The following is a 72,089-nucleotide window of genomic DNA, read 5'->3' as shown; positions in this document are numbered from 1 at the left end:
TAGACAGATAATGGAATTGGCTATTGCAGTCAAGCATTAAAGATGTTTCATAGACAATTTACTATTAGTCATATTATGGGGATTCCTCTTTTTTATCCATTGCATGTGAACTCTGGCTATTGTACTGGTACACAAGATCCTTTAGGACTCCAATCCTCCCTTGGCATTGACAACTTCAGCCTAGTATATGTCTCACAGTAACCCTGATACCACTTGCCACAGCATGGGGATAGACTGCTTGTCCACATTGATGCTATTTAGGGTCACCCAAGGTGGATCTGAAATGAGTGGCTGTACTGTGGAGTTCTTGTGTGATTTGATGGGTGAATTGGAGGGCTGTTACCCAAGGTTGATCTGAGATGTGTGGCTATACTGGGGAGTCCTGGAATGATTGTGAAAAGGCCTGAGATGGGATATACCAAATACACTCCTGCCCAACGCTTCAAATATCCTTCTTAAGGTTAATATAAAGATTTCTTTCTTTCTTTTTTATTTTATTTTTATTTTTAGAGATATTTATTTACATTTCAAATGTAATCCCCTTTCCCAATTTCCTGTCCATAAAAACTCATATCCCACACTCCATCCCTTTTCTTCCCCTTCTATCCACACCCATTCCCCCACCCCTTCCAACCTCCTCCCCCAATATTCCCCTACATGGGGTGGGGTTCCAGGCTTGGCAGGACCAAGGGCTTCTCCTCCCTTGGGTGCCCAACAAGGCCATCCTCTGCTACATATGCAGCTGGAACCATGGGTCTGTCCATGTGTACTCTTTGGATGGTGGTTTAGTCCCTGGGAGCTCTGGTTGGTTGGGACTGTTGTTCTTATGGGGTTGCAAATACCTTCAGCTCCTTCAATTCTCTCTCTAACTCCTCCAATGGGGACCCCATTCTCAGTTCAATGGTTGGCTGCAAGCATCTGCCTCTGTTTTTGTCATGCTCTGGCAAAGCCTCTCAGGGGACACCTATATCAGGCTCCTGTCAGCATGCATTTCTTGGAATCAGCAGCACTGTCCAGTCTCTGTATTTCCTCCTATAAATATTTTTGTTCCCTCTTCTAAGAAGGACTGAAGTATCTACACTTTGGTCATTGTTCTTCTTGAACTTCATTTGGCCTCTAGGTTGTATCTTGGGTAATTCGAGCTTTTAGGCTAATATCCACTTATCAGTGAGTGCATACCATGTTCTCTTTTTGTGATTGGGTTACCTCACTTGGGATAATATTTTCTACTTCCATCCATTTGCCTATGAATTTTATGAAGTCATTGTTTTTGAGCGCTGAGTAGTACTCCATTGTGTAAATGTACCACATTTTCTGTTTCCATTCCTCTTTTAAGGGACATCTGGGTTCTTTCCAGCTTCTGGCTATTATAAATAAGGTTGCTTGAACATAGTGGAGCATATGTCCTTGTCATATGTTGGAGCATCTTTTGAGTATATGACAAGGAGTGGTATAGCTGGGTCCAATTTTCTGAGGAATCTCTGGACTGATTTCCAGAGTGATTGTACCAGCTTGCAATTCCGCCAACAATGGAAGAGTGTTCCTCTTTCACCACATCCTTGCCAGCATCTGTTATCACCTGAGTATTTGATCTTAGACATTCTGACAGGTGTGAAGTGGAATCTCAGGGATTTTTGATTTGTATTTCCCTGATGACTAAGGATGTTGAACATTCCTTTCTTTTTTTAAAAAATTTTTATTGGGTAATTTTTATTTACATTTCAAATGTTATTCTGTTTTCCAGTTTCCCATCCATAAGCCCCATATCCCATCCTCCCCACCTTCTTTTATAATGGTATTCTCACTCCCCAACCACCCTCTTCCCACATCCCCACCTTGATAGTCCCCTACACTGAGGGGTCCAGCCTTGGCAGGAAAAAGGCTTCTCCTCCCATTGGTGCCCAACAAGGCCATCTCTGCTAATTATGCAGCTGGAATCATGGGTCTGACCATGTCTTTGGGTAGTGGTTTAGTCCCTGAGAGCTCTGGTTGGTTGGTGTTGCTATTCTTATGGGGTAGCAAGCCACTTCAGCTCCTTCAATTCTTTCTCTAATTCCACCAATGGGACCCTGTTCTCAGTTCAATAGTTTGCTGCTATCATTCACCTCTGCATTTGTCATGCTCTGGCTGACCCTCTCAGGAGACAGCTATATCAGGCTCCTGTCAGCATTCACTTCTTGTCTTCATCAATATTGTCTAGGTTTGGTGGCTGTGTTTGTGTGTGTGTGTGTGTGTGTGTGTGTGTGTGTGTGTGTGTGTGTATGATGGATGTATGTGTATGTGTATGATGGTGGGGCAGGCTCTGAATGGCCATTCCTTCAGTCTCTGCTCAAAACTTGGTCTCCATATCCTGCTCCTATACATATTTTTGTTTCCCCTTTTAAGAAGGACTGAGGCACTGATACCTGCCTGTGCCAAGAGCTGAAAGTCAGTCACCAGGAGTGCCTACACACCATAGAGCAGAGGTAAGACCCACTTTTATGCTCCAAGTGATCTGCCTGATAGACTCAGGACACACAGAGGCAAAAGTTCTCTGGTTCAGGGCATTTCCTGTTTCTGGCTGTGCCTGATATAAACTGATGCCATCCCACAGTACTCTGCACCCAAATCCCATGGGGAAGAGAGCTGAACACTCAGAAGTGTAGACATCCTGAGACCACAGGATAGACTGCCACTTCTCCCCACCTTTGCCCACAACCCTGGTCCAAGAGGAAACTGCATAGTGCCTCTAGACACAGGAATATAGGAACAGTCAGCCACCACTATCTGTGGTTTTGATCTGTGCCCTGAACTGAACTGAACAGGTCAAACAGCTCCCTGCACCCAAATTCTGTGGGGGAGAGAGCTGGGCCCTCAGAAGTACTGACACTCCTGAGAAGTCAGAGGAGACTACCCTCTGCCCACATTCCAGACCCAAGAGGGAATTGCCTAGTGCCAGCTATACACCTAGTGCTGGAACCTAAAAGCAGTCAGGTTCAGGACCCATCTGATTCCTGCCCCTGCCTACCACTGAAAGATAGTCACCAGGAGTGAGTACACACCTGAGATCAGAGCACTTGTTCCCAGAAACAGCTGAGAGAAAACAAGAAAACAGGTCTATAGGAGTGCTTACACAGAGGCCTACAGGAGGGTAAAGTCACTGTCAGAAATAGCAAGGCAAGCAAACACCAGAGACAACTTGAAGGCGCGAGGCAAGTGCAGGAACCTAAGCAACAGAAACTAAGACTACTTGGCAACATCAGAGGCCAGTTCTCCCACCAAAGAAAATACTGGATATCCAAACACACTGGAAAAACAAGATTTAGATTCAAAATCACATTTTATAATAATTATGGAGAACTTATGGAGGGAATACATAACTCCCTTAAAGAAATGCAGGACAATACAGAAAATGATTAGAAGCCCTTAAAGAGGAAACACAAAAATCCCTGAAAGAATTACAGAACAACATGACCAAATAGGTGAAGGAATTGAAAAAAACTTTCCCAGTTTTAAAATTGGAAATAGAAACAATAAAGAAAGCACAAAGGCTTCTCCAGCTTGCTTCTTCAGACTATTTGCCTGGAAAGTTGTTTTCCAGCCTTTCACTCTGAGGTAGTGTCTGTCTTTGTCTCTGAGGTGTGTTTCCTGTAGGCAGCAGAATGCAGGGTCCTCATTGTGTATCGAGTTTGTTAATTTATGTCTTTTTATTGGGGAGTTGAGACCATTGATATTGAGAGATATTAAGGAATAGTGATTATTGCTTCCTGTTATATTCATATTTGGGTGTGAGATTATGTTTGTGTGATTTTCTTCTCTATGTTTTGTTGCCAAGATGATTAGTTTCTTGCTTTTTCTAGGGTGTAGCTTGCCTCCTTATCTTGGGCTTTACCATTTATTATCTTTTGTAGTGCTGGATTTGTAGAAAATATTGTGTAAATTTGTTTTTGTCATGGAATATCTTGGTTTCTCCATCTATGTTAATTGATAAGGAAAGAATACCCACATATACATGGAAGTTGAACAATGTTCTACTCAATGATAACATGGTCAAGGGAGAAAGAAAGAAAGAAAGAAAGAAAGAAAGAAAAAGAGAGAGAGAGAGAGAGAGAGAGAGAGAGAGAAAGAATTAAAGACTTCTTAAAATTTAAAGAAAATGAAGGTACAACATACCCAAGCTTATAGGACACAATGATAGCTCTAAGTGCCTGCAGAAAGAAACAGGAGAGAGCACATATCAGCAGCTTGACACCACACCTACAAGCTCTAGAACAAAAAGAAGCAAATATACCCAGGAGGAGTAGAAGGCAGGAAATAATCAAACTCAGAGCTGAAATCAACCAAGTAGAAACAAAAGGGACTATACAAAGAATCAACAGACCCAAAAGCTGATTCTTTGAGAAAATCAAGAAGATAGATAAACCCTTAGCCAGACTAATGAGAGGACACAGAAAGTGTGTCCAAATTAACAAAATCAGAAATGAAAAGGGACACATAACAACAGAATCAGAGGAAATTAAAAAAAATCATCAGATCCTACTACAAAAGCTTATATTCAACAAAACTTGAAAATCTGGAGGAAACTGACAATTTTCTAGACAGATACCAGGTACCAAAGTTAAATCGGGAACAGATAAACCATTTAAACAATCCCGTAACTCCTAAAGAAATAGAAGCCGTCATTAAAAGTCTCCCAACCAAATAGAGCCCAGGTCCAGATGGCTTCAGTGCAGAATTTTATCAGACCATCACAGAAGACCTCATACCAATACTATCCGAACTATTTCACAAAATAGAAACAGACAGAGCACTACCAAATTCCTTCTATGAAGCTTTTATGCTAAACCACACAGAGACCCAACAAAGAAAGAGAATTTAAGACCAATTTCCCTTATGAATATTGATGCAAAAATACTCAATAAAATACTTGCAAACCAAAACCAAGAACACATCAAAACAATCATCCATCCTGATCAAGTTGGTTTCATCCCAGGTATGCAGGGATGGTTTAATATACGGAAAACCATCAATGTAATCCACTATACAAAGAAACTGAAAGATAAAAACCACATGATCATTACATTAGATGCTGATAAAGCATTTGACAAAATTCAACACCCCTTCATGATAAAAGTCCTGGAAAGAACAGGAATTCAAGGCCCATACCTAAACATAGTAAAAGCCATGTACAGCAAACCAGTAGCTAACATTAAACTAAATGGAGAGAAACTTGAAGCAATCCCACTAAAATCAGGGACTAGACAAAGCTGCCAACTCTCTCCCTACTTATTCAATATAGTTCTCAAAGTCCTAGCCAGAGCAATCAGACAACAAGAAGAGATCAACGGGATACAGATTAGAAAGGAAGAAGTCAAAATATCACTATTTGCAGACGATATGATAGTATATTTAAAGTGATCCCAAAAGTTCCACCAGAGAACTACTAAACCTGATAAACATCTTCAGCAAAGTGGATGGGTATAAAATTAACTCAAATAATCCAAGAGCACATCAAAACAATCATCCATCATGATCAAGTAGGCTTCATCCCAGGCATGCAGGGATGGTTTAATATAGGGAAAACCATCGACATGATCAATTATACAAACAAATGGAAAGAACAAAACCACATGATCATTTCACTAGATGCTGAGAAAGCATTTGACAAAATTCAACACCCTTTCATGATAAAAGTCTTGGAAAGATCAGGAATTCAAAGCCTATACCTAAACATAGTAAAAGCCATACACAGCAAACCAGTAGCTAACATTAAACTAAATGGAGAGAAACTTGAAGCAATCCTACTAAACTCAGGGTCTAGAAAGGCTGCCCACTCTCTCCCTACTTATTCAATATAGTACTAGAACTCTTAGCCAGAGCAATCATCCAAGGAAAGGAGGTCAAAGGGATACAAATTGGAAGGTACAAAGTCAAAATATCACTATTTGCAGATGGTATGATAGTATATTTAAAGTGACCCCAAAAGTTCCACCAGAGAACTACTAAGGCTGATAAACAACTTTAGCAAAGTGGCTGGATATAAAGTTAACTGAAAAATAGCAGTAGCCTTCCTCTACTCAAAGGATAAATAGACTGAGAAAGAAATTAGAGAATAAACACCCTTCACAATAGTCACATATAATATAAAGTACCTTGGTGTGACTCGTGTAAAATCAGAGGAGACTACTCTCTGCCTGCCATGGCTCCTATGTATTTAGAAAACTGTTTCACAACACTCCTCCTTGAACTCTTGCTCTTAAAGTGTCTCCATACCATCTTCCACAATGTTCTATGAGCTATGAGGAAGGCCAGGAAGTAAATATTTTATGTAGGGCAGGGCACTCTGCAGTTTCTTCTCCTGTACTCTAAGCAGCAGTATTTGATCCCCATTTGGTAAAAAATGAAACTGCTTTGAAAGTGGTTGAGAATATCACTAATCTGTGGATAGAGAGATGAGTAATTAGAAGGCAGTTTGATAATCTTTCTATAAAAAAAAGCAGTAATAGGTTCTCCCCTAGTGTTCACGACTTTTCCACAGGCACTTTGTCAGGTTTACATTACTAGGCATAACTTCAAAGCTATTGCTACTGCCGTAACATTCACAGCACCCTGGCACCACTGGTATATCTTCCTAGGTCGGTCACTCATCCTTGTAGCTCTCAGAGTTTGTGGCTGTGCAAAACCATTGATGGTTTATTTCATACTACTCAGTGTCTATAGCACCTTGTGTTATTATGGATAACAGTGTCCACTAGGGAGGAATTTCTCAGATCATCACTCGCTTCATTGCTAACGCCTGTGGTGTGTGCTGTCTTTAGTCACAGGCTCTTACCTTCTAATTATTGTGAGTGACTAAGAGCAATGGGGACAGCCTGTTTTATTTTGGTATCTATGGTACTTCACTGACAACTCAAAGGATGGCGTCCTGGCCGTGGTAATGTGCTTTCTGTTTTAAAATCATTAGTTCCCCACATGGAGGCGCTCAATTTAAACCCTTGTTTTGTATGTATATGTGGAGTTAATTTTATATCCAGCCACTTTGCTGAAGATGTTTATCAGGTTTAGTAGTTCTCTGGTTGAACTTTTGGGGTCACTTTAAATATACTATCATATCATCTGCAAATAGTGATATTTTGACTTCTTCTTTTCCAATCTGTATCCCTTTGATCTCTTCTTGTTGTCTGATTGCTCTGGCTAGGACTTTGAGAACTATATTGAATAAGTAGGGAGAGAGTGGGTAGCCTTGTCTAGTCCCTGATTTTAGTGGGATTGCTTCAAGTTTCTCTCCATTTAGTTAATATTAGCTATTGGTTTATTCTACATGGCTTTTACTATGTTTAGGTATGGGCCTTGAATTCCTGTTCTTTCCAGGACTTTTATCATGAAGGGGTGTTGAATTTTGTCACATGCTTTCTCAGCATCTAATGAAATGATCATGTGGTTTTGTTCTTTCAGTTTGTTTATATACTGAATTACGATGATGGTTTTCCATATATTAAACCATTCCTGCATATGTGGGATGTAGCCCACTTGATCATGGTGGATGATTGTTTTGATGTGTTCTTGATTCGGTTTGCAAGTATTTTATTGAGTATTTTTGCGTCGATATTCATACAGGAAATTGGCCTGAAGTTCTTTCTCCATTGGGTCTTTGCGTGGTTTAGGTATAAGAGTAATTGTGGCTACACAGAAGGAATTCGGTAGTGCTCTGTCGGTTTCAATTTTGTAGAACAGTTTGGACAGTATTGGTATGAGGTCTTCTATGAAGGTCTGGTAAAATTCTGCACTGAAGCCATCCAGACCTGGGCTCTTTTTGGTTGGGATACTTTTAATGACTACTTCTATTTCTTTAGGAGTTATGGGGATGTTTAAATGGTATATCTGTTCCTGACTTAACTTTGGAACCTGCTATCTGTCTAGGAAATTGTCCATTTCCTCCAGATTTTCAAGTTTTGTTGAATATAAGCTTTTGTAGTAGGATCGATGATTTCTTGAATTTCCTCTGATTCTGTTGTTATGTGTCCCTTTTCATTTCTGATTTTGTTAATTTGGACACACTCTCTGTGTCCTCTGGTTAGCATGACTAAGGGTTCATCTATCTTGTTGATTTTTCTCAAAGAACCAGCTTTTGGGTCTGTTGATTCTTTGTATGGTCCATTTTGTTTCTACTTGGTTGATTTCAGCTCTGAGTTTGATTATTTCCTGCCTTTTACTCCTCCTGGGTGCATTTGCTTCTTTTTGTTCTAGAGCTTTTAGGTGTGCTGTCAAGCTGCTGATATATGCTCTCTCCTGTTTCTTTCTGCAGGCACTCAGATGTATGAGTTTTCCTCTTAGCACAGCTTTCATTGTATCTCATACGTTTGGATATGTTGTAACTTCATTTTCATTAAATTCTAAGAAGTCTTTAATTTCTTTTTTCCTTCTTTCTTTCTCTCTTTCTCTCTTTCTTTCTTTCTTCCTTTCTTTCTTTCTTTCTTTCTTTCTTTCTTTCTTTCCTTCTTTCTTCCTTTCTTTCTTTCTTTCTTTCTTTCTTTCTTTCTTTCTTTCTTCCTTGACCAGGTTATCATTGAGTAGAGCATTGTTTGACTTCCATGTATATGTGGACGTTCTTTCCTTATTGTCATTGAAGACAAGCTTTACCTGTGGTGGTCTGATAGGATGCATGGTATTATTTCTATCTTTCTGTATTTGTTGAGGCTGGTTTTGTGACCTATTATATAGTCAATTTTGGAGAAAGTACCATAAGGTGGTGAGAAGGTATATCCTTTTGTTTTAGGATAGAATGTTCTATAAATATCTGTTAACTACCTTTGGTTTATTACTTCTCTTAGTCTATGTGTCTGTTTAATTTCTGTTTCAATGATCTGTTCATTGATGAGAGTGGGGTGTTGAAATGTCCTATTATTGTGTGAGGTGCAATGTGTGCTTTGGGCTTTAGTAAGGTTTCTTTTATGTATGTGGGTGCCCTTGTATTTGGAGCATAGATATTTAGGATTGAGAGTTCATCTTCGTGGATATTTCCTTTGCTGAATATGAAGTGTCCTTCATTATCTTTCTTGATGCCTTTTAGTTGAAAATCGGTTTTATTCAATATTAGAATGGCTACTCCAGCTTGCTTCTTCAGACCACTTGCTTGGAAAGTTGTTTTCCAGACTTTTCTCTGAGGTAGTGTCTGTCTTTGTCTCTGAGGTGTGCTTCTTGTAGGTAGCAAAATGCTGGGTCCTCATTGTGTATCCCTTTTGTTAATCTGTGTCTTTTTATTGGGGAATTGAGTCCATTGATGTTGAGAGATATTAAGGACTAGGGATTATTTCTTCCTGTTATCTTCATACTTGGATGTGAGATTATGTTTGTGTGCTTTTCTTCTCTTTGTTTTGTTGCAAAACAATTAGTTTCTTGCTTTTTGTAGGGTGTAGCTTGCCTCCTCGTGTTGGGCTTTACCATTCATTCCTTTGTAGGGCTGGATTTATAGAAAGATATTGTGTAAATTTGGTTCTGTCATGGAATATCTTGGTTTCTCCATCCATTTCAAGTGAGAGTTTTGCTGGATACAGTAACCTGGGTTGGCATTTTTGTTCTCTTAGAGGGTGTATGATATCTGTCCAGGATCTTCTTGCTTTCATAGTCTCTGGTGAGAAGTCTGGTGCAATTCTGATAGGTCTCCCTTTATATGTTACTTGACCTTTTCCCCTTACTGCTTTTAATATTCTTTCTTTGCTTTGTACATTTGGTGTTTTGACTATTATGTGATGGGAGGATTTTCTTTTCTGGTCCAATCTATTTGGAGTTCTGTGGGCTTCTTGTATGTTTATGGGCATCTCTTTCTTTAGGTTAGGGAAGTTTTCTTCTATGATTTTGTTGAAGATATTTACTGGTCCTTTTAGTTGGGAGTCTTCTCTCTCATCTATACCTATTATCCTTAGGTTTGATCTTCTCATTGTGTCCTAGATAACCTGTATGTTTTGGGCCAGTAGCTTTTTCTGTTTTATGTTATCTTTGACAGTTGTTTCGATGTTTTCTATGGAATCTTCTGCTCCTGAGATTCTCTGTTCTATCTCTTGTATTCTGTTGGTGATGCTTGTATCTATGGCTCCTTGTCTCTTCCTTTGGTTCTCTATATCCAGGGTTGTCTCCCTTTGTACTTTCTCCATTGTCTCCATTTCCATCTTCAATTCCTTCACCTGTTTGATTGTGTTTTCCTGTAATTCTTTCACAAGTACTTTTGTGTTTCCTCTCTAAGGGCCTCTACCTGTCCACACGTGTTTTCCTGCATTTCTCTAAAGGTGTTCTTTATTTATCTCTTAAAGTCCTCCAATATCATTATCAAAAGTGTTTTTAAATCTAGATCTTGCTTTTCTGGTGTGTTTGGATATTCAGTGTTTGCTTTGGTGGGAGAATTGGGCTCTGATTATGCCATATAGTCTTGGTTTCTGTTGCTTGTGTTCCTGCACTTGCCTCTCACCATCAGGTTGTCTCTGGTGTTACCTTGTTCTGCTATTTCTAGCAGTGGCTTGGCTGTCCTATAGGCCTGTGTGTCAGGAGTGCTGTAGACCACTTTTCCTCTTTTCTTTCAGCCAGTTATGCGAACAGAGTGTTCTGCTTTTAGACGTGTAGTCCTTCCTGTCTATGGGCTTTCAGGTGTTCCTGTGGGCATGTGTCCTGAGTCCACCAGGCAGGTCACTTGGAGCAGAAAAGTTGGTCTTACCTCTGGTCTCAGGCCTGAAGTTGCTCCTCAGCGCTGGGTTTCAGTGCTCCATGAGGGCAGCAACCAGAAGGGCCTGCCCCTACTTCTGGATCCCATTCACAGGGAGCCCTGATGTAACTAGTTGTTTTCCTCTAGAGTCAGAAATATGGGCAGCAAGTAGTCTCCTCTGGTTTCCCAGGTCTGTCTGCCATGCTGGAGGTCTAGCTCTCCCTCCCACGGGATGTGGGTGCAGGGAGCTGTTTGACCCGGTTCCTTCAGATTCGGGAGCAGTCTGGACTGCAGGGTTCCTGCAGCTTGAGTTTCCCTAACTTTCTGTTCCCAGAGGCCCTATACAGTTTCCCCTTGGGCCAGGGATGTGGGCAAAGGTGGGCAGTATTGGTGGTCTCTCCTGCCCTTCAGTCTCAGGAGTGCCCATACGTCTGGGCATGAGCTCTCTCTCCCATGGGGTTTGGGAGCAGGGACTATTTTATTTCTTTATTTGTTATTTTATTGATTTACATTTCAAATATTGTCCCCTTCCTGGTTTCCTCTCCACAAATCCCTCAGCCTATATGCTGTCCCCCCCTGACCCCCATGAGGGTGCTCCTCCATCCACCTACCCACTCCTGCCTCGCTCCTCTAGCATTCCCCTATGTTGAGCCATCAAACCTCCATAGGATCAACGACCTCCCCTTCCATTGATAACAGATAAGGCAATCTCCTGTTATATATGTAGCTGGAGCCTTGATCTCCTGAGGATAGCTGTCTGACCACAGTAAGATAGAATCTCAAAGTAGTTTTCATTGCACGATATGTGCTGAGCTGTTTCTGTGGCCCAAGGAGATTCTTAATTACACATACTGAGCACATTTAATGTCAGGATTGTTTGTGAGACCTTTCTTTCCATCGCTTAGAGGGAGCAGAAGATGCCAAGAACAAAGGTTGTTTATGATGGCAGAAAAAATCCATTTGTGTACTTAGGTGTGTGCTTTCATTCCTAGTTCATGGGCAGCATTCTTCAGTCTAAATGATGTTAGGACAGTGAATTGGAACATTGTGTTCATGCCCAAGATTTAATTGTAAACTACATGATACACGAGACCTTAACAAATTCAGCTTCATTTAAAACTCCTCACATGAGGTACAGGTGTCCTGTATCCTGGTCCAAGTATTAACAGGTCACCTTCTAGGACAAAGCATGGTGGAACTGGAAAAATTTCAGGGTAGTACTATGAAGAAACTCATGTTCTTAGTAACAATAAGTTTGCGACAGTAGAAAATTGCATTTCTGTATTCATTGTGCTTTAGATGAGTTTAAAAGCAGTTATATTAACAGTTTTGGCAACTGAAAGTACTTCTCATATTTAGTAGAAAGAGAAAATGTGAAAGATCATAAATCAACTTACTTGTGAGTTTTGCAGGCAAATGGATGACACTAGAAAATATCATCCTGAGTGAGGTAACTCAGACCCAAAATGACATGCTACCCTTTCCCTTCACTATTTCAAGGAAGAAGGTGCATGTGTGAGGACTGAGAGACACAATACCTTTGTGAGACTTGTTGCTCTTTGCTTCTTTAAAAAGACAAAAAGCAGAGTTGTGGGACATATATGTGTTACAGTGTACAATATTCTTAGAATGGTGATTGACAAGGAGTGGGTGTTATGCACATATGAGCTGCTCCCTGTTATTTTTAGAGAACTGAGAAGTATGTTTGTGATAAATCCCCAGTGACTACCAGGGAACAAGAACATCAGCAAACCCAGAGTTATGGCTGTAGGTTCTCTTCCTTAGCTTGAGGCTCAGAGATGACATCCATTACTGGAAAGGGACTGTAGAAGTCTGGGGCTTTTATAAGCATGCTCTAGCTCACAATTTAAGACATGGAGACATTGTAAGTTACTGAAATCTTTCTGTACTATAGCAGGGCAGGGTTCACATTTTTTCTAACCTGACTGTGCTGGTCTCCCCTACTCTCCAGCCACATGCCCCTTTAGTGTCACGCTGCCTGCTTCTGTTACATTCATCCTCCTGTGGTGATCCTCTCTGGTGAATCTTTCATTGTAAATGCTCATGGTGAATTTACTCTCTCTGATTCCTGACACAGACCCTCTCTTTCTGGGATCAAAAGTCCAGTTTCCTCTTCTCCTGCCAAGCTATTGACTCATCTGTTTTTTATTAACCAATCTGATGGACAATTTTTGCACAGCATTGAGACAGGAGATACTTGATAATGCCAATTTTCATACTGAAACCAGACCTCTGGACACAGTAATCAGCATCTGAGTACACAATATTCATACCCCAAGAAGGAACTTATGGTCTTGACTCTCCTGTCCTCTGTAAACATGACACAGATCCAGGAGCAAGCCCCAAGTTTTCTTCTTGAGCCTTTTGCTTCTTTCAATACCCTTTACCTTGTTGCACCTGAGTCACTCTGAGCTGACATATGACAGTCGTCTTTATTCCCTCAAGTCCATGTCTTCTTGGCATTTTCCTCAGTGGTTCTTTGTGAATTTCCAGGCTACATTATCTCTCCCTCAGCATTTTTTCCTGACATTTGTAGGACCTTCATTCCTTGACACTTCATTCTTCTTCTGTTCCTTCAAGTTCCATGAAGGTTCTTTTTCACTTCTCATATAGCATAGCATATATTAAATGCCTAATAAATGACTGTGTTTGACTTTCAGCATGCAGAATTTGTTGTTTTATACTGAATGCTTATTTGTAATTCTAGGTATGGCTAGGAAGCAAATGTTGTTAAAGGATTGAATTTTAGTAAAGAGAGAATCAGACCTAACTAAATCCAGGTGACATCTTTGGTACTAACTTTTACTTTGCTGAGAAAGGACTTTGTGTTAAGAAAGGAATGGAGTAGAGGTAGCCTTTGCCATATGCTTTGATTCAGTTCAGCTTGAGCCAAACACCTGCAACCAGACTTCGAAGGTCTCTGCCAGACTCTGGTTAGCTTTGCTAAGTACCTTGGGCTTTGTCCAATTTGGCATTGCTAAGTTATATGGAGATCAACATTTAATCTCTTGCTGATGTGATAGTTTGCTTGATTTATTAGGTGCATACTCTGTTTACCAGTGAGTCACACTTCTGAGATTATGACACCACACTTTCTCCATTAGATATCTTGCCTGACAAAAAAAATTAGAGAAAAAAAAGAGAAAGAAAAAAATTAGAGAAAATTCAGAATTAAATGATACACAATCAGATGTAGCAGACATCTGCAGAATATTCTACACAGATGACAAAGAATATACTCTTTGTTCAGCAGCATCAGAAAGCATCTCTAAAACATATTACATGCTGAGATCTAAAGGAAACACTAAAAAATAAAAAAAATGGAAGAATCCAAAATATCCTATTTGATCATTATGCCACAAAACTTGAATTTTTTGATTCATCCAAACTACCAAAGTTAAATCAAGAAGGGACAAACAACATAAACAGACCCATGACAAAGGAGGAGATTGAAGCAGCAATACAAATCCTTTTACCCAAAAGTGTTCAGGCCCAGATAGATTCACAGCAGAAAGACTTTTTTCTTCCAGAGACAGTGCTTCATTGTCACTGACTGTCCTCAAACTTACTTTGGCCTTGAACTCAGAGATCCACCTGCCTACACTTCCTAAATTAACAATATGCATCACCACTGCCAAGCTCAGAGAGATTATTTTAAACTCCATCAAATTTGTTATAATTATCATTTTGGTTTTTAAATTTACATTAACATTTTAAATACATTTGAATTAAAAGGCCCTTATATCACTTTCCCTTTCCTTTTCCTCTTCCCAGACCTTCCTGTGTCCCCACTTCCTGTTTCCATTCCTCCAAACTCTGAAATTGATCGCACATTTTCTTTGATTATTGTTATTACACATACATATATATGTACATGTATGTACACATATACTTGGCAAACCTGCTGGGTCTGTTTTTGTGTGTGACTTCTGGGCTGAGCACATGTGTTTGGTAACTAATAAAAGAGCTCATCCTTCCAGTAGTCATTAGTTGTCTGTCCTTCCATGTCTGGATGGGGTCATCATAGAATTTTCTCTTCTGCTGTTAATATGTACACTAATATTGCCTTTGTTCTTCTGTTTATGCCCAGATTTCTAGGGGAATCTTATTCACAGCACATTTCCTTTAATTCCATCTCTTACAAACTTTCTCTTGCCTCTTTCAAAATGTTCCTGAGCCATAGATGCAGGAATGATGCAGATGTGTCTATTGGGGCTGGGACTACACAGGGTCAGTTGATCTCTGCATTGTGTCCATTTGTGGTTTTCTGTGATGATCTCCATTTCTTGTAAAGAAAAGCTTATTTGATGAGGGGTGGTAGTGGCATTTATAGCTGCAGATTTGAAGATAAGAACTACAAATGAGAGAGAACTCATAGCATTTGTCTGTGAGGCTTTTGATCACCTCTCTCAATATAATAATTTCTTGGTTTACCAATTACCTTCAAATTTCATTCTTTTACTTTTATTTAGTTGAATAACATTTCATTGTATCTATGTATTTCATTATCCATTCATCCATTGAAGGATATTTCTGGATGTTGTGAATAGGGCAGCTATGAACATTGCTGGGCAAATATCTGTGGAGTAATGTTGAGACCCTTGATCATATGTCCAGGAATGATATAGCTGAGTCATATGGTTTTTTGAGTATTCTCCATATCAATTTCCAGAGTGGCTGCATTCCCATCAAAGAATGAAGGGTCCTATTCCCCAACAATATTGTCAGATTTGTTGTCAGTTGTTTTATTAATCTTTGCTGTTCTGACTGAAGTGAAATAAAATCTCAATGTTTTAATTTCCTAATGTTTAGGACTGTGAACACTTTGTGAGATATGTTTTTACCTGTTTTTTTCCCATTGAGAACTCTCTGTTTAGATCCCTAGTTCATTTATATTCTTGATAATGTTTTCCCCCTTTGAATATTCTGGGTATTACTGCTCTGTGAGATGTATTATTGGCAAAAGTACTCCCCAATAGCTTCTTCATTCTATTAAATATTTCCTCAGCTGTATAAAATTCTTTTAATTTTATAATGTCACCATTGTTAGGTGTTGGTCTTAATTTCTGGGCAAATAGAGTTTTATTCAGAATGTCCTTTTCTGTACTATTATTGGTACTACCTATGTTTTCTTCTATCATTTTTAGCGCTCTAGTCTTCATATTGAGGTCTTTGACCCACTTGAACCTAATTATTTTGTTCAGGGTTATAGATAAGAGTCTAATTTCATTCTCCTGCATGTGGACATACAGTTTTCCTAACTCTATTTGTTGAAGATGATTTCTTTTCTTGTATGCTGTTTTGGCCTCTTTTGTTATATGTTAGATGGCTATAGTTGTTTATGTTTCGATCTTTTATTTTGTTCCACTGGATGGCATTCTCATTTCTGTGTTAGTACTATATTATTTTATCATTACAGCTCTTGCACATATCTTAAGAAATATGGATAGCCATACCTCTAGTATATATTAACATGTCTGTTGTTGATGTCACAGAGATCTTTCTTTCACAGAGCATATCTGTATTTATACCAATCTCAGTATCTGTGTTTCTTAAGCTGCAGTGTTCATTGTTTAGGCCATCCCTATCATATCCTGCATTGGCCATTCCCTGGCATTTAAAGGCACAGAAGTGTACAATTCTGTGTTATTTACCCACACTAGCCCATCCATAACACACAAGAAAAAACTATGTGTGTGTGTGTGTGCGCGCGCGCACACACACACACACACACACACATTGCGTCTCTCTTTAATTCAGAGATACAATCTGACAGCCACATACATGTCCCCAAGTCTGTTTCTGTCCAATGATTTAACAGATTGTTGACCCTCCCATTTGTGTGAATTCAAGTAGGTACCAGGACTTGGGATGAATCTGAAAGAACTTGTATGTTCTTCTTCCTGACATGGGGTTGGGAAAAGAGTCCTGTGTTAGTTGGGAAGTGTAGTAGGCTTCTAAATTTGCTACCAACAACACACTTACCACCATTTAGTTATAACATTTTCAAACAATGTCTACAGGGATTTGGGAATATCTAAAGTAAATTACTCCTAGCTGAGATTCACTGCTCTGCCAGAGAGGGGAACTTGATGTCTGTTCTCTCATCTTCCTGTCTTTTAAAAACAGTAAGCTAAGACTCACGTTTATTCCATGTGGCTCACAGCAAAGTGTTGTCATTAAAATGCAAGACCAATCCTGAGTAACTGGATCAGGGCAGACATCTGAGATACCAAATATACTATCACTTTAATGGGGATTAAAGGTTTAACCACACACTCTTGGCCATGGAAAGTCTGATAAATTTCACAATTTTAATGAAGGTGTCATGGGGAAGTAGCCAGAGGGTGGTGAATGGCCATGACTGTGTTTCAGAATTAGGTTTCTGACTTTAGGGAATAATTTTTTTTCTTCTTCTTTTGACCCAGCTTAGAGGATATCATGATAACAGTTATCTGAACTTCTCCATTTCTGGCCACCAAGCCCTCACTTAACACAGTAGAGTGCTTGTTACTGCCTAGAAAGTCATGAGACATCTGGCTTTAGTGTGAGATTTGACATCTCTCTTAATTAAAGTTTAATGTTTTGGTAAAAAACCACTTTCTAATTTGATATAGTATTAAAAATTGTAATCAGTGTACTCTTTGGAAAACAGAGCTCACAAAAGGCAGTTCCACATCCATTCACGCTTGTTTAAGAAGAAAAGAAGTAAACAGATTGTGCTCTCAACAGCATGAGGTGGGCAGAAGGGGCAGGGATGAAGGTCTTGGAAAAGTCAGAAGAAAGCTTCTGAAGGAAGAGAAAGCCATGATGACACATTCCCTAACCTCCTAAATCCAGCTCTACATCTGTACTCCATCTTCTTCAACTTGCTATAGTGGCACCTGTAAACCAAGAACATGGCGGACTGAGAGGTAGGAGGGATAAAGCTTACAGGAGTGTAAGACTAGGGTGTATTTAAATTTAAGTTAGAACTAGCCTTCACACTGACAAAAACAAGGAAGGCAAAGGCCTTGACTGATCATCTTATTCAGAAGGATTTTCTCCTTTTGAAGTCCCCTTCACTTGTCTGATTTCCAGAGCATTTTATTTGCACCTGTTTACCCTGTGTTACCTGACCAGAATTTTATCCTACTGTACATGACACTTTAGTCTAATCATGAATATAAAAGACACAGGCCTTTTGCCACAACAAGGGCACTATGAGTCACTATAGACACGTCACTGAGACCATGGCCTCTTTCTTTTTCAATTCTCTTTTTTCTTTTTCAATTCTATCTCAGACAAAAATAGATAAAGTGTCCCTTATAGAGAAATCACAACTTTCACTTTTCGTCTTTTTCCAATCCTAACATGTACATGTTAAAGATCATGTCAGGCACATGCAGGATCACAGCTAGGTATTAATAGAATAAAATGCGGGGTACTCAGGATGATTCTCTGTTTTGAGAGGGATATGGTAAATCTGGAGAGGACTAGGTTGGGTATGATGCCTTTGGGAGAGCTGAGGACTATGTTCTTCCCATAGAAGGGCTATGAGGACTTATTGATACTGGGATGTGTACCTGTGATTGAACAATGAGCAACGCAGTAGATCAAGAGCTGCTCCTAGCAAGGGAAAACCCCAGTGACATGAGGCATCAACATCTAACTCTAAGCAAAATATGTCTGTATACAGAATCCTCTGCTGAAATTTCTATATTGAACTATCACAACTCCTTCCCATTTCTGAGCTTTATGGGCTTTACTGAGAAAGAGATCTACCTCCGATGTCATGTATGAGGTTGACCTTTTGGCAGACCTGAATCATGGGAGAGAATCCAGACTCATAAAATAATAATGGATGGGGATGAATTGTGTGCTATCTTACACCAAATACAGTGCAGTAGTTACAGACCTGTAATTTACAATTTCAAGCTCTGAAAAATTATTTAAACAACAAAATATTCTCTTTTTTCAGATTTTTCCATGAACACACAAGCTATGTGTTTACCTATCTAATTGTTCATCTCAGACATTTTCTTCTGCTAAGTGTAGCAATAACTTCTAGGTGTTGAAAGCACAGAAGTCACAGGATGTTCCTTATTTTCCCTATTTATTAAGTGCGTAAGATGGTGGAATTTGATCTATTTGCATCTCCCCAGTTTTATGAGCCAGGTGCTTTAGAAATAAAACATTTACCTGTCTATAAAATTTATCATAAATAATAAATCCATTCAGCATACCATCTATGAACAAAAAACAATGTAACATGCTTTGGCCCACAAGATCATCCATATGGAACTGTTTCAGGATGTCAGGTATTTAATAATGTAGAATGTTCTAGTTTTAAAAGTTATTGGAATTCTAAAGAAAGTTTCTAGTGGAAAGAGGTTGTTAGCAGCACCATTAGTCTGAGGTTTTAGATCCCTGAATTTAGAAAGGGGGCATGATTTCTGTATAGGCATTGCCATTTGAGTGCTCAGAGAAAGATCATCATGAAGTATCTGAGTTATTGTGAAGGCTAGAGAAAACATGGTCTTTGCTTATAGACTTCAATACATGTGGAATCTTTTTTATGAAAGAGAGCCCTCTTAAGGAATGGAACCCTCTTAATCGACAAGAAATATCCATAATTATTGGGTACCATGTAGAGTCCAGGTAGGAACACAAAGAGACTGTGTTCCATTTCACTGCAAGAGTTTTTACTTGACTTTGGACTTAAGGACTCTGGCTGTGAACAAGGAGATAAAAGTACATACAAAGTACACACAATGGCTTCTTTCTGTCACTTGTTAAAAGTGCTTTGTTCTTGGCATCTTTTACTCCCTATGAATTCCAGAAAGAAAGATGTCAGAACAACCTGACATTAAACAGTGAACTCATAAGTAAATAAGAATAGATTTCATTTCTCTATCTTGAGCACATATTTCTTCTGTTTTATATGGAACCAAACTTTGTTTTCTTGTCACTATTTCAATAATGATGACAATTTCAATCACTGCAATCAATTTGTTTTGTTTAGCCTCCATAACTCTTTTTGTGTATATCTTATGTTATTGATCTTCCAGCAACTGCCATTCTGATATCAGTTGTTCTAGTTTTAGAACTAAAACTAGTTCTTATGTTCTTATCATTCTGATATATGGTTTTTATTATATAAAATAAATATACTGGTAGGTTTTGATTTTGACTCTCTTATTAGAAACTAACCTCAAAAAACAAAAACATAAAACAAAAAACAACAGTCTCTCTGATCCCAGCCCAAAGCTCCCTGCTCCCAAATCCCATAGAAGAGAGAGCTGATCACCCAGAAGTGCGGGTAATCCTGAGACTGCAGGGCAGGACAGGCTGCCATTTCTGCCCACCTTTGCCCACATCCCTGGCCAAGAGAAAACTGCATAGTACCTCTGGACACAAGAATATAGGAGCAGTCAGCTGCAGGAGCCCTGCTGTCCAGATCTGTGCCCGAATCTGAACTGATCAGGTCAAACAGCTCCCTGCACCCAAATCCTATGGGAGGGAGAGCTAGACAGACCCTCAGAGGTACAGACACCTGTGGTAACTGAGAGGAGACTAGTCTCTGCTCACATTCCCAACTCAAGAGGAAAATGCCCAGCGTCATCAGTGACCCCTGCACACAGGGACCTAGGAACAGTACAGCCAGGACCCTTCAGGTAGCTGCCCTCAAGGAGAGCTGAAAGCCAGCTGCCAGGAGTGACTATACACCTGGGAGCAGAACACTCTGTTCCCATAATTGGCTGAAAGAAAACAGGAAAAGAGGTCTACAGGAGTGTTGATACACAAGCCCACAGGAAGGGCAAGCCACCATTAGAAACAGCAAGAACAGCTAACACCAGAGACAACCTGATGGCTAGAGGCAAGCACAGGAACCCAAGCAACAGAAACCAAGACGGCTTGGCATCATCAGAGCCCAGTTCTCCCACCAAAGAAAACATTGGATATCCAAACACACCAGAAAAGCAAGATCTAGATTTAAAACCACATCTTATCATGATGATCGAGGACTTTAAGAAGGTCATAAATAACTCCCTTAAGGAATTACAGAACAACACAAGTAAACAAGTAGAAGCCCTTAAAGAGGAAACACAAAAATCCCTTAAAGAACTTCTGGAAAAAACAACCAAACAGGAAAAGGAAATGAACAAAACCATCCAGGAGTTAAAAATGCAGATAGAAACAATAAAGAAAGCACAAAGGGAGACAACCCTGGAGATAGAAAACCTAGGGAAGAAATCAGGAGTCATAGATGTGATCATCACCAACAGAATATAAGAGATAGAAGAGAGAAACTCAGGAGCAGGAGATACCATAGAAATCATCGACACAACTGTCAAAGATAATGTAAAACAGAAAAAGCTACTGGTCCAAAACATACAGGAAATCCAGGACTCAATGAGAAGATCAAACCTAAGGATAAAGGGCCAGTAAATATCTTCAACAAAATCATAGAAGAAAACTTCCCTAACCTAAAGAAAGAGATGCCCATAAACATACAAGAAGCCTGCAGAACTCCAAGTAGATAGGACCAGAAAAGAAAATCCTCCTGTCACATAAGAGTTAAAACACCAAATGTGCAAAGCAAAGAAAGAATATTAAAAGCAGTAAGGGAAAAGGTCAAACAACATATAAAGGCAGACCTATCAAATTACACCAGACTTCTCACCAGAGACTATGAAAGCCAGAAGATCCTGGGCAGATGTCATACACACCCTAAGAGAACACAAATGCCAGCCCAGGCTATTATATCCAGCAAAACTATCAATTACCATTGAGGGAGAAACCAAGATATTCCATTACCAAACCAAATTTACACAATATCTTTCTACAAATCCAGCCCTACAAATGACAAAGCCCAACACAAGGAGGTAAACTATACCCTAGAAAAAGCAAGAATTTTATCTCCTTGCAACAAAACCAAAGGAAGAGAAGCACACAAACATAATCCCACCTCCAAGTACAAAAATAACAGAAAGCAACAATCATCATTCCTTATTATTCCTCAACATCAATGGACTTAATTACCCAATAAAAAGACTCAGATTTAGAGACTGGATAGGTAAAGAAGACCCAGCATTTTGCTGCCTACAGGAAACACACCTCACAGACAAAGACAGACACTACCTCAGAGTAAAAGGTTAGAAAACCACTTTGCAATCAAATGGCAGAACAAGTAAGCTGGAGTAGCCATTCTAATGTTGAATAAAATCAAATTTCAGCCAAAAGTCACCAAAAAAGATAAGGAAGGACATTTCAACAAAGAAAGAGAACTTCAGACCAATTTCTCTTATGAATATGGATGCAAAAATACTCAATAAAAATCTTGCAAACTGATAGAGACAGCGCCGGGGCAAGCGAGAGCCGGACGGGCACTGGGCGACTCTGTGCCTCGCGGAGGAAAATCAACTAAACATGGGCAAAGGAGATCCTAAGAAGCCGAGAGGCAAAATGTCCTCATATGCATTCTTTTGTAAACCTGCTGGAGGAGCACAAGAAGAAGCACCTGATGTTTCTGTCAACTTCTCAGAGTTCTCCAAGAAGTGCTCAGAGAGGTGGAAGACTATGTCTGCTAAAGAAAAGGGAAATTTGAAGATATGCCAAAGGCTGACAAGGCTCGTTATGAAAGAGAAATGAAAACCTACATCCCCCCAAAGGGGAGACCAAAAGAAGTTCAAGGACCCCAATGCCCCTAAGAGGCCTCCTTCGCCTTTTTCTTGTTCTGTTCTGAGTACCGCCTAAAAATCAAAGGCGAGCATCCTGGCTTATCCATTGGTGATGTTTGTAAGAAACTAGGAGAGATGTGGAACAACACTGTTATGGATGACAAGCAGCCCTATGAAAAGAAGGCCGCCAAGCTGAAGGAGAAGTATGAGAAGGATATTGCTGCCTACAGAGCTAAAGGAAAACCTGATGCAGCGAAAAAAGGGGTGGTCAAGGCTGAGAAGAGCAAGCAAAAAAAGAAGGAAGAGGAAGATGACGAGGAGGATGAAGAGGATGAGGAAGAGGAGGAAGAAGAGGAAGATTTAAGATGAAGAAGAAGATGATGATGATGAATAAGTTGGTTCTAGCAGTTTTTTTTTTCTTGTCTATAAAGCATTTAACCCCCCCCTGTACACAACTCACCTTTTAAAGAAAAAAATTGAAATGTAAGGCTGTGTAAGATTTGTTTTTAAACTGTACAGTGTCTTTTTTTGTATAGTTAACACACTACCGAATGTGTCTTTAGCTAGCCCTGTCCTGGTGGTATTTTCAATAGCCACTAACCTTGCCTGGTACAGTCTGGGGGTTGTAAATTGGCATGGAAATTAAAGCAGGTTCTTGTTGGTGCACAGCACAAATTAGTTATATATGGGGACAGTAGTTTGGTTTTTGGTTTCTTTCTTTTTTTTTTTTTGTTTTTTTTTTTTTTTTTTTGGTTTTTTTTTTTTTTTTCCATCTTCAGTTGTCTCTGATGCAGCTTATACGAAGGTAATTGTTGTTCTGTTAACTGAATACCACTCTGTAATTGCAAAAAAAAATGGCGGCTGTTTTGTTGACATTCTGAATGCTTCTAAGTAAATACAATTTTTTTTATTAAAAAAAAATCTTGCAAACTGAATCCAAGAACATATCAGAAACAATCATCCATTACAATCAAGTAGGCTTCATCCAGGGGATGCAGGGTTGGGTCAATATACAAATATCCATCAATGTAATCCACTATATAAATAAACTCAAAGAAAAAAACCACATGATCATTTCATTAGATGCTGAGAAAGCATTCAACAAAATCCAACACCCCTTCATGATAAAAGTCCTGGAAAGATCAGGAATTCAAGGCTTATACCTAAACATAGTAAAAGCCATATACAGCAAACCAGTAGCCAACATTAAACTAAATGGAGAGAAACTTGAAGCAACTCCACTAAAATCAGGGACTAGACAAGGCTGCCCAGTCTCTCCCTGCTTATTCAAAATAGTACTCAAAGTCCTACACAGCATAATCAGATAATGAAAGGAGGTCAAAGGGATTATAAATTGGAAAGGAAGAAGTCAAAATATCACTATTTGCAGATGAAAGTATACTTCATTGACCTCAAAAGTTCCACCAGAGAACTACTAAGCCTGATAAACAACTTCAGCAACATGACTGGGTATAAAAGTAACTCAAAGAAATCACTGTCCTTCCTCTACTCAAAGGACAAACAGGCTGAGAAAGAAATTAGAAAAATGACACCCTTCACAAGATTCCCAAACAATATAAAATACCTTGGTGTGACTCTAACCAAGCAAGTGAAAGATCTGTATGACAAGAACTTCAAGTCTCTGTAGGGAAATTGAAGAAGTTCTCAGACAATAGAGACATCTCCCATGCTCCTGGATTGGCAGGCTGAATATTGTAAAATTTTGCATCTTGCCAAATGAAAATAAAAATAGCAGTGTGTGTGTGTGTGTGTGTGTGTGTGTGTGTGTGTGTGTGTATTCCTTCATTTATATCCTGACGACTGCTTTCCTTCTGGTTCCCCTCACAGAGTCCCTTTTCCCTTCTCTCTGAGAGGGTGGGAACTCCCCTCTGTATCCTGCAGCCCTGGATACAGCCCTGGATCAAGACCCTGCAGGGTTAGGTGCATTCTCTCCCAGAGAGACCATATAAGGTAGCCCAATTGGGGAATGGAATCCAGATAGGCAACAGCTTGAGGGACAGCCCCTGCTCCAATTGCTGCAGGACCCATATGATGACCTAGCTGCACATCTGCTACAAATGTGCATGGGGCTTAGGTCCTGTTTGGTTGGTGGTTCACTCTCTGAGAGGGCCCAGGTTATTTGATTCTAATGGTCTTCATGTGGAGCTCCTATCCCTTCCGGGACCCTCAATTCTTCCCCTTACTGTTTCATAAAACTCACCAAGTTCTTAGAGTCTGTGAGGTTCATAAGGGGCATTCTGTAATTTTTGGGTAATATCCACTTATCAGTGAATACATACTATGCATGTCCTTTGGGATCTGGGTCATCTTACTCAGGATGATATTTTTTAGTTCCATCCATTTGCCTGCAAAATTAATGATGTCCTTGATTTTAATTACTGTACAGTATTTTTTTTTTGCAGAAGCTTTTTAGTTTATTTTACCCTCAGAAATTCGCATATCACAGCAGAACATCAAGTCACCGCAGAGCTACTCCTTTGGCTTTTTGCCAGCACCAATATTGGCCTTTGCAGTCCCCCTGACCTTCTTCATTCTGTTCTTGTGTTCCTTTCACTGTTCGTGGGAGGTCTTTTTCTGCTCATAAAGGCCATGTCTTGCAAGTCTGTGTTTAGGCTCATTCTTCTTCGCATAATCTAAAGAATCATAGATCATGCCAAAGCCAGTTGTCTTGCCACCACCAAAGTGGGTTCTGAATCCAAATACAAAGATGACATCTGGTGTGGTTTTGTACATCTTGGCCAACTTTTCCCGAATTTCTGTCTTTGGTACTGTGGCCTTCCCAGGATGAAGGACATCAATGACCATCTGTTTCCTCTGAAGCAGACGGTTTGTCATGAACTTCCTGGTTTGGATGGTTACCGTGTCATTCATGATGGCTACGGTGCCGGAGCTGTAGAGGAGCAATTACTGTATAGTATTACAGTGTGAAAATGAACCACATTTTCTGTATCCATTCTTTTGCTGAGGGACATCTAAGTTGTTTCCAGTTTCTGGCTATTACAACTAAGGCTGCTATGGACATAGTAAAGCATGTGTCCCTGGAATATGGTGGTGTATCTTTTGGGTATATTCCCAGGGGCTATATATCTAGGTCTTCAGTTAGAACTATTTCCAGTATTCTGAGGAACTGCCATATTGATTTCCAGAGTGGTTGTACAAATTTGCAATTCTACCAGCTATGGGGAATGTTTCCCTTTCTCTACATCCTTGCCAGCATCTACTGTCACTTGAGGTTTTTTTTTTTTTAATTTTAGACATTCTGATTTGTGTAAGGTAGAATCTCAGGGTCATTTTGCCATAACCTTATTGTAGGCTGGACCTTTGTCTAGGCTACTGAATGAGACAAAGCCTCCAAAAACCAACAAAAACAAAACCCACCCACTGATCCCACATCAGAGGAAATATTTCCTTTCTCTTCTTCCTTTCCCAGAGCTCTCTATCCCCATGTATCTGGCCTTATCCTATCTTTCCAGAGCTCATGTTCCATTTTGTGTTTCCTCAGCCTCTTAGGAAGTTTAAAGGTATGCAAGTGCATTCTCCAAACCAATAAATACACTGTGTGAGGAAGGCTCCTTTTCAATTGCTGTGGACTCACAATGAAGCTAAGGCCTCTACTTTTACCCTACGCCACATAGGTAATTTTTCCCCGTTAGAGAATTCACTGCAACCACTTTAACTCTTTTTTTGGATGATCTGCAATCTACAGTATCTACAGTGCTGTCTGCTTTCAGGGAAAGGTCAACTAGTTACGAATCATCTGATTTTATGCATTCTGGGAAGAAGAGGGTCTACAGCCCTCTTCTTTTTTCGTGTGTGTGTGTGTGTGTGTGTCTGTGAATTGAACTACAACTTCATTCATAGATGTTGAGCTCGTGCCCCTTGATGAACCACACCACAGCCTTACATTGACAAAGAAATGTAGCATTAAGTCTTGGGGTGAAGGTGGTTAACTCTTCTTAACCCCCCCCCAGTATACAGACTTGTCAAGGAGGAAAGCCAATTGTCTGCAGAAGCACCAAGTAGTATATGAGTGGTGAGCATGGGTCTCTATGTTAGAGAGAAACCTGGAAGCTCTTCCTGTGCTGTGCAGAAGGGCCAGGCTGGCAATGGTGCCCATGAGGAAAACTCAGGCCTGTGTTCTTCTCTATGAGAAGACTTGAGATATGATTGAAGCTACCACAAAGCAGGGCATATAGAGAGTTCAAAAGCTGAACAACAAAGCCAAAGTAGAAAAGCAAGTAGCAAAGAAAATAATATATTAATGGATTAAATAATAAACATCTAACTTGCTATAAAGATCTGTCCAAGTTCTGGGCCCTCTCCAGAAATTATCATCCTATGAAGACATATTGCACCCCATTTCTGGACTTCAAAAGACCTTCAGACCTTAAGAGTGTGTATTTGTGTCTGAAGTTGATATACCCATGTACAGGAGGGAGAATACAGATCTATAGAAGGACAGAGAAGACTGGAATGTCATCTTTTGTTTATAAACGCCACACAGCAGGGGTATCTGCATAATCTCTAATTGAAAAGACTTAAAGGACATTTATTTTATGTACAAGATTTTTGTTAAACTTTAAATTTTTAAAGAATGTTGTATTTTTCAAAGAATATTTCAATCAGAAAATGTCTCTTTATGTAGCTTGCTGTCCATAAATACACAAGTTGCTTTATTCAATGTTTTTCATATTTTTTCTCTAATAAGAATGAGAAGTATTTCAGTTGCCAAACTCTGCTAATGAGACTATTTCTTAAGTCTATGACAAAGCATTGGTCCTATAAATGTAATACTCCCTTGCACAACCTAGAATGAGTTTCTTTAAAATATCACCCTAAGGAATTTCCAATTGCATAATGTTTTGTCCTAGAAGGTGGCCTGTAAATACTTGTTCCAGTTGCATCCAGTTGCCTCAGGATGTGGAGGCACTGAGAAATGCTGAAGACCGTCTAGTGCTGGCTGAGGGTCAAGAGCTATGCTTCTGTCATGCTACCCTGATTCTGCTAATGCTCCCTTTCTGGACCAAGTTATTGTCTTTTGATTCCTCAAGACAAGACACCCACAGAAGTCATGAAAACCAGAGGAAGTTCAGTCTCTACTCGAGACACCCGTATCTCATGTGCCGCGCTTTTAAAATAAAAGGGAAGGCCCTAACAGGGACACCAGCAGAGGATAAGCCTAGTTGGTTAAGGTCTGAGGCATTATGTACATCATCATTACATCCAGGCATGAACACAGTGTTCCCATTCACGGTTAGAGTCATTGCTTAAATTTTACTCAAGGATACTGACCGTGAACTCAGAATGAAGGTACACACATAGGTACACAAATGGCTCCTTTCTGTTATCATAAACGAGCTTTGAGCTTGGCATCTTCTGTTCTGAATGATGGAAAGAAAGATATCAGAAGTAATCCTGACATTAAATAATGCAATCATTTTTGTGTAAATAAGAATTGAGACTTGTGCTGGAGAAACAGTACAGCATGTACTCTGCAGATGAAAACTACTTTGACATTCCATCTCACTGTGGTCAAACAGTTGTCATCAAGAGATGTAATGAAATGAAATTCTGACAAGAATGTGGAAAATAGTCACTACATGTTCCTTGGTAGTAGAAATACAAACTGGCATAGCCATTATGAAACTCAATGTGAAGATTCCTCATAAATCTATAAATAAACCTACCATATGACCCAGCTATACCACTCCTTGGCACATCGACTGGACGTGCTCTATAACCTACCGCATTGCTGACTCACTGTTGCTCTATTCATAATAGCTAGGAAATGGAAATAGCCCAGATGTACATCAGATAGTGACTGAATATTAAGAGTGTGGTATATATGCACAATGGCATTTTATTTGATGCAAAGAAGAATACATTTTTTACATTTGCAGGTAAATGAGTGCATCTGTAAAAATTTATATGTAGTGAGGAGATATAAATCCAAAAAGATGGGGTTGGGGATTTAACTCAGTGGTAGAGCGCTTGCCTAGCAAGCGCAAGGCCCTGGGTTCGGTCCTCAGCTCCAAAAAAATAAAAATAAAAAAATAAAAAAATAAATCCAAAAAGACAATCTCATGTGCTCTTTCTTATGTAGATCTCAGTTTTATATATTTAGATATGTATGATTAACTAGGAGTAACATTAGATATCAGGCAACTACAAAGAGGGCATTGTTAGGGGACTCTGAAGGCAAAGTGGTTAGCAGAACAAAATGGCATGAGGACAAGAAGGGCATACTGTGGGGAAAGGTTTTGGTGGGGAGAGGTTTCGGAGTGTAGAAAAGAAGACAGGATAGAGCAAGAATAAACAACACTAAGGATATTTGAAAAAGTCTCATGGGAACTTGGTAGTTAAGAAGATTCCACATATACATCTGTGTATGGGCAATTTATGATTATCATATACAAATTCCATTGCCAGGTTCAGGATCTCACTCTTTGAGTTGTCTGTGAAGAAGTCTCATGGATGCCCAAAATAAAACAGACTGTCCTCATTGCTCTTAATTACCCACAAGAATTAGTTGATAAGACACTGTAGCTACAGACACCACCCACTTGAATCACTGGGCATGATCAATGAAGGCAGTAATCATCTGAGAAATTCCTCCCTAGTGGCTACTGTTATCCATGATAACATCAATGATTTTACCCAGCCATAAACCCTGAAAGTTACATCAAGTGACTGACCTGGCAGGATATACCATTAATGTCAGGATGTTATGGATGTTATGTTATAGAAGCAGCAATAGCTTTGAACTTATGCCTGGTAATGTAAATCTGGCAAAGTGTCTGTGGCAGAAGAGGTCATAGACACTAGGGGAGAAACTATTACTGCTTTTCATAGAAAGATTACCAAACTGCCTTCTAATTACTTATTCCTCTACCCACAGATTAGTGATACTATCAACCCTTTCAGAGAAACTTCATTTTGTAGCAAATGAGAATCAAATAGACACTGATTGCTGGTCAGAGTACAGGAGAAGTAACTGTGCAGTGCCCTGGCTTACATCAAATATTTATATCCTGGCCTCCCCCATGGCTCATGAAACATTGCGGAAGGTGGTGTGGAGAGACTTTAAGAGCAAGAAGTCTAGGAGGAGTGTTGTGAAACAGTGCCTTCTGAATAACTAAGAGACATTGTATACATGATTCACAGTGGCTGTGATTGCCTACAGATGACCTATAAGGCAAAACCAGCCAAAATGCCAACATAGATGTGAGAGGGGCTTATGAAGCTGAGGATCTTTCACCAGTGAAGGGAACTGTAGTAGGGAGTCAGTTTTCTTCAAAAATTGACCACTAGTGTTTTGTTCATGTGTCAACTGATGCCCCTACACACATGTACATAATGACAACACCAACTGGACTCCGTAGGCCATGAAAAGGAGACATGAAGTTGGGTGGATATGTGGGGAGGTCTGGGAAGAATTGAAAGGACAATGGACACCCGCGGATCCCGGCCCGCAGCAGCTCTCTGCTCCCAGAACCCGTGGGAGAGATACCTTACCGCCTGGTCAGGTGGGCACTCCTGAGGCTGCAGAGCGGAAGAGACCACCAACACTGCCCATCCCTGCCCATATCCCTGGCCCAAGAGGAAACTGTATAAGGCCTCTGGGCTCCCGTGGGAGAGGGCCCAGCTGAGGCAGGAGCCCTGCCTGAGACACCGCCGGAACCTGAAGGAAACAGACCGGATAAACAGTTCTCTGCACCCAAATCCCGTGGGAAGGAGAGCTAAACCTTCAGAGAGGCAGACACGCCTGCGAAACCAGAAGAGACTGCTCTCTACACACATTGCTGATTCCAGAGGAAAACACCAAAACCCATCTGGAACCCTGGTGCACGGAGGCTCCCGGAAGAGGCAGCGCAGATCTTCCCGGTTGCTGCCACCTCAGAGAGCCCGTGGGCAGCACCCCGCGAACGAACTTGAGCCTCGGGACCACAGGTAAGACCAACTTTTCTGCTGCAAGTGACCTGCCTGGTGAACTCAAGACACAGGCCCACAGGAACAGCTGAAGACCTGTAGAGGGACAAAACTACACACACAAAAGCAGAACACTCTGTCCCCATAACTGGCTGAAAGAAAACAGTAAAACAGGTCTACAGCACTCCTGACACACAGGCTTATAGGACAGTCTAGCCACTGTCAGAATTAGCAGAACAAAGTAACACTAGAGATAATCTGATGGCGAGAGGCAAGCAGGAACACAAGCAACAGAAACTAAGACTACATGGCATCATCGGAGCCCAATTCTCCCACCAAAAACAAACATGGAATATCCAAACACACCAGAAAAGCAAGATCTAGTTTCAAATCAGATTTGATCATGATGCTGGAGGACTTCAAGAAAGACGTGAAGAACTCCCTTAGAGAACAAGTAGAAGCCTACAGAGAGGAATCGCAAAAAATCCCTGAAAGAATTCCAGGAAAACACAAACAAACAGTTGAAGGAATTAAAAATGGAAATAGAAGCAATCAAGAAAGAACACATGGAAATAACCCTGGATATAGAAAACCAAAAGAAGAGACAAGGAGCTGTAGATACAAGCTTCACCAACAGAATACAAGAGATGGAAGAGAGAATCTCAGGAGCAGAAGATTCCATAGAAATCATTGACTCAACTGTCAAAGATAATGTAAAGCGGAAAAAGCTACTGGTCCAAATATACAGGAAATCCAGGACTCAATGAGAAGATCAAACCTAAGGATAATAGGTATAGAAGAGAGTGAAGACTCCCAGCTCAAAGGACCAGTAAATATCTTCAACAAAATCATAGAAGAAAACTTCCCTAACCTAAAAAAAGAGATACCCATAGGCATACAAGAAGCCTACAGAACTCCAAATAGATTGGACCAGAAAAGAAACACCTCCCGTCACATAATAGTCAAAACACTAAACGCTCAAAATAAAGAAAGAATATTAAAAGCAGTAAGGGAAAAAGGTCAAGTAACATATAAAGGCAGACCTATCAGAATCACACCAGACTTCTCGCCAGAAACTATGAAGGCCAGAAGATCCTGGTCTGATGTCATACAGACCCTAAGAGAACACAAATGCCAGCCCAGGCTACTGTATCCTGCAAAACTCTCAATTAACATAGATGGAGAAACCAAGATATTCCATGACAAAACCAAATTTACACAATATCTTTCTACAAATCCAGCACTACAAAGGATAATAAATGGTAAAGCCCAACATAAGGAGGCAAGCTATACCCAAGAAGAGGCAAGAAACTAATCGTCTTGGCAACAAAACAAAGAGAAGAAAAGCACACAAACACAACCTCACATCCAAATATGAATATAACAGGAAGCAATAATCACTATTCCTTAATATCTCTCAACATCAATGGCCTCAACTCCCCAATAAAAAGACATAGATTAACAAACTGGTTACGCAACGAGGACCCTGCATTCTGCTGCCTACAGGAAACACACCTCAGAGACAAAGACAGACACTACCTCAGAGTGAAAGGCTGGGAAACAACTTTCCAAGCAAATGGTCAGAAGAAGCAAGCTGGAGTAGCCATTCTAATATCAAATAAAATCAATTTCAACTAAAAGTCATCAAAAAGATAAGGAAGGACACTTTATATTCATCAAAGGAAAAATCCACCAAGATGAACTCTCAATCCTAAATATCTATGCCCCAAATACAAGGGCACCTACATAACGTAAAAAAAGAAACCTTACTAAAGCTCAAAACACACATTGCACCTCACACAATAATAGTAGGAGATTTCAACACCCCACTCTCATCAATGGACAGATCATGGAAACAGAAATTAAACAGAGACGTAGACAGACTAAGAGAAGTCATGAGCCAAATGGACTTAACGGATATTTATAGAACGTTTCTACCCTAAAGCAAAAGGATATACCTTCTTCTCAGCTCCTCATGGTACTTTCTCCAAAATTGACCATTTAATTGGTCAAAAAACAGGCCTCAACACATACAGAAAGATAGAAATAATCCCATGCGTGCTATCGGACCACCACGGCCTAAAGCTGGTCTTCAATAACAATAAGGGAAGAATGCCCACATATACGTGGAAACTGAACAATGCTCTACTCAATGATAACCTGGTCAAGGAAGAAATAAAGAAAGAAATTAAAAACTTTTTAGAATTTAATGAAAATGAAGGTACAACATACCCAAACTTATGGGACACAATGAAAGCTGTGCTAAGAGGAAAACTCATAGCGCTGAGTGCCTGCAGAAAGAAACAAGAAAGAGCATATGTCAGCAGCATGACAGCACACCTAAAAGCTCTAGAACAAAAAGAAGCAAATACACCCAGGAGGAGTAGAAGGCAGGAAATAATCAAACTCAGAGCTGAAATCAACCAAGTAGAAACAAAAAGGACCATAGAAAGAATCAACAGAACCAAAAGTTGGTTCTTTGAGAAAATCAACAAGATAGATAAACCCCTAGCCAGATTAACGAGAGGACACAGAGAGTGTGTCCAAATTAACAAAATCAGAAATGAAAAGGAGACATAACTACAGATTCAGAGGAAATTCAAAAAATCATTAGATCTTACTATAAAAGCCTATATTCAACAAAACTTGAAAATCTACAGGAAATGGACAATTTCTAGACAGATACCAGGTACGAAGTTAAATCAGGAACAGATAAACCAGTTAAACAACCCCATAACTCCTAAGGAAATAGAAGCAGTCATTAAAGGTCTCCCAACCAAAAAGAGCCCAGGTCCAGACGGGTTTAGTGCAGAATTTATCAGACCTTCATAGAAGACCTCATACCAATATTATCCAAACTATTCCACAAAATTGAAAACAGATGGAGCACTACCGAATTCCTTCTATGAAGCCACAATTTTTATACCTAAACCACACAAAAGACCCAACAAAGAAAGAGAACTTCAGACCAATTTCCTTATGAACATTGACGCAAAATACTCAACAAAAATTCTGGCAAACCTGAATCCAAGAGCACATCAAAACAATCATCCACCATGATCAAGTAGGCTTCATCCCAGGCATGCAGGGGATGGTTTAATATACGGAAAACCATCAACGTGATCCATTATATAAACAAACTGAAAGAACAAAACCACATGATCATTTCATTAGATGCTGAGAAAGCATTTGACAAAATTCAACACCCCTTCATGATAAAAGTCCTGGAAAGAATAGGAATACAAGGCCCATACCTAAACATAGTAAAAGCCATATACAGCAAACCAGTGGCTAACATTAAACTAAATGGAGAGAAACTTGAAGCAATCCCACTAAAATCAGGGACTAGACAAGGCTGCCCACTCTCTCCCTACTTATTCAATATAGTTCTTGAAGTTCTAGCCAGAGCAATCAGACAACAAAAGGAGGTCAAGGGGATACAGATCGAAAAAGAAGAAGTCAAAATATCACTATTTGCAGATGATATGATAGTATATTTATGATGCCAAAAGTTCCACCAGAGAACTACTAAAGCTGATAAACAACTTCAGCAAAGTGGCTGGGTATAAAATTAACTCAAATAAATCAGTAGCCTTCCTCTACACAAAAGAGAAACAAGCCGAGAAAGAAATTAGGGAAACGACACCCTTCATAATAGACCCAAATAATATAAAATACCTCGGTGTGACTTTAACCAAGCAAGTAAAAGATCTGTACAATAAGAACTTCAAGACATTGAAGAAAGAAATTGAAGAAGACCTCAGAAGGTGGAAAGATCTCCCATGCTCATGGATTGGCAGGATTAATATAGTAAAATGGCCATTTTACCAAAAAGCGATCTACAGATTCAATGCAATCCCATCAAAATACCAATCCAATTCTTCAAAGAGTTAGACAGAACAATTTGCAAATTCATCTGAATAACAAAAACCCAGGATAGCTAAAACTATCCTCAACAATAAAAGGATTTCAGGGGAATCACTATCCCTGAACTCAAGCAGTATTACAGAGCAATAGTGATAAAACTGCATGGTATTGGTACAGAGACAGACAGATAGACCAATGGAACAGAATTGAAGACCCAGAAATGAACCCACACACCTATGGTCACTTGATTTTTGACAAAGGAGCCAAATCCATCCAATGGAAAAAAGATAGCATTTTCAGCAAATGGTGCTGGTTCAACTGGAGGTCAACATGTAGAAGAATGCAGATCGATCCATGCTTATCACCCTGTACAAAGCTTAAGTCCAAGTGGATCAAGGACCTCCACATCAAACCAGACACACTCAAACTAATAGAAGAAAACTAGGGAAGCATCTGAACACATGGGCACTGGAAAAATTTCCTGAACAAAACACCAATGGCTTATGCTCTAAGATCAAGAATCGACAAATGGGATCTCATAAAACTGCAAAGCTTCTGTAAGGCAAAGGACACTGTGGTTAGGACAAAACGGCAACCAACAGATTGGGAAAAGATCTTTACCAATCCTACAACAGATAGAGGGCTTATATCCAAAATATACAAAGAACTGAAGAAGTTAGACAGCAAGGAGACAAATAACCCTATTAAAAAATGGGGTTCAGAGCTAAACAGAGAATTCACAGCTGAGGAATGCCGAATGGCTGAGAAACACCTAAAGAAATGTTCAACATCGTTAGTCATAAGGGAAATGCAAATCAAAACAACCCTGAGATTTCACCTCACACCAGTGAGAATGGCTAAGATCAAAAACTCAGGTGACAGCAAATGCGAGGATGTGGAGAAAGGGGAACACTCCTCCATTGTTGGTGGGGTTGCAGACTGCTACAACCATTCTGGAAATCAGTCTGGAGGTTCCTCAGAAAATTGGACATTGAACTGCCTGAGGATCCAGCTATACCTCTCCTGGGCATATATCCAAAAGATGCCCCAACATATAAAAAAGACACGTGCTCCACTATGTTCATTGCAGCCTTATTTATAATAGCCAGAAGCTGGAAAGAACCCAGATGCCCTTCAACAGAGGAATGGATACAGAAAATGTGGTACATCTACACAATGGAATATTACTCAGCTATCAAAAACAATGACTTTATGAAATTCGTAGGCAAATGGTTGAACTGGAAAATATCATCCTGAGTGAGCTAACCAATCACAGAAAGACATACATGGTATGTACTCATTGATAAGTGGCTATTAGCCCAAATGCTTGAGCTACCCTAGATGCCTAGAACAAATGAAACTCAAGACGGATGATCAAAATGTGAGTGCAGATCGCTCATGAGAGACACAGCCAGAATACAGCAAATACAGAGGCGTATGCCAGCAGGAAACCACTGAACTGAGAACGGGACCCCTGTTGAAGGAATCAGAGAAAGAACTGGAAGAGCTTGAAGGAGCTCGAGACCCCATATGTACAGCAATGCCAACCAACCAGAGCTTCCAGGGACTAAGCCACTACCCAAAGACTATACATGGACTGACCCTGGACTCTGACCTCATAGGTAGCAATGAATATCCTAGTAAGAGCACCAGTGGAAGGGGAAGCCCTGGGTCCTGCTAAGACTGAACCCCCAGTGAACTAGACTGGTGGGGAGAGGGCAGCAAGGGGGGAGGGGTTGGGAGGGGAACACCCATAAGGAAGGGAGGGGAGGGGGATGTTTGCCCGAAACCGGAAAGGGAATAACATTCAAAATGTATAAAAGAAATACTCAAGTTAATAATAAAAAAAAAAAAATAAAAAAAAAAACACCAATGCTCACAAATTTTGGAAGATCAATTTATTTACAAAACTTAAAAAATTAGAGGAAAGGCAATAAACGAGAGTGTATGGCAGTATGGGAGAGAAATGGTTATGTATTACATGCTTACATGCAAATGTCCTTTCTAACACAGTCATGTTCAATGAATGCACACAACGAAAATAATCAAGGAACATAAAAAAAAAGAAAAAAAAAAAAAAAGAAAGGACAATGGAAGTTTATATGATCAAAGCACATGGTATACATGTGTGAAATCGTGAAACAATGAAAACGTAAAGGTACAAACAAATGAATTTTTTGCGGGGAGGAGGAAAGTGTTTATTCAGCTTACTTCCAGATTGCTGTTTCATCACCAAAGGAAGTCAGGACTGGAACTCAAGCAGGTCAGGAAGCAGGAGCTGATGCAGAGGCCACAGAGGGATGCTTCTTACTGGCTTGCTTCCCTGGGCTAGCTCAGCTTGCTCTCTTATAGAATCCAAGACCACCAGTCCAGGGATGACACCACCCACAATAGACTGGGTCCTCCCAAGTTGATCACTAGTTGAGAAAATGCCTTACAGCTGGGTCTCATGAAGGAATTTCCTCAACTAAGGCTCCTTTCTCTGTGATAACTCCAGCTTGTGTCAAGTTGACACACAAAGCCAGCCAGTACAACCACCAAACACTTAATTGTGGTCCGATCATGCCTTTTCTACATTTTTTCTCCATCTTTGTTAAATTGGGTATTTCTTATTTACATTTCCTTTCTTTTTTTCTCCATATTTATTAAATTGGGTATTTCTTATTTACATTTCGATTGTTATTCCCTTTCCCTGTTTCCAGGTCAACATCCCCCTAGCCCCTCCCCCTCCCTTCTATATGGGTGTTCCCTTCCCAATCCTCCCCACATTACCGCCCTTCCCCCAACAATCTCATTCACTGGGAGTTCAATCTTGGCAGGACTAAGGGCTTCCCCTTCCACTGGTGCCCTTACTAGGCTATTCATTGCTACCTATGCAGTTGGAGCCCAGGGTCAGTCCATGTATAGTCTTTGGGTAGTGGCTTAGTCCCTGGAAGCTCTGGTTGATTGGAATTGTTGTTCATATGGGTCTCAAGCCCCTTCAAACTCTTTCAGTCCTTTCTCTGAATCTTTCAGCAGGGGTCCCGTTCTCAGTTTAGTGGTTTGCTGCTGGCATTCGCCTATGTATTTGCTGTATTCTGGCTGTGTCTCTCAGGAGAGATCTACATCCGGTTCCTGTCAGCCTGCACTTCTCTGCTTCATCCATCTTATCTAGTTTGGTGGCTGTATATGTTCATGTGGGGCAGTCTCTGAATGGGCATTCCTTCAGTCTCTGTTCTAAACTTTGCCTCCCTGTCCCCTCCCAAGGGTATTCTTATTCCCCTTTGAAAGAAGGAGTAAAGCATCCACATTTTGGTCATCCTTCTTGACTTTCATGAGTTCTGTGCATTTAGGGTAATTCAAGCATTTGGGCTAATATCCACTTATCAATGAGTGCATACCATGTGTGGTTTTTTGTGATTGGGTTACCTCACTCAGGATGATATTTTCCAGTTCCATCCAACAAATGAATTTTTAAGGTACAAAATTTAAAAATAAAAAAAAATAATAACATACAAGGGCCAGTGAAATGGCACAGCAGGTAAAGTCATTTGATGTGTTAGCCTAGAGAGTTTTGTTTAATCCCTGGAACCCATGCAAAAAAATAGAAGTAGAAATACAGTGCATAGTATTCCTATAGAGAGATGAAAATGCAGAGATAGGATGCTGGTGCTGAAGATTTCATGCCAGTTATTCTCAAGCATGCATCATGGCAGAAAAAGTGAATGATCCTACTTCTACAGGTTGAAGTACAAAACTTATCGAGAGTGTTTCCCTCTGATCTTTCTATATAAACTGTAGCATGTGAGCACCAATATACTGTCACACACATAAATCGAATCAGCATAAAAACAAAGGAAAATGTTTAGGATAGCATTAGCCACAGAAGAGACAGACATTCCCAATCAAAATATGACATTAAAGGAAGAACTTACATGCAACACTAGCAAATGGCATGGTCTCTTATGACCATGTATTGAGGAATCACTGTTGTGTAAATGATAGTTACCAGAGTAATCTTCAGATTCAACACAACCACAATCAGAGTCCCAGTGACTTTCTTCACAGAACTGGGAGGGGAGTGGGCATTTCAAAATTCATGTGCAATAAAAGGGGCCCCAAATAACAAATGAAATACTAAGCATTAAAGAACAATTCTGGCTGGATCACAACACTGGCCTCACTTTACACTAGAAATCCACAGTAACAATAATCATGCAAAAGCAAACCAAACCAAATAAAAGCAAAACAGAAAACAAAAACAAAAAAAACAATAAAACAAAACAAAACAAAACCCCACAGAATAGCATTGGCATGGATACAGACACATGCACCAATGAAACAGACTGGAAGACCTAGAAGTAAACTCACACAGTTGTTGCCGCCTAATTTCCAAAGAGTTGCTCAAACATTTTCAGTAGAATGAAGACAGCTTTTTCAACAAACAAACAATGCTTGGAAACTGGCTATCCCCATACAGAAAAACAAAAACAACTAGTTTCTATCCTAGCACTTAGATCAAAGGCAGGTGATCTCTGTGAGTTCCAGGCCAACTTGCTCCTGGTGCTGTGCTCCAGGACAGCCCAGATCACACAATAAGACCATGCCTCAAAAATAAATAACGTAGATAGTATCTCTTATCTAGCACAAAATCAATTCAAAGTAGATTAAATGCCTTAAAGTAAGACCTGAAGGTTTGAAATGACTATAGAAAAACAGTGAAAACATTTTATGAAATAAAAAGGCAGTGGCTTTCTGAAAAGACTTCCTTTAAGACAAGAAAAAATTCCAAGGACTGACAAACAGAATGGAAGGTAACTGAAATACTTTTTGATTTGAAACAATCACTACCGTAAAGATACACTTTAAAGAATGGGGGGATGTTTTCTGATTATATATCCTACACATCCACATCTAGAATATATAGAGCTATAGAAAATAGACACCAATAAAACAAGTTATCCATTCAACAAATGGACTAAAGTCAGATCTACAAAAATGATCTACAATTATTCATTAAGTGTTTGAAAGCAGGTTCATCATCTAAAACCACCAGGGAAATGCAGATTAAAATTGCTTTGTATACAAAGCTTAAGTCCAAGTGGATCAAGGACCTCCACATCAAACCAGACACACTCAAACTAATAGAAGAAAAACTAGGGAAGCATCTGGAACACATGGGCACTGGAAAAATTTCCTAAACAAAAAACACCAATGGCTTACGCCTAAGATCAAGAATCGACAAATGGGATCTCATAAAACTGCAAAGCTTCTGTAAGGCAAAGGACACTGTGGTTAGGACAAAACGGCAACCAACAGATTGGGAAAAGATCTTTACCAATCCTACAACAGATAGAGGCCTTATATCCAAAATATACAAAGAACTCAAAAAAGTTAGACCAAGAGGGAAACAAATAACCCTATTAAAAAATGGGGTTCAGAGCTAAACAAAGAATTCACAGCTGAGGAATGCGAATGGCGAGAAACACCTAAAGAAATGTTCAACATCTTTAGTCATAAGGGAAATGCAAATCAAAACAACCCTGAGATTTCACCTCACACCAGTGAGAATGGCTAAGATCAAAAACTCAGGTGACAGCAGATGCTGGCGAGGATGTGGAGAAAGAGGAACACTCCTCCATTGTTGGTGGGATTGCAGACTGGTACAACCATTCTGGAAATCAGTCTGGAGGATCCTCAGAAAATTGGACATTGAACTGCCTGAGGATCCAGCTATACCTCTCTTGGGCATATACCCAAAAGATGCCCCAACATATAAAAAAGACACGTGCTCCACTATGTTCATTGCAGCCTTATTTATAATAGCCAGAAGCTGGAAAGAACCCAGATGCCCTTCAACAGAGGAATGGATACAGAAAATGTGGTACATCTACACAATGGAATATTACTCAGCTATCAAAAACAATGACTTTATGAAATTAGTAGGCAAATGGTTGGAACTGGAAAATATCATCCTGAGTGAGCTAACCCAATCACAGAAAGACATACATGGTATGCACTCATTGATAAGTGGCTATTAGCCCAAATGCTTGAATTACCCTAGATGCCTAGAACAAATGAAACTCAAGATGGATGATCAAAATGTGAATGCTTCACTCCTTCTTTAAACGGGGAACAAGAATACCCTTGGCAGGGAAGAGAGAGGCAAAGATTAAAACAGAGACTGAAGGAACACCCATTCAGAGCCTGCCCCACATGTGGCCCATACATATACAGCCACCCAATTAGACAAGATGGATGAAGCAAAAAGAAGTGCAGACCGACAGGAGCCGGATGTAGATCGCCCTGAGAGACACAGCCAGAATACAGCAAATACAGAGGCGAATGCCAGCAGCAAACCACTGAACTGAGAATAGGACCCCCGTTGAAGGAATCAGAGAAAGAACTGGAAGAGCTTGAAGGGGCTCGAGACCCCATATGTACAACAATGCCAAGCCACCAGAGCTTCCAGGGACTAAGCCACTTCCTAAAGACTATACATGGACTGACCCTGGACTCTGACCTCATAGGTAGCAATGAATATCCTAGTAAGAGCACCAGTGGAAGGGGAAGCCCTGGGTCCTGCTAAGACTGAACCCCCAGTGAACTAGACTGTTGGGGGGAGGGCGGCAATGGGGGGAGGGTTGGGAGGGGAACACCCATAAGGAAGGAGAGGGGGGAGGGGGAGATCGGAAGAGAAAACGGCAGAACTACAGACACGCGAAATGTATATAAGAAATACTCAAGTTAATAAAAAAAAAAAAAAAGAAAGAAAAAAAAAAAAAAAGAAATACTCAAGTTAATAAAAAAAAGAAAGACCTTGTCACAAAATAAAAAAAAAATAAAATAAAATAAAATTGCTTTGTAATTCCATCACAGTCCATTCATAAATGCCATCAACAAGAAAATAAATGATCACAAATATTAGTGAGAATATAGGTTACAAAAGAAAGCTTATACCCTGATGATGAGAAGGTAAATACCATTAAAGTTTGTGTTGAGAATTAAAAAAAAATCTACTATGTGGTTCAACATACCATCTATGAATATATGAATAAAATACTCTGAGTCAATACACCAAACATTTGTGAAAATATATACAGTAATAATGTAGATATGCAATGAGTTTGAGTATAAATCAACAGATGGTTGGATGATAACAATGTGGTATACTTCCATAATGATATTTCATTCAGACCTAAAGTAAAATGAAATATATAATTTGTTTGACAATGGGTGCATTTTGTTAGAGCAAAAACTAAATCCATACTCAAAAGGACAAAGGGGCCATGATTTCTCCTCTTTTTAGACACTAGATTTTATAAAGCTATATAAAACCACAAGCCTGCATTAGTAGGGAAGAGAAGGGAACAATTAAGACAGGATGGACAGTGAAGATACCAAAGTAGACCATAAGGATTTTTTTCATGATACCCAGAGCTAGGTACAATGAATTAAAGATTCTTAGAATTTAATGAAAATGTTGGCACATCATACCCAAACTTATGGAACACAATGAAAGCAGTGCTAAGAGGAAATTTTATAGCACTAAGTGCACTGGTAAAGAAACTGAAGAGATCTTACACTAGCAACTTAACAGGACACTGGGGAACTCTAGAACAAAAAGAAGCAAACTCACCCAAGCAGAGTAGACGGCAGGAAATAGTCAAACTCAGGGCTGAAACCAAACAGATAGAAACAGAAAGAACAATACAAAGAATCAGCAAAACCAAAAGCTGGTTCTTTGAGAGAATCAACAACATAGATAAACCCCTAGTTAAACTAACTAAAGGGCCCAGAAGCAGTATCCAAATTCACAAAATCAGAAATGAAAAGGGAGACATAAACAGAAATGGAGGAAATTCAAAAAATCATCAGATCCTACTACAAAAGCCTATACTGAGCAAACCTGGAAAATCTACATGAAATGAATGGTTTTCTAGATAGATATCACATACCAAAGTTAAATCAAGAGCAGGTAAACTTTCTAAACAGGCCCATATCCCATAAGTAATAGAACAAGTCTTTAAAAACCTCCCAAGCAATAAAGAACAGGTCCAGATGCATTTAGTTCAGAATTCTACCAGACTTTCAAAGAAGACAAGATACCAGTATTTTTCAAAATGTTCCATAAAATAGAAACAGAAGGAATACTATTTAATTCATTCTATGTAGCCACAATTACTCTGATTCCTAAACCACACAAGGATCCTACCAAAAAAGAGAACTTCAGACCAATGTCGCTTATGAACATCAGTGCAAAAATACTCAATAAAATTATCACAAACCAGGGTTGGGGATTTAGCTCAGTGGTAGAGCACTTGCCTAGCAAGCATAAGGCCCTGGGTTCGGTCCCCAGCTCCGAAAAAAAGAAAAAAGAAAAAAAATTATCACAAACCAAATCCAAGAACACATCAAAACCATCATTCATCACAATCAAGTAGACTTCATCCCAGGGAAACAAGGTTAATTCAATATATGAAAATCCATTAACATAATTCACCACATAAACAAACTCAAAGGAAGAAATAATATGATCATCTCCTTAGATGCAGAGAAAGCATTTGACAAAATACAACACCCCTTCATGTTAAAAGTATTGGAGAGATCAGAAATTCAAGGCCCATACCTAAACATAATAAGAGTAATTTACTGCAAACCAACAGCTAATATCAAATTAATTGGAAAGATAATTGAATCAATCCTACTAAAATCTTGGGCAAGACAAAGATGCCCATTCTCCCCATTTTTATTCAATATAGCACTTGAAATGCTAGCTAGAACTATAAGACAACAAAAATGGGATACAAAATGGCAAAGAAGAATTAAAGGTATCACTATTTGCAGATGATATGATAGTATACATAAGCAACTCCAAAAATTCTACCAGAGGACTTCTCCGTCTGATAGACAACTTCAACAAAGTGGCCAGGTATAAAATTAACTCAAATAAATTAGTAACCTTCCTTTATATAAATGATAAATAGGATAAGAAAGAAATTAGGGAAACAACTCCCTTCACAATAGCCACAGATAATATAAAGTATCTTAGGTAACTCTAACCAAACAAGTGAATGTTCTGTGTGATAAGAACTTCAAGTCTCTCAAAAAAGAAATCAAAAATCTCAGAAAATGGAGAGATCTTCCATGTTCATGGATTGGTAGAATTAACATAGTAATAATGCCCATCCTACCCAAAGCAATCTACATATTCATTGCAATCTCTATAAAATTCCCAACACAATTCTTCATAGACATGGAAGGAGCAATTCTCAAATTCATCTGGAAAGGCAAAAAACCCAGAATAGTGAAAACAATTCTTATCAATAAAAGAAAGGCTAGGGGAATCACCATCCCTGACCTCAAACTCTACTCAGTGATAGTGATAAAAACTGCATGGTATTGGTATGGAGACAGACAGGCTGATCAATGGAATAGAATTGAAGAGCCAGAAATAAAACCACATACTTACACACACTGGATCTTTGACAAAGAAGCCCAAAATATACAATGGAAAAAAGAAAGCATCTTCAATAAATGGTGCTGGTCTAACTGGCTGTCTGTATGTAGAAAAACGAAAATAGACCCATATTTGTCACCATGCACAAAGCTCAAGTCCAAGTGGATCAAGGACCTCGACATAAAACCAGACACTTTGAATCTAATAGAAGAGAAAATGAGAAATTTTCTTGAATTCATTGGCACAGGGGTGAATTTCCTAAGCAGAACTCCCATGGCTCATGCTCTAAGATCAAGAATTAATAAATGGTTCCTCGTGAAACTGGAAAGCTTCTGTAAGGTCAAGGACATTGTCAATAAGACAAATAAGCAACCTACAGATTGGAAAAAAATCTTCACTATCCCCACATTCAATAGAGGGCTAATATCCAAAATATATAAAGCACTCAAGAAGCTAACCACCAAAGAACCAAAGAACACAATAAAAAAATTGGGAATAGAACTAAATTGAGAATTCACAAACGAGGAATCTCAAATGGCCGAGAAGCACCTAAAGAAATGTTCAAAATCCTTAGTATTCAGAGGAATGTAAATCAAAACAACCCTGACATTCCACCTTACACCAGTCAGAATGGCTAAGATCAAAACCTTACATGACAACACATGTTGGTGAGGATATAGAGAAGGAGGAACACTCCTCCACTGCTGGTGGCATTGCAAACTGGAACAACCACTCTGGAAATCAATTTGGAGGTTCCTCTGAAAATTGGAAATAGACTTACCTAAAGACCCAACAATACCACTTTTGAGAATATACCCAAAAGATGCCCCACCATGCTACAGGGACACATGTTCCACTGTGTTCATAGCGGCCTTATTTGTGATAGCCAGAAGCTGGAAACAATTCAGATGTCCCATCACAGAAGAATGGATACAAAAAATGTAATTCATTTACACAAAGGAATACTACTCAGCTATTAAGAACGAGGACATCTTGAGTTTTGCAGGCAAATGGATGGAAGTAGAAAATATCATCCTGAGTGAGGTAACTCAGACCCAAAAGGACATGCATGGTATATACTCACTAATAAGTGGATATTAGCCAAAAAATGTACAGAATACTCAAGATGCAGTCCATAGAACTCAAAAAAGTCAACAAGCTGAAGGGCCCAAGTGATGATGCCTCAGTTCCACTTGGGAGGGAGAAGAAAGCAACCCAAAGGAGGGACAGAAGAGGGAAAGAGAATGGTGGTAAGGGGAGAGGGGAACATGATCTGGTATTGGGTGGGGGGAAAGGACTGAAGCCCTGAGAGCCAGCAGAAAGAATGGAAACAGGCAACCCCAGGAGTAAGGAGGTTGGGAAGATGCTCTATGATGTACCAGAGACTTCAGAAATGAGAGACCCTCTGGACTCAAAGCCAGAGACCGTAGATGAAATGCCTTACAGTGGGGAGAGGGAACTTAATGAACCCACCTACAGCAGAAGGACAGGGCATCTGTATGTGTATATATATATGGGCTAGATCCCCAGGTGGGAGAGGCTTTGAATGGCCATTCCTTCAGTCTGCTCCAAACTTTGTTTCTATATGCCATCCTATGAATATTTTTGTTCCCCCTTTTAAGGAAGACTGAAGTATCTGCTCTTTGGTCATCCTTCTTCTTGAGCTTCATGTGGTCTGTGAATTGTATCATGGGTTATTCAAGGTTTTGGGATAATATCCACTTAGTGAGTGCATATCATGGGTAGTTTTGTGTGTGTGTGTGTGTGTGATTGGGTTACCTCACTCAGGATATTTTCTAATTCCGTCCATTTGCCTATGATTTTCATGAAGTCATTGTTTTTGATAGCTGAGTAGTATTCCATTGTGTGTAGATGTACCACATTTTCTGTATCCAAAAACTAGACAATATTGATGAAGCCAAGAAATGCATGCTGACAGGAACCTGATATAGTCATCTCTTGAGAGGCTCAGCCAGAAGATGATAATGGTTTACGCTCTAAGATCAAGAATCAACAAATTAGACCTCATAAACCTGCAAAGCTTCTGTAAGGCAAAAGACACTATCATTAGGACAAAACAGCAACCAACAGATTGGGAAAAGATCTTTACCAATTGTACATATAATAGAGGGCTAATGTCCAAAATATACAAAGAACTCAAGACGTTAGACTCCAGAGAGCCAAATAACTCTATTAAAAATGGGGTACAGAACTAAACAAAATATTCTCAGCTGAAGAATATTGAATGGCCGAAAAGCACCTAAAGAAATGTACAACATTCTTAGTCATCAGGAAAATGCAAATAAAAATAACCCTGAGATTCCACCTCATACCAGTCACAATGGCTAAGATAAAAAACTCAGGTGACAGCAGATGCTGGCGAGGATGTGGAGAAAGAGGAACACTCCTCCATTGTCAGTGGGATTGCAAACTGGTACAACCACTCTGGAAATCGGTCTGGAGATCCCTCAGAAAATTGGACATTGCATTACCTGAGGACCCAGCTATTCCTCTCCTGGGCATATGCCCAAAAGATGCTCCAACATATAAAAAAGACACGTGCTCCACTATGTTCATCGCAGCCTTATTCATAATAGCCAGAAGCTGGAAAGAACCCAGATGCCTTTCAACAGAGGAATGGATTCAAAAAAATGTGGTACATCTACACAATGGAGTACTACTCAGCAGTCAAAAACAATGACTTCATGAAATTCATAGGAAATGGATGAAACTGGAAAATATCATCCTGAGTGAGGTAACCCAATCACAGAAAAACACACATGGTATGCACTCATTGGTAAGTGGATAATAGCCCAAAGTCTCGAATTACCCTAGATGCACAGAACACATGAAACTTAAGAAGGATGACCAAAATGCGAATGCTTGACTCCTTCTTTAAACAAGAATACTCTTGGCAGGGAATAGGAAGGCAAAGTTTAGAACAGAGGCAGAAGGAACACCCATTCAGACCCTGCCCCACTTGTGGCTCATACATATACAGCCACCAAACTAGATAAGATGGATGAAGCAAAGAAGTGCAGGCTGACAGGAACTGGATGTAGATCTCTCCTGAGAGACACAGCCAGAATACAGCAAATACATAGGTGAATGCCAGCAGCAAACCACTGAACTGTGAACGGGACTCCCATCGAAGGAATCAGAGAAAGGACTGAAAGAGCTTGAAGGGGCTTGAGACCCCATATGAACAACAATGCCAACCAACCAGAGCCTCCAGGGATTAAGCCACTACCCAAAGACTGTACATGGACTGACCCTGGACTCCAACCTCCTAGGTAGCAATGAATAGCCTAGTAAGAGCACCAGTGGAAGGGGAAGCCATTGGTCCTGCCAAGACTGAACCCACAGTGAACGTGATTGTTGGGGGGAGGGTGGTAATGGAGGGAGGATGGGGAGGGGAACACCCATAGAGAATGGGAGGGGGAGGGATGATGGGGATGTTGGCCTGGAAACCGGGAAAAGGAATAACAATCGAAATGTAAATAAGAAATACCCAAGTTAATAAAGATGAAAAAATAAATAAATTAATTAATTAATTAATTAATTAAAAAAAGAAAGCATCATCCTGAGTGAGGTAACCCAATCACAGAAATGCACACTTGGTATGCACTCATTGATAAGTGGATATTAGCCCAAAAGCTCAAATTACCGAAGATACAATCCCCAGACCACAGGAAGCTCAAGAAGAAGGATGACCAAAATGCAGATGCTCCCACTCCTTCTTAAAAGGGAAAAAAATATCCATAGCAGGGGATATGGAAGCAAAGTTTAGAGCAGCAACGGAAGGAATGGCCATTCAGAGCCTGCCCCACATGTGGCCCATATATATATATATAGCCACCAAAACTAGATAAGATTGATGAAACTAAGAAGTGCATGCTGACTGGAGCCGGATATAGATGTCTCCTGAGGAACACATCCAGAGCATGTCCAATGCAGAGATCAATGCTAGCAGCAAAGTACTGAACTGAGAACAGGACCCCCTTTGCAGGGATTTAGAGGAAGGGTTTAAAGAGCTGAAGGGGCTTGCAACCCCATAAGGACAACAATGCCAACCAACCAGAGCTACCAGGGACTAAACCACCACCCAAAGAGTGGACATACCCATGGCTCCAGCTGCGTATGTAGCAGAGGATGGCCTTGTTGGGCACTAATGGGAGGAGAATTCCTTGGTCCTGCCAAGGCTGAATCCTTCCACCCACCCCCAGTGTTGGGGAATGTCAGGGCGGAGGGGCGGGAAGAGGTGGATGGTTGGGTGGGCAAACACTCTCATAGAAGAATGTGGAGGAGGATGGGATAGGGGGTTTATGGAATGGAAACTGGGAAAGGGAATAACATTTGAAATGCAAATTAAAAATATAGAATAAAAAATTTAAAAAACCAAAAACCAAAAAAAGTATGATGGAAATTTTATATAACACCTGCTAAATTGCATTAACTCTTGCAAGCCTCCTTTAATTTTTACAAGCATGTACATTACATGTAGGAAAGAATAAAATTTTTTCATTCTACAGAGCACTTGGAAGAGTAAAGGAGACACAAAATAAATGACAACCCATGCAAAAGCATGAACACGAATTTTCTTAATTAAAAGAAACAACACAACCAGCCTCTGAGATGGGAGTATCGTTCCACAAAAGGCACAAAAATTGGAGGGCCAAGAGTTTTAGCTAAACATGCTTATGACACCAGTGGTAATTGTCATGACCAGGGTAAGAAGACAGGTCCCTGGATCCAGAGTGCGGACTAAACTCTTTTTTCCTCCTTGGCTTAAATCTCAGATATGTTGACATTATGGCTCAGATGGACCCTGTGGCCTTGGCTCCATTAGTATCCCTTGTGATTTCCTTGTAGATGCCCAACAGCTTTCCACATGAGGCTTTTCCATTCAGATTTCTCTCCTTCCTGCCTAGCTGTCATCACTTGGAGCAGAAACATCTTATTCCTTCCCTTTTCTACACCAAAAAATAGGTCATGTCAAGATCTTCTCTTGTCTCTTGAATTTCCAGGGTCTTCTTCACATGAATCCGTTGTTCTCTCTGAAGATCTCTAGCCAATATCTCAAAGGCCTGATAATCAAGATATGACCCATATAGTCCCATGTTTACATTATGGTGATAGAATAGATGGTTAGAGGGGTTGGGGATTTAGCTCAGTGGTAGAGCACTTGCCTAGCAAGCACAAGGTCCTGGGTTCGGTCCCCAGCTCCGAAAAAAAGAAAAGAAAAGAAAAAAAAAAGAATAGATGGTTAGTAAATAACTGTATGATTCATCATGAGTGTACAACCTAACTTTAACAAAGCTTCCACTGAACATATGATGAGGTTCATCACCATCTTCCTTTGGAAAGAGAAGTTAGGGAAAGTTGAAAACTTTAGGAGAGGCAGTTATCAGTCCAAATTCTAAAACTAAATGTCTCTGTGACTATCCGGAGTGTGACATTCCCACGGTTACTTAACAGGATGAGAATTTAGGGTCTAGTAGTCAAGTATGCATGGAAAGAGAAAGGTCATTTAGCTCCAACTATCCAGCGATCATGTAGGTTTTAACACCATTTTTTGACTCTCTTGTATTTACTACAACTGGTAATTTCAGCATCCATGTCAATGTATATTTTTATATAAATGCAAAAATAATAATAAAGAAGAGGTCATGGATTTTAGAGGCATTGGGGAGCATAGGAAAAGTTGGAGGGTGAGAAGGAGTGATGGGAATGACCTGATACAGCATTCACCTGTGCAGCTCTCAAAAATTAAATTAGAAAAAAGAGAAAACTTAAAGACACAGGTGGCAGAAGTTAAATGGACTTCTTTCTGGGCCTTCTCAACCTGTGTGTCACAGGCCCTTTGTTGAGTTGAACAACACTTTTACAGGGGTTGCATATCAAATATCCTGCAAATTAGATATTTAGATTATGACTCATAAAACCAGAAAATTATAGTTGTGAAATAGTAATGAAACAGATTTTAGTTGGGGCTTACAAGAACTTGAGGAACTTTATTAAAGGGTCATAACATTAGGAAGGTTGAGAATCAATGATTTACTGTTTGCTTTTAGCTAGTACCATGCTATTTCTACTCAGATGGTTGTATGCTCTAGCTTCAACTCGAGCACTGCATTACCTCCTGCACCGTTCTTTTTGCTAAGGGTTGCTTGAGTTATTGTGTGACTTTGTGACTCTAGTTCAAAGGTAAGATTTTTGTTGCTGTTGTTTGTGTGGCATTTTTCATTAAAATTCTGATTGCCTTTGGTAGGATGGCCATTTTAAAACACTAAAATTTCCAATCCATGAAAATTCATGGTCTTCCAATAGTCTACCTTTTGCCTTAATTTAGTTCCTTAGTGTCTTAAAGTAATTGAAGAAGTCTTTCACGTCATTAGTTAATTTTGTTTCAGAATATTCTCATAGCAGAAGGGGAGGGAGAGAGAATATAGGGCTTATGGCATTGTACTAGGGGATGAGAAACATGTGAACGTAGGTAAAGGACACTTGACTCATGAAAATGAATAGGAAGCTGATTCCTTTTCTAGTTTTAACACTCTGGAGTTGCTCCATTTTTGCTGGTGGACAAGGGTTTGAGATAATATTTTATAGAGAAAGTTTAAAATACAGTTTGAAGCTCTACAGCTTCAGAATTGCTGTTCCAACTGTATGGAAATACAGTATAAATTTTGGCCCTGTTTAATTTCTTTTTGAAAGCTGAGTAGTAATCCATTGTTTAAATTGCATAAATGTACCATATTTTCTGTATACATTCTGAGTTCTTTCTAGTTTCTGGCTATTATAAATAAGGTTGCTATGAACATAGTGGAGCATGTGTCCTTGTTATATGTTGGAGCATCTTTTGAGTATATGCCCAAGAGAGGTATAGCAATGTCGGGTACTGCAATGTCCAATTTTCTGAGGAATCTCAAGGCTCATTTCCATAGTGCTTGTACCAGCTTGCAATCCCACCAACAATGGAGGAGTGTTCCTCTTTCTCCACATTCTCACCAGCATCTGTTGTCAACTGAGTTTTTGATCTTAGCCATTCTGACCCCTCTGAGGTGGAATCTCAGGGTTGTTTTGATTTGCATTTCCTTGGTAACTAAGGATGTTGAACATTTCTTTAGGTGCTTCTCAGCCATTCAGTATTCCTCAGTTGAGAGTTCTTTGTTTAGCTCTGTATGCCATTTTAACAGGATTATTTGGCTCCCTGGAGTCCAACTTCTTGAGTTCTTTGTATATTTTGGATATTAGCCCTCTGTCAGGTGTAGGATTGGTAAAGATCTTGTTCCAATCTATTGGTTGCCATTTTGTCCTAACAACAGTGTCCTTTACCTTACAGAAGCTTTGCAGTTTTATGAGGTCCCATTTGTTGATTCTTGATCTTAGAGCATAAACCATTGGTGTTTTGTTTAGGACATTTTCCCCAGTGCCCATGTGTTTGAGACTCTTCCCCACCTTTTCTTCTATTAGTTTGAGTGTATCTGGTTTGATGTGGAGGTCCTTGATCCACTTGGACTTAAGATTTATACAGGGTGATAAGAATGGATCAATTTGCATTCTTCTACATGCTAACCTCCAGTTGAAGCAGCACCATCTCTTGAAAATGCTATCTTTTTTCCATTTGGATGGTTTTAGCTCCTTTTTCAAAGATCAAGTGACCATAGATATGTGGGTTCATTTCTGGGTCTTCAATTTTATTCCACTGATCCACCTGCCTGTTTCTGTACCAATACCATACACTTCTTATCACTATTGTTCTGTAATACTGCTTGAGGTCAGGGATGGTGATTCCCCCAGAAGTTCTTTTATTGTTGAGTATAGTTTTCGCTATCCTGGGTTTTTTGTTATTCCAAATGAATTTGCAATTTGCCTTTTCTAACTCTATGAAGAAGTGAGTTGGAATTTTTATGAGGATTGCATGGAATCTGTAGATTGCTTTTGTCAAAATGGCCATTTTTACTGTATTAATCCTGCCAATCTATGAGCGTGGGAGATCTTTCCATCTTCTGAGATCTTCTTCAATTTCTTTCTTCAGAAACTTGAAGTTCTTGTCATAAAGATCTTTCACTTGCTTGGTTAGAGTTACACCAAGGTCTTTTATATTATTTGTGACTATTGGGAAGGGTGTTATTCCCCTGATTTCTTTTTCAGCCTGTTTATCTTTTGGATAGAGGAAGACTACTGATTTATTTGAGTTAATTTTATATCCAACCACCTTGCTGAAGTTGTTTATCAGGTTTAGGAGTTCTCTGGTGGAACTTTTGGGGTCACTTAAGTATACTATCATATCATCTGCAAATAGTGATATTTTGACTTCTTCCTTTCCCATTTGAATCCCTTAGACCTCCTTTTGCTGTCTGATTGCTGTGGCTAGGATTTTGAGTACTGTATTGAGTAGGTAGGGAGAGAGTAGGTAGCCTTGTCTTGTCCCTGATTTTAGTGAGATTGCTTCAAGTTTCTCTCCATTTATTTTGATGTTGGCTACTGGTTTGTTGTATATTGCTTTTACTATGCTTAGGTATGGGCCTTGAATTCCCACTCTTTCCAAGACTTTTAACATGAAGGGGTATTGAATTTTGTCAAATGCTTTCTCAGCATCTAATGAGATGATCATGTGTTTTTTTTCTTTGAGTTTTTTACATAGTAGATTACATTGATGGATTTCCATATATTGAACCATCCCTAAATCCCTGAGATAAAGCATATTTGATTGTGATGGATGATCATTCTGACGTGTTCTTGAATTCGGTTTGTAAGAATTTAACTGAGTATTTTCACATTGATATTCATAAGGGAAATTGGTCTGACATTCTCTTTCTTTGTTGGGTCTTTGTGTGGTTTAGGTACAAGCAGAATTGTGACTTCATAGAAGGAATTGGGTAGTGTTCCTTCAGTTTCTATTTGGTGGAATAGTTTGGACAGTGTTGGTATGGTGTCTTCTATGAAGGTCTGATAGAATTCTGCTCTAAATTCATCTGGTCCTTAGCTTTTTAAGATTGGGAGACTTTTAAAAAAAATTCCACTTTATAATACATTTATTGGGAAGAAAGGAGGAGCTTTTCAAGAGCTATTTCTCTAGAAGAACAGACTTCTGTTGTAATTTCCTATTGGGCCTGCAGTATCTCCATCCTTATCTAGTCAAGCTCCCGGCTGGCTGGTCCAGTGCTACTGCTAACATCAGAGCTCTAAAAGCAGGCCTCAGGGCATCTGAGCCAGCCCTCACCATTCATTGATCTTTCACAATGATCTCTGTTTCAGCCAAATTAGAAGAGCTAAGTTTTAAAACCACAGTCCATTCCCAGCTCTTGACTGATCCCAAACCAAGTAATATCTCAGAACTATTAATGTACTGCAAGCAATATAGTTCCTCCCTTATTTCCTGCCACTAAGCATGACCTTGAACCCCTGATATGCCTGCTCTAACTCCCAAATGCTGCCATGACAACTGTCCTCATGCACCCTTCCTATCCGACTCTTCCATATTTGATCTTTAATTTGCCCGCCTTTTTATTTTTATCTGTTTCCTGTTGTATTCATTACCTCCCCATTGCTATCACAAAATACCAGCAAGAAGCAACTTCATGGAGGAAGGGCTTCTCGTAGTGTACAGTTTTCATAGTACAGTCTACTATGGTAGGAAAGACATGAGGCAGGAGGCAGGGAAGGGTACAGGAGAGGGAGCCAGCAGGACCCATTGCATCCACAGTCAGGGAGCAGAGGAAATGAACAGAACCAGACTGGGCTGTGAAATATCAAGACTCCCTTCCCAGTGACCTCCTTCCTCCAGCAAGGCTCCACGCCATCCCAAAGAACAAACACACAAGTCTGCATAGGGCAACCATGTTCAAAGCACAGCAGTTCTGATGTGTCCAAACATTTCTAGATGGATACTCCACTCTTCCAACTTTTGATACAGTCTAGTACCTGCATCTCATGTGTAAGGAACCATTAGGGCATGAATCTGAGTAGGAAACAAGAGTCCATCTCCCATCAGAGATGCTAAGGATGCTGGACCTTGTTCTCCAGGATCCCTGGTTTTATCCAACTGGAGAATCAAAGTCTGCATCCAAAGCTCATGGTACTAGAAAGAGAAAGCAAGAATTACTTGACATGTGGCTCTGCAGCTTATCCAAATACAGGTGTATATGGAGGTCTTCACTGGACTGTGTTAGTGAGAAGAATTTTCATCTGGCCCTAGTTGCTCACCTTCCTTTATTCCTTGGAAAATCTCCAAGCCTCTCAATGTCTTATCATTAAGGCCCAAATGAGCCAAACTTGGCTTCAGTTGCTGCAAATAAGATTCAGCACTGTAGGCCTGCCCTGCTATGATAAGCTAAGAAGGTCTGCACTCCCCAGAGAGTTATCCACCCATTAGCAGTTGGAACAAGACAGGATTTAAACAGCACAGAGATGCTGCTACATTGTGTCATGGGCAGTGCTCACAAGCTACATGACCCATGAGATGCAGCTGCCATGAGGCTGGTGGCTGTCCTACTTCTTCTATATGTATATCTGTCCCATTTATTCAGCAGACAATGTGGATGAGGAGAGTGTGGTCGAACAATGTGTGGTGTGTGGCTGGCAGTGTTAAGCCTGAAAATTGTCAAGGAGAAGGACCAAGTCCATGATTGTCTAGTTCAGGCAGCTTTATTTTAGAGGTGAACCCAGGACAGGACAGTCTCCCCCCAAGTCAGGATTTTAGAAAGAGAGCTCTGGATGTGAGAGAAGCAAGGTTTTTATATCTCAGGGATAGGGGGCTCTCCAAATGGGGGATCTGGCAGATAAAGTAGGCACGGTTACAGGAACAGAACATATCATTACAAATCATTGTTGTGAAATGTGGGGAGGGGTACCATGGTGGCCCTGCCCAGGAGTGCCCCTGAAAAATTATGCATGCAGCAGATATGCTATAAAGGTGGTTTATTGAGGGAAGTGAGGGGGGTCAGAGCCTGGAAAAGAGGTTGAGGAAGAGGAGTGGACATATAGACAGGCAGACAGGGGAGCATAGTCATGAGGGCAGAGAAGGGAGGGGAATGCAGAGAAGGACAGACAGGGAGAGAGAGACCTGTCTGGTAAAAAAAGGGAGAGATCTAGAGTTCTCTTTTATATGCAGCCCACACTGGTGCAAGTGGCAACTAAGGCAGGTTATGATGGTTAGCAATTGTTAGGTCTCCAAAGGCAGGCCAGCAGGATAGCCTGCAGTCTATATGCTAACAGTCATAATGGTCTGAAACAAAGGCATGATTGCCATTCCTGGAGCAGGCAGTACAGAACCATTTGCCCGTAAGGTTACAGGTTGGGTAGAATAACAGGTTTAATCATTTCAAGGTTGGGGTTTGGGGAGAAGGGAACGGAGTAGAGAGTGAGGTAGGGTGGGAATATGGGGTTGGGGACAGGGGCTGGGGACACAGGGGTTAGTGTGGCAGGATGAGAGAGGGTGTCCATGACAACCAAGGAATTGGAACTTTTGTAGGTGTCTCATGCTAGGAAAAAGGTGAATGAAGCAGATTCTGGCTGGAGGGAAAGCTTATCTCCCCTGAAAGGATGTCACACAGCTCTCAAGCTTGTTAGAGACCTTTGTAGGGGAGGAGGAGTCAGACAGTACTGAATCAGTGATGGACAAGCTCACAGTCTGAACCAAGACTGCTTAGTTATGCATACCTTTGCCCCTTCATTTAAGCCTAGATCTCATGTAGAACCCTCAAGAAAATGAACTTGGGCATCACTGGACCCCTATGTCCTTTTCCCCAGTGTAGCCACGAGAAAAAAGAGCCTTTCCCTTTTTTGGCTATTGCTTGTTGCTTTGACTGGCCATTGAGGGTGAGAGACACTTTCTAATCAGTTAGGGCTGCCAGATTGTAGGTTTGTACCTTATGTGAACTGAGAGCATTAGCTGTGCTGGTTGGTGTAGAGGTTTGGTCCGTTGTTATGTACTGTGATACTAGGTGCAGTGTCCAAGGCCTGGTTCCTCAAAAGATGAGATCATCTGCATATTGACCCAAGTGACATGATGTGACCTCGCCCTCAACTTATTTCTGATTGATGAATAAAGACGTTGATAGTCAATAACTGGGTAGAAGAGACATAGGTAGGGTTTAAGGTTCCAGAACCACATGTTGTGCTTTCATTTTCATTAAATTCTAAACAGTCTTTAATTTTTTTATTTCTTCCTTGACCAAGTTATCATTGAGTAGAGCATTGTTCAGCTTCCATGTGTATGTGGGCTTTCTGTTGTTTTTGTTGTTATTGAAGATGAGCCTTAGTCCATAGTGATCTAATAGAATGTATGGGATCATTTCAATCTTCTTGTATCTGTTCAGGCGTGTTTTGTGACCAATTATATGGTCAATTCTGGAGAGGATACCATGAGGTGTGCTGTTTTAGGATGAAATATTCTATAGATATCTGTTAATTCCATTTGGTTCATAACTTCAGTTAGTTTCTCTGTGTCTTTGTTTAGATTCTGTTTCCATGATCTGTCCGTTGATAAGAGTGGGGTGTTGAAATCTCCCACTATTATTGGATGATGCGCAATGTGTGCTTTGAGCTAATGAATGTAGGTCACCTTACATTTGTAGCATAGATATTTAGGAGTAAGAGTTAATCTTGGTCAATTTTTTCTATTGATGAATATAAAGTATCCTTCCTTATTTTTTCTGATAACTTTGGTTGACAGTTGATTTTATTTGATATTAGAATGGCTACTCCAGTTTCTTTCTTGGGAATATTTGCTTGGAAAGTTGTTTTCCAGCCTCTTACTCTGAAGTAGTGTCTGTCTTTGTCACTGAGATGTGTTTCCTGTATGGAGCAAAATGCCTTGTCCTGTTTACATATCCAGTCTATTAGTCTTTTTATTGGGGAATTGAGTCCATTGATGTTAAGAAATATTAAGAAGTATGTTTCTTGGAAATATTCAACACCATGAGTAGACACCATTTTGCAACATCAAGTAGATGGTAGGCACCCTGGTAAGCCACTTGCCTCCCAGCAACATTCCTGGGAAAGGGTAGCAAGAATATTTATTATAACAGTGCAGTCTTTGGAGGAAGGAATCAAACACTGATTGGTCAGCATGCATGGACAATACAGATGAGCCCTGGCCTGAAAATGCAAGGGTGTGGTCATCTATCCAAGGGAGGAACACATCACTTCACCCCTGCTGCCATGTCCTGTTCTACAGCTTTATATATTTATTTTTATTTTTTAGTGTTTTTTTGATTGATTGATTTGATTGATTGATTGACTGACTGAGTGAGACATGGTTTCTCTATGTGGCCCTGGCTTTTCTGGAACTCACTCTATAGACTGGCTGGTCTTGAATTCACAGAAATCTGCCTGCCTCTGTCTCCAAAATCATGGGATTAAAGGTGTACACTGTCACAACCCAGCAGCTTTTTTAAAAAAAAAAAATGTTCTTTAATCTTCAGTTAAATTTAATCCTGATATTTTATTGTTTTTATAGTTTAAGAATAGAATCAATCCTTAGTCTATAAATCAGAAAACTTGGCTCTTAGCATTTACCAATTCTACTGCTTTATGAGGTCGTTCATAAATAGGAGCCCTGCTTAGTTGATTTATAAACTGTAACTTTATTTGGTAGAATCTATAACAATATGACATCTTCAGACAGTGACAGTATTTTGTCCTCTCTCCACTATGGCTGTCTCTGAATTTTCTGGGTATGGTTGCTATGGGTAGGACACTCACATTGTGAATAAACACAGAACGTGGAAACCCTTTGCTACAAGATGTGACAAGACAGCTTTTAGCTATTCCTCATTCAGGGTGACGTTTGTCCTTGGCTTATAAGCAATCTTTTCATAATGAGGTACATTTTTGAATGCATAATTAATTTTATGTTTTTACAATAAAATTATTAGTCTGAAAAGTTATTATCACATTATTTATTTTTATTTTTGGGTGCATTTGTGGGCATGCATATATCACTGTAAACAGCTGAGGGTCAGGGACAAACAATGCATCTCAGTTCTCTCCTTTCACCATGTAGATTACAGGGATGAAAAGTCAGGTCATTTGGCTTGGTGGGAAGCAACTTTCTTCACTGAGTCATTTTGCCAGCATGTAAAATGTTCTTGCTAAGTTTTATATGCTGTCCTGTCTTCATCTAGTAAGAAGATTAAGGGGTTTTTCTTCTCCATTAAGCTGATGTCGCATATCATGTGTATTGATCTGCACATACAGACTCATTCTTACAACTCCGTCGATAATGGTGACTAACCTTCCCAATGTATTGTTGGATTTTGTTTGCTGAAAATTGATGATGATGTTTGAAAGTATGTTCACCAAGGATACTGGAGTTTTGTGGGTTTCGTGTGCGTGTGTGTGTGTGTGTGTGTGTGTGTGTGTGTGTGTGTGTGTGTGTTTGCATGTACCTTTATGTGATTTTTGATCTGAGAAATACTGGCCTCTTAGCATGTTTTAGGAACAATTCCCTAAAATGAAGCTTTGTAATAAAAGAACAATAAATAATCTTAGTTCTCTAAATGTTTAGTAGAATTCAGTAGGAAATCCATTTTGTCCTGGCCTTGTTGTCCATGGTATGGGAATTTTTGTCACATATATACCCAATAACACAATGTAATCTATTCTAGTTTTTAAAATTCCTCATGAGTCCATCTTGTAGAATATCCATGTTCAGAAATGGTCCTGCTTCTGTGTTATCACATTTCTTGATATGAAGTTGATCATAAGGCCTAGGCCAATTCTTTGCATTTTCTTCCTAGGGGATAACAGGTAATGGCTCCCTTCTTACGTCAATTTCATTCAGTTTTTGTCCATTTGTCTGTACATTAATCTAAATGTGTATTTCTCTAGTGTGTTCATAGTTTGGAAGAACTGTGTCTTTGCCTTACTTATGTTTTCTATGCTTTTTGCTCTATTTTTTTTTCATTTATGTATTCAGTATTTCTTTCCTTAAATACTTTGGAATTAATTTTGGTTTTTGCACTGAGGTTTTTTTCCTTTGGGATCTTCCTGATATTTTAAATAGTTCGATGCTGAGGGTTGGATGAGTTTTGGTAAGGTCCAAATGCAAAACTCTCATTCTCATTGTAGGTTCGGTGCCCTGGAGAATGTCACCCTGTTGTCAGAAGCCACCTTGCCTGTTGAGAAGGAGAGCACTCAAGCACGATAATCAAAAAGTTTAAAAGTAAACTGAACTATTACAGTTGCTTCCTGGTGAAGGGGAAAGGTTGCTGGAAGGAACAATGGTGTTTCCATGAGGCTATTCCTTTGGGCTCTAGCCCAACAGGATGGCAGGTGGGCAGGGGATCATCCTTAAGTGACCCAGAAGGAGGGCTTAAACCAGGCTTTGTGCCCTGCCACTTGCCTGAGGGCAGAACCATACGCCTCACTATGTATAAATATCCTCGGTCCCCATGGACTCTGATAGTCCACTTGCTCACCATTTGCTAAGTCTAAAGGCAAACTGAGCACCATGAGACTGAGCCCGTGTCTCCTGATCATTCTGGCTGTTTGTTGCTATGAAAGTGAGTATTATGATTATCCAGCCATGTCTACTGGTAAATTTGCCTCGTTGAAGAGTTGGTAAGTTTATGTGTGATAAGGTACAGGTAAGGAAAATATCAATAATCTAAACTTCCTCCCAACATCTTTTATTAACTCTCAAAAAAACCCAAAACCTTCCAGATACATTCAGCTAATTTTCAACTGTTTAGGGAACTTGACTGGGTGGGCAACCAAAAAGACCATTATGAACAAAGGTCAGGAACTATTTTCATTAGAGGTTTTCTGTTTACTGTGTTATTTTTCACTTTTTTGTGTCTTGGAAGGTGACTTGAGAGAGCTTTCTGTCCCTAACTGTCAATGTTTTCTGAATCTGTGAATAGTGCATTGAAACTACGCTCTGAGAATAAGCATGTCTGTGTTTCCTCATCAGTCTCCTGAGGGTCCTACCAACAACAGGAATAGAAATGGTGCGGTCATTACCAGTAAAATGTATATTGTTCTTAAATTAATAAAATTAACAATCCATTTGCATGCAAACAGAACATTCCTACATACTCTGTGCCTTCAAAATGAACCAAGTTTCACAGGCAGTTACTTTTTTTCCTTTCTGTATCTCTCCTGTCTGCCTAGCTACCCTTCATACTATAGCCTACAACATTTCTCTATAGTCTAATGGATTCTGCTTAAAGCTCACATCAGACCCTGTTTAGGATCTCTTAAGTATAGTATTGACATATCTCTGGGAAAACTGGGTCTGGGGGCACATTTCTGTGATCTGAGCTAGGTGATGTGAAACATGAGGAACTTGGGTCTAAGGTCAGATAAGGCCATCTATGGAGACTTGGATTTTTTATATTTTCCAGACAAATTTTTATTTATAATAAGGATTTTAGATCAACACTACTGTTCAGAAGAAAAACTACAATAGAATATTAATGGACATTTACCTGTACCTAGTTTGGTGCTGCTATCTGTAAAATGGTTTTATGTATTTTTATATAATTCTTAGTAGGAACAATGTGCTTTTTCTTTCCTCAGTTCTTGGATTCTCAGTATTTATTTTTTAAATTTTCAAAAATTTTATTTTTCTTGGATATTTTATGTATTTACATTTCAAATGTTATCTCCTTTCCTCCTCTCCATATTCCTTCTTCCCTCCCCCTGCTTCTGTGAAGATGCTCCCACTCCCACCCACCCACTCCCACCCACCCACTCCCACCTCAACACCCTAGCATTCCCCTACATTAGGGAAATGAGCCTTCACAGGACCAAGGGCTTTTTCTCCTATGATGCCATCCTCTGCTACATATGCAGCTAGAGCCAAGGGTCCTTCCATGTGTAAAAGCCTTTAGGGAAATGTGGAGTCGAGATTGGTAAAGTTGATTTCTTCAGTTCTACTCAGCACTTATAGATCTTTAGAAGCCCTAAGGTAAGTGTCAGTTTGTACTGTCAGCCTCCCTAGCAGTGAATCTCAGCATTATTGTGTAAAAGCAAAGATTTTTCCAGATTCTCAGATGTGCTCTTGTGTGCAGCAAAACTGTTGAACTGTGTTATTTTAGCTTTTTACCTTGAGCTGTATCTGATGCCCTCACATGATTCTGTCATTTTTCAAAAGACCACCTACACATAAGCAGTTTTCTTACTTTTTACTTTTCCTGTCTTGTAAAATTATAATTCTAATATTCATATAAAGTTGGATGATACAAAAATTCCTTTCTAAACTATCCAAGACTCACAAAATATGCTACAGAAGATGCAGTCAAACTTCAAACTTTAAAAAATAGATATTTATTTACTTACTATCCTGATTCAGGGCTGCCCTTCCCTGCCCACTTCTTCCTCTCAACTCACTCTACACTTATAAATTCTTCCATCCATTACTCCCCATGCTCCCCACCTTCTCCACAGAGAAGGGGGATACCCCTTCAGTATCACTCTCCCATGGGACATCCTGTCACAGCACACCTAAGCATGTCCTCTCCCACTGAGGCCCAACCAAGCAGACCAGTAAGGGGAAAGGGATCAAATGGCAGGCAACAGAGTCAGACACAGCCTGTATACCAATTGTTAAAGGACTCACACGAGGACCAAGCTGTCAATCTGCTACAAATGTGTAGGAGGCCTAGGTCCAACCTTTGAATGCTCTTTGGTTGGTGGTTCAGTGTCTGTGAGCCCTCATGGGCACAAGTTAGTTGACTCTGTAAGGTTTCTTGTGGTGTCCTTGACCTTACTGAATTCTATGCCCAACCATTCAAAAGATTCCCCAAACATTGGCTGATGTTTGGTTGTGGGTTTCAGCATTTGTTTTCATCTGCATCTCAGAAGGCAGTTATACCAGGCTCCTGTCTGCAAGCATAAAAGAGTATCATTAATAGTGTCAGGAATTGGCTCTTTTACATGATATCTATCTTAGGTTGGACCAGTCATTTGTTGCCCATTTCCTCAATCTCTTCTTTCTCTTTATTCCTGAGCATCTTATATAGGCAGGACAGGTGCTCAGTTGAAGGTTTTATGTGGAGTTGCAGATGTGACCTAAATTACAGAAACAGAGATTCCACAATACTTTTTCTTCAGTTCCTTGCTTTGTAATGTTCAGGAATTTACAGTTTTGCATCAGCAGTCACATTAGCTGGCCACTATATCTAGTTATCCTGTTAAATATGAAATCCCAAATCTGCAGGTTCATGGAAAAAATAATTAAAAATGGAAAGTAGCTGTGTGGCAGTAGCAAACTCCTTTAATCCCAGCACTCAGGCAGAAGCAGGCAGATATCTGTGAGTTCAAAGCCATCCTGGTCTACATAGTGAGTTCTAGAACAGACAGGGATACACAGAGAAATCCTGTCTGGGCAACAAAACAAAATAAGTAATTTTTATTAAATAAACTCTTTTTCTTTCTCCTTACACTTTCTAGCTAATGCTGGCAATGTCTGTGATGCTGTTTTGCGTGAAAGCGCGACCTTCATTCTAGGAAGTAAGGAAAGCCTGAGGAAGGAACTTGAGCAATATTCTGCCCCTCCCGAGGCTGTTGAAGCAAAACTGGACGTGAAGCAATGTGTAGACCAGATGAGATACGGAGACAGACTTAAAGTAGCAGGAGTACTGGTATGTTTATTTTGCTTTACATTCTCAGAAGGGCACAAATGAGGTTGACCTGACATTGGGTGGGGAACATATGGATGGGGCAAAACAGGACATCATTTATAGGTTGGCTCAGGAATCCACTGCTGATCTGAGTTCATTTGTAGACAGTGCCTGGGATAGGTGCCTTCTTCTCAAAATGTGACACTATTGTGGCCTACTAACAAGGAAAATTATGGCTCTAGAAAAGGAGGATTAAACTCTACCTCTAGACTTGCTGGGGTCTTTGCTGAAGTAATTGTTTGTATAATAAATGAATAGTCTCTCTATTGACTGCTATGGGGAATGTTGCTAAATAAAAATACCAGATAGGAAGAGCTTGAAGGGGCTCGAGACCCCATATGTACAACAATGCCAAGCAACCAGAGCTTCCAGGGACTAAGCCACTACCTAAAGACTATACATGGACTGACCCTGGACTCTGACCTCATAGGTAGCAATGAATATCCTAGTAAGAGCACCAGTGGAAGGGGAAGCCCTGGGTCCTGCTAAGACTGAACTGTTGGGGGAGGGCGGCAATGGGGGAGGGTGGGGAGGGAACACCAATAAGGAAGGGAGGGAGGAGGAATGTTTGCCGGAAACCGGGAAAGGGAATAACACTCGAAATGTATATAAGAAATACTCAAGTTAATAAAAAAAAAAAGAAAAAAAAAAAAATACCAGATAGGAAGAAGGAAGCTGGAGACAACCCCATTAGGAGAAAAGTATTGCCAGGTTGCATCTCTCAACAAAATTTTCTGGCTCTGCCAGGAGCCTGTGAACCTCCTGTTTCCAATATTTCTTACCCACTTCTGCCCTGGGTGTCTTCTGGTTTTCCCATGAAAAGGAAAATGAAGGCCACAATTCTAAATCATCAGAAGTTAAGCCAGGCAGAGATATGACCCAATGTGCTTCTTTCTGATCACAGAGAGTTCTAAAGAGCTATTGAGTTGAGACACATTGTTGAATGGACTCAGAGTTTATTCACTTGAATTTGGAGTTTCCACTAATATGCATTATTTGATGTTATTTTCCTGAACACACTTTGCATTTCCCCTCCTGTCTTTCCACAGTGTCCTCCATGGACTCTTGGTTTGTTAGCAATAATGCAGAGCTGCCTTGACCCTCTTTTTTTCACCTTTCTTCTTAGCTTTCTGTTTATTTCCAGGTACAAATTTTACTGAGATGTGGCGTGAGAGGATGGCTGGAAAAGTATTTTCCTGGTATCCCATTGGGAAACTAGATGAACTAATTTTCCCTGCTTAATGTGAAGGTTTCAATGTCTTGTACTAATAAATTACACTCCTTGCATGCAACCATCTGTCTTTTGTTATCCTCAGTATTGTGTCTTGCATGGATTGGGTTTTGATAATAAATTTGCACTTTCCCTTTTTTGATACTTATTATTTATATTTCAAATGTTATTTCCTTTCCTGGTTTCCCAGTTATAAGCCCCTTATTCCATCCCCTTCCCCTTCTTCAATAAGGGTGTTCCCCTTCCCCAACCACCCCCCCTTCCTGCCCACCCTGACATTCCCCTACACTGTGGGGTCCAGCCTTGGCAAGAAAAAGGGCTTCTCTTCCATTGGTGCCCAACAAAACCATCCTCTGCTACATATGCATCTGGAGCCATGGTTCTGTCCATGTATATAGTCTTTGGGTAATGGTTTAGTCTCTGGGAGCTCTGGTTGGTAGGTATAGCTGTTCCTATGGGATTGCAAGTTCCTTCAGCTCCTTTAATCCTTTCTCTAATTCCTCTAACAGGGTTCCCATTCTCAGTTCAATGGTTTGCTGCTAGCATTCGCCTCTGTATTTGACATGCTCTGGCTGTGCCTCTCAGGAGACAGCTATATCAGGGTTCCTGTCAGCATGCACTTCTTGACTTCATCAATATTGTCTAGGCTTGGTGGCTGTATATATATATATGGGCTGGATCCCCAGGCAGGGCAGGCTCTGAATGGCCATTCCTTCAGTCTCTGCTCCAAACTTTATCCCCTCCTATAAATATTTTTGTTCCCTCTTTTAAGAAGGACTGAAGCATCTGTACTTTGGTCTTCTTTCTTCTTGAGCTTCATGTGGTCTGTGGATTGTATCTTGGGCAAATTCAAGCTTTTGGGCTAATATCCACTTATCAGTGAGTGCATACCATGTGTGTGATTTTTTTGTGATTGGGTTACCTCACTCAGGATGATGTTTTCTAGTTCAATCCATTTTCCTATGAATTTCATGAAGTCACTGTTTTTGATAGATGAGTAGTACTCATTTTGATAGATGAGTAGGTGTACTACATTTTCTGTGTTCTTTCCAGCTTCAGGTTACTATAAATAAGGCTGTTAAGAACATAGTGGTGCATGTGTCTTTGTTGTATGTTGGAACATTTTTTGGGTATATACCCAGGAGAAGTTTAGCTGGGTCCTCAGGTAGTGCAATGTCCAATTTTCACAGGAACCTCCAGACTGATTTCCAGAGAGGTTGTACCAGTTTGCAATCCCACCAACAACAAAGGAGTGTTCCTCTTTTTCCACATCCTTGCCAGCATCTGTTGTCACCTGAGATTTTGATCTAACCATTCTGTCTGGTGTGAAGTGGAATCTCACTGTTTTTGATTTGCATTTCCATGATGTTGAACATTTCTTTAGGTACTTCTCAGCCATTCAATATTCCTCAGTTAGAATGTTTGTTTAGCTCCATACCCCATTTTTAATAGGGTTATTTGGCTCTCTGGAGTCAAATTCTTGCATTCTTTGCATATTGGATATTAGCCCTCTAACAGATGTAGGATTGGTAAAAATATTTTCCCAATATGTTGGTTGCTTTCTTAGTCAGGATTCTCTAGAGTCACAGAACTTATGGGTAGTCTCTATATAGTGAGAGAATTGGTTGATGATTTACAGTCTGTAGTCCAACTCTCCAACAATGATCAGCAGCACCTGTGAATGGATGTCCAAGGATCTAGCAGTGGCTCAGTTCCACGAGGCAGGTAGGCAAAATAAAAAGAGGGGGGGGGTGGAGAGAGAAAGACAAAGAAACAGAGAGAGAGAGAGAGAGAGAGAGAGAGAGAGAGAGAGAGAGAGAGAGAGAGAGAGAGAGACTGACTCTTCCTTCTTTCGGTGTCCTCATGTAAATCTCCAGAAGAAGTTGTGTCCCAGATTAAGGTGTGTACCACCATGCCTGGGTCTGGGACTTGCTTTGTCTCAGGTGACCTTGAACTCAGAGATCTCTTTGCCTTAAGCTCCTGGAATTAATAGCCAGTTTGCCTCAAGATCTCCATACCAAGATCCAGGTCAGAAACTTGTATCTCCCAGCCTCAAGATCAGGATCAAAGGTGAGCCTTCCAATTCTGGATTGTAGTTCATTCCAGACATAGTGAGGTTGACAACCAGGAATAGCCACCACAATCTACCCCTTGTCAACTTGACACAAATATCTCCTGTCCACATGAAATAATAACAAGGTCACGAATATGCCTAACATGATATAACTATTCCTCGTACAATCGCAAATGCATTTGTAATTTACAATGGGGCCATGTCCTTTGGGAATGTTCCTAAGTATCAAAACTTAAATACCAATTGATGTTAAAGAAATTGGGAGATAGACAAATGTGTTCTTAATGAAGTAAAACAGAAGAAGCATTCATATTGCTTTATAATCCTCGTTTCTGCAACTGGTTACATGGCCTTAGCTGGTATTTATAACTACCTTCCTCTACTACCCACTCTGTATTTCCTCCACCCTCTGCAAGCCCCTCAGCAGGTATTGGCTCTTTTCCTGAGGGAGTGACCCATTCCTTCATTCCTGATGGGTCTGTGTCCTTTGTCATCCTGCTTTGATTAGGCTGTTGTAGTTTCCCATTAACTTTAATCACAGGACATGGTAAAACCAAGAGACACCCTAAGCGATCTCCAGCACTCCAGACATAATCCGTTTTACCTCCATTATGGAGAGGCAATCCCATTTCCCCATGGTAATCCGGATCTATCACCCCTCCTAACACTGCTATTCCTTTTTTAGCCTGTTGGTTTAAGGCCATTAGAGGCCCTAAATGACTGGGGTGGGGGAAGTCTGAGCTTCCAGTTCAATGGAATGTTTGTTGTGGCTCCTGGTAGGAGCACTTCCCCCTCTGGAACCAAAACTTCTAGGCCAGAAGAACCTAAAGATGTGGGGACAAGAAGCAAAAATTTTCCTAGAGTGTCATTAGGAGTGATAGTGAGTGGAACTATTCCCTTTTCCACCCCTTGATTCCTGGACCCATGAATTCTGGCTATGGGAGAATCTGTACCATATATTGGGATGCTGATTCAAAGCATATACTGTCTTCTGAAGAACTCTGCCCCAGCCCTCCCTGCTGCTGCCACCTAATTGGTGCTGTAACTGCATCTTCAAAAGGCCATTCCATCTTTCTATCAGACCAGCTGCTTCAGGATGATGGGTAACATGGTAATACCAGTAGACTCCATGATCATGGGCCCACTATCCTACTTCTCTGGCTGTGAAATGAGTTCCTCAGTCAGAAGTAATACTGTATGGGGTAACATGATGATGGATAAGGCATTCTATAATTCCACAGATGGTGGTTTTGGCAGAAGCAATATGTGCAGGAAAGGCAAATCCACAACTAGAGTAAGTATCTACTCCAGTAAGAACAAAACTTTGTTTTTCCCATGGAGGAAGTGGTCCAATGTAGTCAACCTGCCACCACAAGGTTGCTGGATGGTCACCTCGAGGAATGGTGCCATATCTGGGGCTCAGTGTTGGTCTCTGCTGTTGGCAGAACTGTCATTCAGCAGCAGCTGTAGCCAGGTCAGCCTTGGTGAGTGGGAAGTCCGTGGTGTTGAGCCCAAGCATAACTTCCATGTCAGCCACCACGGCCACTTTGTTCATGTGACCATTGAGCAATGACAGGGGTGGCTGGGGGCAGAGGCTGACTGTCCACAGAACGGGTCATCTTATCCACTTGATTATTGAACTCCTCTTCAGCTGAAGTCACCTTTGCTGAGCATTTACATGGACACAAATATCTCCACATCCTTTGCCCATTTGGAGAGATCTATCGCCATACTTCTTCCCCAGATGCCTTTCTCACCAATTGTCCAATCATGATCTTTTCAAGAACCTGACCATCCAGCCAATCCATTGGCTACAACCCATGAGTCAGTGAACAATCATACATCTGGCCATTTCTTCATCCAAACAAACTGCAATGCCATGTGTTCTGACCACTATAAAGATTTTCCTTCACATGTATCTTTTAGGATTGTCCCGGAAAGGGGTTTTAAAACTGCAGCTGTCCACTTCTGGGTGGTGCCAGCATAATGTGCAGAGCCATCAATAAACCAGGCCCTAGTCTTCTCTTCTTCAGTCAGCCAATCATAAGGAGCACCCCTTGCATGCAAATGGCATCGTAACAGGAGTAGGAACCATAGGCATTTGAGCAATTTCTTCATGTAACTTTCTTGTGCCTTCAGGACCTGCCTGGGCCCAATCATGTATATACCATTTCCATTTGATAGTAGACTGCTGCTGTGCACCTCCTACTTTATAACTTGAAGGGTCTGATAACACCCAGCTCATGATGGGCAGTTCAGGTTGCATGGTAACTTGGTGTCCTATTGTCAAACGTTCAGTTTTCACTAAGGCCCAATAGCAGGCCAAGAGCTGTTTTCAAAGGGAGAATAGTTGTCTGCAGAGGGTGGTAGAGCAAACTCCAAAATCCTAAAGGACTCTTCTGAGATTCACCTACAGGGGCCTGCCAGAGGCTCCAAACAGCATCTCTGTCTGGCACCGACACCTGAAGTACCAGAGTCAGCTGGATCATGTGGTCCAAGTGGTAGAGCAGCCTGCACAGCAGCCTGGACCTGCCAAAGAGCCTTCTCCTGTTCCTGGCCCCACACAAAGCTAGCAGCTTTCTGAGTCACTTGGTAAATGGGCCTGGGTAACACACCCAAGTGAGGACTGTGCTGTCTCCAGAATCCAAATAGACCCACTAAACATTGTGCTTCTTTCATGGTGGTGGGAGGAGCTAGGTCCAATAATTTATCTTTCACCTTAGAAGGAATAGCTCTACATGCCCCACTGGACTCTTAAGAAGTTCACTGATGTAGATGATCCTTGAATTTTGGTTGAATTTATTTCCCATCCTCTGATATGCATATGTGTTACCAATGAGTCCAAAGAGGTTACTACTTCCTGCTCACTTGGTCCAATCAGCATTATGTCATCAATATAGTGCACCAGTGTGATATTTTGTGGAAGAGACAAATGATCAAGGTCTCTTCTAAGTTATGACACAGGGCAGGAGGGTGAATATATCCTTGAGGCAAAACGGTAAAGGTATACTGCTGGCCTTGCCAACTGAAAGCAAATTGCATCTGGTGGTCCTTATGAGAAGAAGGCATTTGCTAGGTCAATAGCTGCATACAAGGTACCAGGAGATATGTTAATTTGCTCAAGTAATGGAGCTACATCTAGTACAGCAACTGCAATCTGAGTTATTACCTGATTTATTTTTCGATAGTCAACTGTCCTTTTTCATGATCCATCTTTCTTCTGCACTGGCCAGATAGGAGAGTTAAAGGGAGATGTGGTGGGAACCACCACCCTGCATCTCTCAAGTCCTTGATAGTGGCAGTAATTTCTGCAATTCCTCCAGGAATATGATAATATATTCTTTGGCAAGGGCAGTTCTAAAGGCTTCCATTTAGCCTTTCCAACCATAATAGCCCTCACTCCACAGGCCAGGGAACCAATGTGAGAATTCTGCCAACTTCTAAGTATATTTATCTCAATTATACATTCTGGAACTGGGGAAATGACCCCAGGATGTGTTTGGGAACCTATTGGACCTAGTGTGAGTCGAACATCAGTCAAAACTCCATTAGTCACCTGCTCTCCATAAGCCCCTACTTTAACTGGAGGGCCATGATGTTTCTTGTAGTCTCCTGGGATCAGCATCAATTCAGAACCCGTATCTAATAGACCATGGAAAGTCTGATTATTTCCTTTACCCCAGTGTACAGTTACCCTCGTAAAAGGCCGTAGGTCCCTCTGGGGAAGAATTGGAGAATGACTAAAGCAAATGTTTAGGTGTCTTATCAAGATACTTCCTCAGGGGAACCTGGCCACCCCTTCATTCAAGGGGCTCTGGGTCTACAAACTGGTCTGGAAACTGATTCACTGGCCGCGATTGCCTTTTACCATGATCCAATGTAGCCTTTCTTTCACTTGTTTGAGAATTTTTCTGCTTATACAGATCAAACAGATAAGCAGTAGGCTCCCTATCTATTTCATGCCTGGAGACACCATGACTGATTAGCCAGTACCAAAGGCTCGAACGAGTCATGATATTATCAATTTCACCTCTCCTGTGCTGGCCATTATGGGCTATGTAATTATAAACATTTTTGTCTACGCTGTCCATAATAATAACTATGATCACCTTGTCTCTGGCAATTCGATGCTGCTACCTGGCCCTTGTTACCTCGGGGCCCAATTAAACCCATTGCATTTAATTCATCTAATTGAGCAGCAATATCTCCAACCCTAAGGTCTGGCACAAAAAAAAAGGGTAAGAACAAAACCCTTCAAATGTGCTAGTGCCCCTCTCACCAGTTTTCGTCTTACAGAGTTCATGAAGGGCATATCTTCTGGGCCTTCCCATTGTGGAGGAGTAGATTTTACACAACATATCCACTCTAGCATTGCAATTTTCCTGAGCCTTAAAGTCCCTCATCAACATTAAGCCAAGGGTTATCAGGCCTCTCCAACTACTTTTCAGTAGGCCATCATTTGATAAATGCTTCAGCCAACCATTCAAACAAACTTCTGACACCTTTTTTAACTGTGCTAGTGAAAGGTAAAAGTTTTAAAGTTGCCCCCCTAGACTCAAAGTTTAGAGCAGAAGAAAGAAACCGGTTAGGCCCTGGGATTGTACGTTCCAGGAACCTTCTCCTAGGACCATAGAATGGGTTTAATTACATCGGCCGGTTCGACAGCTTTCTCCCAAGAACTAGCTGACCATCAAATTAGATTAGAATCTTAGCAAACAATCTTGAGAAACAGGGAGTTTCTCCTTGTGATTTTTTCACTGGTATTCTTCACACTTTCCAATGACGCCATTCCTGCCCCCTCGGGTTGTGGTTTCTCCCTTTAAATACCTTTTCTCCCAGCCTCTCGGGGTCGCACTCCACTGTCCCTGCATGGGATATGAGTCTCGACCCCAGTGCACTGGTTCCTATTGATAAACCTCATGTGATTACAACAAGGACAGTCTTGTGTGAGTTCTTGGGAGGTCGTGTCATCCCGAGACTTGAGTGAGGGTCTCCCCACTCCGGGGGTCTTTCACTAGCTTCCATATTAAACCTAGAATCTCCACTCAGAGGGCCCATGTCAATAAACTCAGCCTGATCTAGTTTTATGTACCTTCCACCATTATCCCACATCCTTAAAATCCGTTCTCACACATATTCCCCAGACTTCTACTTGAATGAGCAAACTCATTAGTAGTGTAGCGCACTTCCTCATGGACTACACTTTCTACCTCTTCTCTAGGGGTCTGTTTTACCTTGAGTCTGGTTATGGATCTAGAAGAAACTATTGGTGGGCCTTGAGAAACATCAACATTGTCTTGTCTGGCATTTTCTTCATGGGAAGTCACTGCTGGACACCAAACCCAGATAATATTGTGAATACCAAGAAGTGCATGCTGACAGGAGCCTGATATAGCTGTCTCCTGAGAGGCTCTGCCAGAGCCTGAGAAATACAGAGGTGGATGCTTGTAGCCAATCATTGACCTGAGAACAGGTTCTCCAATGGAGGGGTTAGAGAAAAGACTGAAACAGCTGAAGGTGTTTGCAACCCCATAAGAAGAACAGCAATATCAACCAACCAGATCTCCAGAGTTCCAAGGGACTAAACCACCATCCGAAGAGTACACAGGGATGGACCTATGGCCCCATTTGCCTATGTAGCAGAGAATGGCCTTGTTGGGTATCAATGGGAGGAGAAGCTCTTGGTTTTGTCAAGGCTTGATGCCCCAGTGTAGGGGAATGTCAGGTTGGGGAGGTGCGATGGAGTCAGTGCATGGGGAAGCACCCTCATAGAAGCTTGGGGAGGGGAGATGGGATACCAGATTTCTGGAGGGAAAACTGGGATAGGTGATAACACTTAAAATGTAAAAAAAAAATCCAATAAAAGAAAAAAGAAAAGAAAGTCACTGCTGGTTTATCAGACTCTGAGGGATTAATTTCCTCATGTGAAAGAAGCATTATTTCAAGGGGTGGGGCTGAGGGTACTACTTCCTCAGGTGGAGTAAACCATTGAGAATCTGAAGATTCGAAATTCTCAACGTCAGTAGGGTCCTCCACGCATCCCCATCCCAAGTTATAGGATCCCATTCTTTGCCAATTAATGCCCTTATTTTGACTGCTGGCTTGACTTTCCACTGCAATTCAGCCAACCTTATAATGGGGCCTTCAGTTTTATTTTCTGCAGTTCGAGCTCTACTTGCTTCAGGAGCTGTTCGATTTTATCATACAGCTCATTCTTATCCTTCATCAATTTTTCCAGAGATAGTAAGAGCAACACACCAGCAAAACTATTTTCTGATTCCACCCCCAACTTGTGGAAAGTGTACAACACCACATCACCTAATTGATGAAGATAATCAAAGGCACTAGCTTCTTTAAGTTTGAAATATAGTTTCAACCATGGCTCTTCAATATTCACCGAGCTTCCAGGAGAGAGAGAGCATCTGGGGAGGTTCCAGTAGCTGAAGGTGCTGGTGAATTATTAAACCAGCTCCAGATTCTTCAAAGATTCATCCTTATACTTCTGCTCCTCTAGAACCAATTCTGGTACCAACG

General features: G+C 40.4%; 2 protein-coding genes across 2 annotated transcripts; one reads left to right on the top strand and one right to left on the bottom strand.

Annotated features, from left to right (window-relative positions):
* Positions 1 to 24,775: 24,775 nt before the first annotated feature.
* Positions 24,776 to 25,275, bottom strand: LOC116894324 (40S ribosomal protein S24-like). Its single transcript, XM_032896020.1, has one exon. It carries the CDS (start codon positions 25,246 to 25,248, stop codon positions 24,928 to 24,930), a length of 321 nt encoding a protein of 106 aa, XP_032751911.1. The 5' UTR covers positions 25,249 to 25,275; the 3' UTR covers positions 24,776 to 24,927.
* Positions 25,276 to 50,503: 25,228 nt separating this feature from the next.
* LOC116893305 (prostatic steroid-binding protein C1-like) lies at positions 50,504 to 63,469 on the top strand. The gene is made up of 4 exons (XM_032895131.1): positions 50,504 to 50,510; positions 59,062 to 59,127; positions 62,021 to 62,211; positions 63,395 to 63,469. Exons 1-4 carry the CDS (start codon positions 50,504 to 50,506, stop codon positions 63,467 to 63,469), a joined length of 339 nt encoding a protein of 112 aa, XP_032751022.1.
* Positions 63,470 to 72,089: the final 8,620 nt, after the last annotated feature.

The sequence above is a fragment of the Rattus rattus genome, chromosome 2 (assembly GCF_011064425.1).
Source record: "Rattus rattus isolate New Zealand chromosome 2, Rrattus_CSIRO_v1, whole genome shotgun sequence".
Taxonomy (NCBI): domain Eukaryota; kingdom Metazoa; phylum Chordata; class Mammalia; order Rodentia; family Muridae; genus Rattus; species Rattus rattus.
Note: the sequence above shows the minus strand (reverse complement) of the source record. Positions and strands in the feature narration are given on the sequence as shown.

Excerpts from the sequence above, each read along its gene's own strand:
- LOC116894324 (XM_032896020.1), bottom strand. The coding sequence starts at position 25,248 with ATGAATGACACGGTAACCATCCAAACCAGGAAGTTCATGACAAACCGT.
- LOC116893305 (XM_032895131.1), top strand. Across the intron at positions 59,128-62,020 it reads GGCTGTTTGTTGCTATGAAA|CTAATGCTGGCAATGTCTGT; the intron begins GTGAGTATTATG and ends TACACTTTCTAG. Across the intron at positions 62,212-63,394 it reads TTAAAGTAGCAGGAGTACTG|GTACAAATTTTACTGAGATG; the intron begins GTATGTTTATTT and ends GTTTATTTCCAG.